The sequence below is a fragment of the Homo sapiens genome, chromosome 5, assembly GCF_000001405.40.
Source record: "Homo sapiens chromosome 5, GRCh38.p14 Primary Assembly".
In the NCBI taxonomy this organism is placed as follows: Eukaryota; Metazoa; Chordata; class Mammalia; order Primates; family Hominidae; genus Homo; species Homo sapiens.
Genome location: NC_000005.10, coordinates 57564624 through 57636712, shown reverse-complemented (window position 1 = coordinate 57636712; position 72089 = coordinate 57564624). Strand labels below are relative to the sequence as shown.

Below are 72089 nucleotides of genomic sequence, written 5' to 3'. Positions count from 1 at the left end.
TAATAAATGGCTTCTATACAAGTAGATGGAAAATAAAATGCCTATACTCCAAAGACAACCACTAAGGAGTGAAGATCAGGGAAGTAGAAGTTATGATTTCTGATTTTTCTGGTGGGTCTGAGAGGGCCAAGGCCTTTGCCATGACTACCAGTGCCTGCAGGATCCCTTATTATGCAATGCAAACTAGAAGAGCTCCTATAATCAGGGCAAAGCTGTGCCCCTTTTTTGATTGGGAATGTAATGTAATTAGGATCTGTGTCAGATCCTAAAGTGTTGCTTCCCAAACAACCAGGTAAGACTGGTACCAAACCTGCCTCAGCCTATTGTCTTCACCAAGCTTATATCCTGAGTCCAGGCCCACACCTGCGTCCTTCTGCCCATCCTAGACCCTCAGCCATTGACCACTGTATGAAAGTAAAGCCTAGCATGCTGGACCTATCTAGTCACCATAACGCCTCATTCCTTCTACTGCCAGTCTGGACCAACTGGTTATGATGAGTTCCTTCTCTATGCTCTGTCCTTGCACCCCATTTTGTCCCATGTTACTGCTAAAATATTAGGAATTATCATGAATTTTAAAGTCTTTTATCTTGAACAAGAAACAATTGTTTTCAAGGAATGGACACTATTCAAATTAGCTTAATTAAAAATAGTAAGATCTTCTGGAAGGACATAGGTATTTCACGGTACTCAAAGCAGGTAATACGATAGGGCCTCAGGAAAGATTAGAATGAGTGAGAGGAAACAAAAGAAGCTTCACTCTCCAGGTCCATGGGCCTGAATGTCCTTTTCTTTCTGCTCCCAACTTCTCTTGTTTTGGTCAACTTTAGTGGAGCCAGGACCATCTTCATATGGCGTCTCAACTTTTTGGTTCTTTGAAGCATGAATTTGAATTTGGTGGGAAGCAGTGATGAGCATCTCCAATATGTCTCACACTCTGAGACCCGGGTCTCAGATGAGTCATTCTAGAAAATTATTTTTCATAGCGCTGAGATTTTATATAAAGCCTAAATTATGTACTGTTGACATCATATTATTGAAAATCTTTTAAACATGTATTTTAAGCTTGCCTCCCTTTCTAATCAGTGTGCTATAGACAACTAAACCTTTCTCTTATGACTCATGCATCCTTATAACCACCACATATTGTATAATACATTCTACAACACAGAGACAGCCTCCAATCCCTTTGAGGCCTTTGGGGCTATTTTCACCCACAAAATAATGGCACAGATTGTTACATTTTGGGGTTGTCTGTTGTCAACAGCTTCCAGTGCGTATTTCTAAAAGCCCCTCTTCTCATGTTTAATTTACTGCTGTTACAATCCTTGTGGCTCTGCAAATTAAATCACTCAGTCTATTTGTTACAGCCCATTAGCTTGCAAGGAACAGTCATGCACTCAGGATCCTCAGTTAATGGAGGGTGATATAAAAATACACAAAATATTTAAGAAGCCTTAGCATTCACAAAGCCAGCCCCCATGAGGAACTAAAACATTGTCCAGGGCACACAGACAGCTCTTCTGACCCACTTATCCTATTCTCTATGGAGGAGGCAGAATGAGAGTTCATAGAGTGGATGGGATAAAACTGGATCCCTAGTGCAATCATCACCAGGTAAAAGAATTTGGAGGCTGGGCACAGTGGCTCACACCTGTAATCCCAGCACTCTGGGAGGCCAAGGCGGGTGGATCACAAGGTCAGGAGTTCAAGACCAGCCTGGCCAAGATGGTGAAATCCCATCTCTACTAAAAATAAAAAAATTAGCCGGGCGTGGTCATGGGTGCTTGTAATCCCAGCTACTCAGGAGGCTGTGGCAGAGAATTGCTTGAACTCGCGAGGCGGAGGTTGCAGTGAGCCGAGATCACGCCACTGCACTCCAGCCTGGGTGACAGAACGAGACTCCGTCTCAAAAAAAAAAAAAAAAAAAAGGACTTGGAACATGTTCAGAGGTAGCCTGCCATAGTTGAATGATATATCCTGTTGAATTTTAATGTGCACATAAATTATCTGGGGCTCTTATTAAAATACAGATTCTAATTCATGAAGTATGGATGAAGCCTGAGTGTCTGCATGGCCAACAAGCTCCCAGGTGATGCCTATGATCCCATCCCGGTGGCAAGGCTGTTGAGTATGTTCAGTAGTCACCTGTCGGAGTGATAAATACTACCTGTGCCTCACATCCATTTTGAGGTCTTAAAGTGCAGCTTCACAGACTGGATCAGGCCTCTGTGGACTACGCAGATGCTGGATAGGCCCCCAGGACAGTCAAGATGATATCAGTGGCTTCTTCAGCTACTGAATATCCTTTTAGGCCTCTCCCTAAAACTCAGAACTCATGCTTTTAAAGTGAAATCATGTGTTTGCCATGCCAATAGAAAGTGAGCTAGGGGAAGCACATATACATGCGATCCAAGGAGCGAGCCAGTGCGCCAACAGTCCATGCCTTCAGCAATTGGCCTTCACCGCCTGAACTCCCACAATCTCCTCCTCATTGTCTTCCTTACTCTGTTTTTCCCTTTCACTTTCTTATTACCACCCGCCCGCTCCCTCTTTCTTTTTTCTGTGGTTCTGATTGCACATGGCTTCTATCGCTCCCCATTTTTCTGCTAACATTTGTCTCTTTAAGTGAATCTGGGCTGCTACAACCCTTCTGTCCCTGTCCCTCTCTGTGCCGCTCACTTTCAAACTCCCCAACACAGAGAATTTGACTGTGCATGTTAATCACTAACCAGTCTAGGGCCATTCCACCTGAACATAGATATCGCACCAGACCACCTCATAAGTCATTGCACCTCTGTGGATAGCTGCCTTTGCCTCCAGTTCTGCTCTCTAAATAACATCTAACTAGATGTGATTGATGTCAAATAGCATCTTAGAAAGAGCTCAGGTTTGGAAGATAGAAGGCCTGGTTTGATAACCTGCTTATGCCATTTATAATACTCTGAGCCTTTGGGCAAGTTATTGAACATTTCTGGGTCCCTACTTATTCACTTACAGAAGGAAATAATAATAGTTATTATCGCTGCAAGAAGTAAAAGAGAATATTCACCTAAAGCACTGATGGTTTTTTGATGCATCAACTGGTTAGGCTGAACTACAGACTCCAGTTATTCATTCCAACACTAATCTAGGGAGATCATCCTGTGAGGGCCTGAACTAATTAGTCGAAAGGGAAATTATCCTGGGTGTGTGGACTTAATCAGTTGGAAGACCTTCAAACAGAACTTAGGCTTTCTCTGGTGAGACAAAGAGAGAAACTCCTACCTGGATAAGAGCTTTCGCTCATGCTGGTGGATTCTAGCCTGCTCATAATTTTCCCTTCCTGACCACTTGCCCTGTGAACTTGGGGCTGGCTTAGCTAGCCCCCAGAATTATGACAACCAATTCCTTGAAATAAATTTGTGTGTGTGTGTGTGTGTTGTGTGTGCATATGTGTGTGTGTAACATTTATATACTCTCCTACAGGTTCTGCTTGTCTGGTTGAATGTTGACTGATGATATAAGCACTTAGAACAGGGCCTGGAGCATATAGTTATGTGCTCAAAGGATTTCACTCATTGTTATTATTAACTATGCATAAGATGACACTGGCAGCTACTCCTCTGAAGCACTGGGTTGTGGGTGTGGTGAGTTCCCAGGATATCCCATCTTGAGCTATACATTCGACTTCTTAAAGTGGTAGAGTAAAAAATAAAAAAAGAAAATTGGCCCTCAGAAGGAAGACCAGAGGGCCTATCTATTAATAAAACCCATTATATTTTGTGCCTCTTTACTTCTTGGTTCTTGAGCTTGTTTAGGATAGAGAAGATAGCTAGATAATAACAGTGGTGCTACTATATTTTAAAAGTTGATGTCAACAATTATTTAACATATGTGTCAGTTATTTAAAGTTATTGAGATTGCTCCGAGTGGATAGTTGTAGAAGAACAAAATCAGAAGTGGAATCTTCAGATTCCACCTGATTCCACTTGTGCCAGACTTTTTTTGTTTTCTCTGCACCGGCACTCCTAACCCCTTTCTTCTGTCATTAGTACCTGCTATGAGGGAATTCTCTCTCCACATTTCATGCAGTGGGAGATGGCTGGGGACAATGAGGCTTCACATGCAGCCAAAAGGGTGAGCACAAGAGTGAACTCCAGCAGTCACTCTATGATATCTCCCTGGACAGAGTGCACACATGGTGGATACATGACTAAACGGAGTCAGATAAGAATCCTTTCTTTAGATGTCCTATGTGGACCCTGGGGAAAATAGAATCCCTCTCCTAAGTCATGAGCCATGAGGATGCAAGCTTATGATTACCTGTAGCCATCTCCTATGCCACATACAGAGAGCTAGCTCAAGGACAAAGAAATAAGTTGGGGAAACAGAGATAAGAAAATAGAATAGCATGGTCTGTTGACTACAACATTTGAGTGCCAGGATCCAGCCATATCTGAAACTGGGTCCTCCTTTATTAGTTATCTACTGCTGCATAACAAATTACCCAAAACTTAATAACTTAAAATGGCAGTGGGTTACTTCTCACAGTTTCTGAGGGTCAGAAATCTAGGAGTGGCTTAGCTGGGTGGCTCTAGTGCAGGGTTTTTCATGCACTGTGGTAAAGTTATAGAAGGCTACAGTCATCTGAAGATTATATGAGATTGCAGGATAAGGTCTCAGTTCATTGCCATGTGGGTCTTTCCACAGGGCTCTCTGAGTATCTTCATGACATGAGTCCCCAAGAGTGAGTGATCTGAGACCGAGAGCAAGCAAGAAGTCACAGAGCCATTTATGACCTAGTCTCCCAAAGTCACACACTGTACTTCCACTGTATTGTATTCGCTGGAACTGAATCACTAAATCCAGCCCACAGTCAAGGACAGGAGAATTCGTTTCAATGTAGACATTTAAAACCACTACACAGAAAACTGGCTGGCCATATGTAAAAGCTGAAACTGGATCCCTTCCTTACACCTTATACAAAAATTAATTCAAGATGGATTAAAGACTTACATGTTAGACTTAAAACCATAAAAACCCTAGAAGAAAACCTAGGCATTTCCATTCAGGACATAGGCATGGGCAAGGACTTCATGTCTAAAACACCAAAAGCAATGGCAACAAAAGCCAAAATTGACAAATGGGATCTAATTAAACTAAAGAGCTTCTTTAAACTAAAGAAACCACCATCAGAGTGATCAGGCAACCTACAGAATGGGAGAAAATTTTTGGAACCTACTTACCTGACAAAGGGCTAATATCCAGAATCTACAATGAACTCAAACAAATTTACAAGAAAAAAACAAACAACCCCATCAACAAGTGGGTGAAGCATATGAACAGACACTTCCCAAAAGAAGACATGTATGCAGCCAAAAAACACATGAAAAAATGCTCATCATCACTGGCCATCAGAGAAATGCAAATCAAAACCACAGTGAGATACCATCTCACACCACTTAGAATGGTGATCATTAAAAAGTCAGGAAACAACAGGTGCTGGAGAGGATGTGGAGAAATAGGAACACTTTTACACTGTTGGTGGGACTGTAAACTAGTTCAACCATTGTGGAAGTCAGTGTGGCAATTCCTCAGGAATCTAGAACTAGAAATACCATTTGACCCAGCCATCCCATTACTGGGTATATACCCAAAGGATTATAAATCATGCTGCTATAAAGACACATGCACACGTATGTTTATTGCAGCACTATTCACAATAGCAAAGACTTGGAACCAACCCAAATGTCCAAAAATGATAGACTGGATTAAGAAAATGTGGCACATATACACCATGGAATACTATGCAGCCATAAAAAATGATGAGTTCATGTCCTTTGTGGGGACATCGGTGAAGCTGGAAACCATCATTCTCAGCAAACTATTGCAAGGAAAGAAAACCAAACACCGCATGTTCTCACTCATAGGTGGGAATTGAACAATGAGAACACATGGACACAGGAAGGGGAACATCACCCACTAGGGACTGTTGTGAGGTGGGGGGAGGGGGAAGGATAGCATTAGGAGATATACCTAATGCTAAATGACAAGTTAATGGGTGCAGCACACCAACATGGCACATGTATACATATGTAACAAACCTGCATGTTGTGCACATGTACCCTAAAACTTAAAGTATAATAATAATAATAATAATAATAATAATAATAATAAAAACTAAAATAAAAGAAAATAAAACCACTACACAACCTTTTGGACTTCTAAATTATATGGCCCTACACTTTCCATTTTTTCTTAAACTAAATTAGACTGGATTTCTGCCACTTGCTGTTAACCCTCAAGGACTTGGCAGTATGACACTCACTCCTTCAGCTTTGAACTTGACTCTGCATTTTACTAAGTGGAGCCTCCTCCAGAGGCTGAGATGCCACCTGATATTCCTGTTCCTTTGTTTTCCTTTGCCAAAACCCCAATGCTGATAATGCCCAGAGGTCAGTCCCTCATAACTACACTCCAGCTTCCCTGAATGACTACTACCTATCTGGTAGTAGTACTTGGAAGTCAAAGATCTGCTATTCAATGTTCCTAGCACCTGGTTTGGGGATTTCTTTGTGCTGCCTGCTTGCCCATTATCCATTTGTATATTCTCATGTTCTCCCTTTCTACCTACTTGGACTCCTCACAGCAGCAAGGTCTGTGATTGTGATTCCCTGCTGTCTTGCCAGCACCTGCCTGTTCCCCAAGCAATGATTATTTTCAGATCATAGTCATAAAATTCTTGCTCATCTCTCCGCAGTTAACTCTTCCATACCTGTTTGATATATCACATATATTCTGTAATTCTCTTCATAAGAAATTTATGTAACTTTACATCATAAAACCTTGACTTAAGAAGAAAGTGACAAACCACCTTGAAATTATTGATTGGTCCCACTGCTAAAGAGTTGCAATGCTAAAAATATCTAGTAGCAAATGCAAGTACATGGCTACATGATTTTTAAATTTAGAAGTATTATGAGTAGCAACCAGAATACAATATAAAAAAGGACATGAATCGAAAGGTGTTAAGGCTAAAGCACTAAACGTTATCAAGTCCAGTGGTTTTCAGTCTCAGATCAATAAATGTCACAACAGTGATTATGAGCTAATTTCAATTTTTTTTGAAGAATGGAAATATTTACTTACAGTGAAGATATCAGACTAACTAAAATGTCAGGATATTTGCTTTGCATGAAATTTTATCAAATCTGTTTTATCACATACTGTAATTGTAATACAATAATACAGTGCTAGTTATCTATTTGTGATCAGAAGTTTTAACTAGTTATACATGATAGCTGGTTTATACTTGTTAACATAATCATATGTCAGGAGATCTCAGAACCCAAACTGCATATATCTGGTATAGAAATGATCCTGAAATGAAAAAGAGCAGAAGTTAATTATCAGTAGCAGTCAGCCGTTCTAACATATGTCGGCATTTGAACTTCATTTCTCGGATCCCTTATTATTATAGCCAATAAGCCATAATTAACAAGCCTTTAAAATCTGAACCAACATTAAAATGAAAAAACATTGATGGCACAGATAAAATTAATATATTGTTTCATGATGAATGTAGTACATTAAGATGATTAAAAAATTTTAAACATGGGCTCAATGAGAGAAAATTAATAGAAGGTATTGCTGGCGATGAATTGGTTGAAAAACCTTACCTAGTTTAATACATTTCTTTCATTCACAGGGGAACTGGTATTTTCATAGAGGAGTAGTAAATTGCTTAGATTTATGCAAGTAAGTGGCAGAGCTAGAAACCAGCTCTTACTCAAGGTATGTACCTCTCAACCATGTTATATCTTCTTTGACAACATAGAAATATGGTGTGTGCAGCCACATTCTAAATGTTCTGACTTTCTAACTCATATAAATCCAGCTGCCTGCTTCATTTGAAATTCACACAGGATCTCAAACTTAATAGACTTGAAACTTAACTCAGCCCCCAAGCTTACTTCTTGCCCATTTTCCTCAAGTCATTAAATAAGCATTCCCTAGATTCTCAAGACAGAAATTTGACGGTTCAGAATGATTTATTCCCCTGCTTTAATACTAATATTCAATCACTGACAAGTCCTAACATTTCTTCCCCCAAAACATATTTTGATTCCATCTGCTTCTCTCCATCTTCGCTCCCACCACAATAACTCAGGTAACTAACAGCTCCTGTCTAGGAGACCACCACAGCATCCTACCTGGTTTCCATTCTTCTCCCTTCCCACCTCTACCACCCATCTATTTTCCTTACAGTAGAGTGGTCTTTAAAATATGAACCTGGGAATACAACTTCCTTGCTTAAAAATCTTTGAGTATCACCTTTTTACACCTTGGTTTCTTGTGCGCTACTGACACTTTAGACCAGCTAATTCTTTGCTGTTGGGGGTGGCTATCCTGTGCATTGGAAGATACTTAGCAGCATCCCCGGTTTCTCATCACCAGATGCCAGTAGCATCCCCACATAAACAGTGGCGAAAATAAAAAATGTCTCAGGCCTGGACAAATGTCCCATGCAGGGCAAAATCACCCCTGGTTGAGGACCACAGGTTTTCTCATATGACAAATTTAAACTTTCACATTTAAAGTCCTTTTAACTGCTACTGACTACAAACCTCTAAGGAAGATCTCAAAAAATACTAGTTGAAGTCCAGTCAAATGACTGAATTGGCCAGTAAAGAGAAAACTGTCTATCTATAGACTAAAAAAATATGTCAACAAGAGTTATTGACAAATTCAACATGACTCAATCTAAAGCTGTGGTTAAGGACAAAGGAGGTAAAAGTCGTCAATGCCACATTAACAAAGCAAGCAGAAGAACAGCTCTCAGTGTACATCTCATTAGGAAGAAACAGAGAGACCTTTCTCAGGATGACCTTCAATCTTCTCATGCTAAGTCCTTTAAATGTTTCTCAAAGTTTCCTCAGACACCCTTCTCATTATACTCAGGCCCTAGGTTGCCTCGTTTACTTCAATACTCTCAATAACTATCTAGTGCTGATTAATCTCAATTTCATATTTTCAGCTCAGATCTCTTTCCTGAACTGAAAGTATATGGCTACACTTTCCAGCTGGGCACCCCACTTGTATAGATGCCTCAGATCCACATATCTAGGACAACACTCAAGCCAGAGGCATTTTCAAATTTAAGTCATAATAGCAAAGAAATTGGGGTGGAGCTGTGCTAAGATCATAGTGGTAACCATGCAGGAGGAGATAAGTGAGATTTTATAAACCCAATGTCCATGAACATCAGAGTATATTCATGACCTGCCTTCATAATTTCATGGGTTCATAATGCATGGGTGATTGGCCTGATAATAAAGACCAGATATGAAATGGACAAGAATCATGTTTAGAAAGGTTGAAGTTATCCTTGAGTGAAAAGCTTTCCATTTCATTTATTTAAAGAAAAAAAAAATCAGGAAATGGACCTTAAAAAATTATACATAAAAACAAATGGTACATTTTAACATATTTGTTATCAAACACATCATATTCCCACTTATGGCTCCAGGTAGTTAATAACTTTGCATGTAGTGATGCCAAGTCCCATTCAAGTCCCATTCAAGTCAGACCACCCATTCTCACCCAAAGACAGTGTAGTCTTAGACCTCTGCTCTGACAACATGTATTTCTTGCCAAGTGGGCCCTGTATTCACGTTCTAGTATATCTTGGCCTTGGCACCTGGATTGGTGGGAGCTATAATGAGAAGCAGTGTGTCCTGACATTAATATACCCTGAAGCAGTCTGTTCCAAATGAGGCAGCTCTGCAAGGCCCAGTGACCATCACAGAAAGTGCTGACACAGGATTTTCTTTAAAATTGGCCCAAGCAGTAATATAAGTCATTCCCAGAGGAGTTGGCTGTGTGGTTTACATTGGCTTCCATAGCATTCCTGTGATACCCAGGTTCTATTTCATCAGCAGTGGAGCTGTGGTGGCAAAATTCTAACAGATTGTCTTCTGAAAAAAAGCCTCTATTTTACTGCTTAAGAGAAATGCTTTGAAAAATTACAATGCATTTTTCACCAATCTCCTTTGAGTTCTATATTTTCACAACTTAGTACAAGTAATGCATAGCCAATATTAAATGCTTATGATGCCTTTTGTTGTTTCAGAATGCTACAAAGCTGCGCTGTAAACAGTTTGGAAACTATTATTGCAACTACTGCCTTATGTTAGGCAGAGAAGTTAAATGACTTGACAAGTTTACCCAGCCAGTTAGTAGAAGAGCTAGAATTAGCTGTCTGTCTTCTGTCTTCCAGTTCCTCTGATATTTTTAGTAGACTTTGCATATGGAATATTTAGTGTGACTGAATGTCCAGGTAGAGGTATCCAGGACTGGACTTTGGAAAGGAGGGAGGGTTTAGAGTTACCCAATCGAGATTTACATTGAGTGAAGAGTGGAATCCACGTTGGCAGGTCAGATTGCCAAAGAGAGAAAGATAAGAGTTATGAAGAATAGTAATCATATCATAATTCCAAATATACAACAAATAATGATTGAGCCACTGAAAAAAATTAATTCGATAACATAAGCTGAGGTGAAGCAGTACAGCATTTTAGAGTATAAAAGTGATTCTATCGGTTTCATATTTACTCAGCTCATTCAATCACCATCTATGTGGTGTCTACTAGCACCAAGTTATGTGCTAAGGATATAAAGATGAATAGAAACTTCTGATGTCAAGATAATCACCACCCACTGGGAAAGCAAATAAACAATAAATTATTAGGCCATAATAAAACTATATTTAAAGTGTTATAAGAGCACAGAAGATAGTACTCACCTCTGCCTAAGGTAAAGTTCTCATAAGCACAGGATTCCAAAGCAGAACAAAGCTGACAAAATTTTTAATGCAGCATGTAGCAGTAATTTGGTGAGCACCTCATCAAATGTTGTACAACAGATTAATTATTCCGAGCGGACTGGAATAATTCTCTTAAAGTGGCATAACAGTAGCATTAATGTCCTTCCTTTTTTCACTTCGTCACATTGTTTCGCTCTGCCTCTGTGCAGAAATGAAATTAGGGTCACCATGCCTTTGAAATATAGCCTCTGCTCTCACTAATGCTAGAGCTGTCAAAATGAGGAATAAGAACTATCACTCCCATGTCTGATTCCTAAATAACGATATTTTCTTTAAGACAGGAAAAAAACAGTTACACGTATTCCTAATCCATAGTCTAAAATACTATCTAGCATAAAGCTATATCAAATAAATAAAAAGATGTGTTTGAAGTTTCATCTAACATCTAGTCAACTGGCTTTTGTGAAGAGTATCTGGTTATCACCCTTCCTTCTAGCTACACCATACTTTATGCTACTATGTCCTTTTGGCTCTGTATCCAGGAAGAATACAGAGACCAGAAACAATAGGGTTCAATAAGAGGAGGAGTATAACCTAAGGGTCCATAGTGCAATGTTTGGAAATGTACCCTTGCCCTCTGGAACTTTAACATGAACCCTATCTCCATTCCATTTGTGCTCCTCTCTAAGTGCCTTCTCACCCTTAATGTCAGCAATCCTCAAACAACCCTGAGAAGCTGGTATTATTAGACTCACTTGTAGATATATAAACTAAGGTCTAATCTAATGTTAGACAGCAAATTAGTAACAAAACCAGGTCTGAAAGTCAGGAGTTTCTTTCTTACTAGCTCAGAAATCTGTCCTCTATATCAGCAGTTGGCAAACTTTGGCTATAGAAAGCCAGGTGAAAAATATTTTAGGCTTTGTGGGCCAAACCGTCTCTGTCTAGGACTGACAGATTTAGCAAAGACAAATGCAACACACCTAGTTACATTTGAACTTCAAATAAGCAACAAATTTTTTTTAGTGTACGTCCCATGCAATATTTTTGTTTATCTGAAATTCAAATTTAACTAGATTTCTTGTATTCTATCCGGCAACCCTATCTCTGTCACAATCACTCAACTCTGCCATTGTGCACAAAAGCAGCCACAGACAATACATAAATGAGCAAGTTTGACTGTATGCAAATAAAATGTTGACAAAAACAGACAGCAGGGCTTATTTGGCTGGTGGGGGGTCATGGTTTGCTAACATCTACTCCATGTCATTGGCTTTGTCTTTACTAAGAGTTGACCTGCATAAAGGAATAAAACATCAAACTTATGTTATCATTGTATTTGATTTATAGATCATTTAACAAGTATAAACTTTCAATGCCATATCTTTCACTGAAGGTACAACTCACTCAATTTATAATTATAATGGTAAAACACTTCAGAGTTCCTTGAGTGTCCTCATTTTGCACATTCTAGAATTGACACTCAGAGGCATGGGAAGACTTACTCAAGGTCACACACAACTTAGTTGCAAAAAAAAGTCCCCTGTTTGGAGATAGCCAGTCACTTAAGTGTTAAAGAATATTACTGTCACTGGATACTGCTTAGGGGATGGGTGTACCAAAATCTCAGAAATCACCATTAAATAACTCATTCATGTAACCAAACACGACCTGTTCCCCGAAAACCTACGGAAATTAAAAAAAGAAAGAAAGAAAAACCCCACTGAGATCTCTGTGACTATAATATGTTGCCTAGGCTTTATAGAACCATTATTCCTCATCCCCCAAAATTTCAAGCATAAAAAATAGGCACGTAAAAAATTAGGAGGTACGTTGTTCAGTTTCCTCCTCTCCGAAGTCAATTTTGGGTGTGCTGCCCTTCTGCTCAGTGTCCTCATGGCCTCTGCCCCCACTGCCTCCACTGTGAACGCCCACTCCCAGGGAGGATGCTTCACAGTGGTGCATAGGAGGTGTTGGAGTCCAAATATGGATAAAGTGTCCAATCACAAAATATTTTTTCAGCTAAGATCACAACTAAGGAGTCATTCTTTTGAGCAATTAAATTGGAATTTAACCTATTTCATCACTGTAAGAGCACATCAGACACAGAAGGCTGATTAAAGAATCAGAACATAAACAGCATCAGCTAGAGAAAATAGGTGTAATAAACAGCCACTATTCCACTATTTGGGGGAGCAACAATAAAGACTGCTCATAGACAGACTTTTCAAGGAAGTTTGTAGAAACAGGTTCCAAGATTTCTGGAAATAGTAATAGTGCCCCGAAACAACAAAGTCACTTCCCAGGACAAGCGTGTGTCAACAGCAGTGTGGGACACACAAAAGAAGACCAGAGGAATCTGGGGAAAGACCAATGAGAAGCAGAATAAAAGCAACTCTCACAGGTAATAGCAAGTCGTGAGTTTATTAACAAGGAGAAATTTGAGATTTTTATACAGAGACGCTGTTGTAAACCACAGTTAGTGCTATATCTGTATACCTGAGTTCTCTCAAGAGTAATGCATATGTGTATATGTTAATATATTCTCATTTAAGACATGTTAAGTCATTCTCAACTAACCCTTTCGATGCCTTCAGATGTCCCAAGTTAAAAGAGCTCATCCCGCTGCTGCTTTATAGAAAGGTGAACTGTGTGTGGATCCTACGTAACAATTACAGCCAAAATTATTGCTGCTCAGAAATGACAAAATCAGCAGTACCTTTACAAAATTTACAAACTTGATTAACATACAGAACTATATCTTTCCTTCAATGTATTTGATATTATAAACAACATGGCACTATAAATATGCTTAATATATTTTATGGATTAGAAGTGTCATTTTGCATTTGATTTTAATTTCCCTTTTTTCTTCCTGTGCAATAGCCTCATTTCATTTTGTCTTCCCAGCATCTAAGCACTCTTCATATTCAGAGAGAATTCCAAGATGGATGGCAGGCACTTTCCACTGCTGATGCCAAAGGGGAACTAACACTCTCTCCCCAACCCTTTAAAGGGGCGATTTCAGCCCACCCAAACAGATACTCCGAAGATTTTTAGTGTTAAGAATGAGACGCAAAGGTGCACGACCTGTCTTCCAGTGAATTCCACAGAGATGAGAGCCCAGTGCTGTGGAGCAAGTATGGGCAATAGACTCCAAAGGTAAGCTGAAGAGAGCCCAGCAACAGCGGTGTCAACAAAAGAGATTCTAACATACAGTATTCTATCTCAAGTTTTTGTCTTCTGTGGTTCAGGTCCAGCTTGGATTCTCCAAACTCCTCATCGATTCTTTAAGCCACCTTAAATCCTTCAATTAATATTGATTCTGCTTAATCAGGTATAGATAGATCCCATTTTTGTAACCCTAAACCTCAACTGTTAAGCCTGAGATCAAATAGTGGTGAGCAACATATAGCTTTAAGAAAAAAAAAAAGCTTCAAGTAATTAGTATGCGCACACACACACACACTTATGACAGATGATTATTACTCAATATTTCACCATTATAGTACTAACAGAATTGAGGTTAAAAAGAGCAGTTAATGCCTGATTCAAGGGTAGAACTCCTAGCAGGAATGACCACACTTTTTACAGGTAAATCCTCCCCTCAGATTTGCCACTCATTATTGAAACTATAATCCTTCTAGCAATTAATAAGAATTTGTTAATGTTTAACACTGTGTTAGGTATTCCATAAGATATGTATGACTGCAAAACAACTTGTAATCCAAATGGGAAAACAAGAAAAACACAAACCAAGTAATGATAAGTTGTAAAATAAGATGACCTATACTCAAGTTTTAATACAGACTATAGCTTTCAAAGAAGAGTTGTTTGAGAAGTCTTCATGGGGAAAGTGAGTCTAAGCTAGACTTTACGAAGATGTGTAGGCTTTAGGAAGGTGGAGAAAAAAGCAGAGATTAAGTTAAGAATCTATGGCAGGATTAGAAGGGGATCAGTAACAAAGGCATTATTTTCATTCTCTTTCGGTTGAACATCACTTCTGCCTCTTGTCCTGGCCCGTACAAGTGAGAGATGGCCATATGAAACATGAGAAAGGAGGTGGCATGCTTTCCTGGCTCTCTCCTCTCCTTTCAATCTCATACCCTGCCCTACTCACGTGTCTTCATGCCTACTTCTACCCAAGTCTTTCCCTCTAGGGGAGTGCCATACCATCTGTTTTTCTTTTTCCTTTTGCTTTTTTTCCCCCCAGAAAATCTGTATGAATATATTGTTGGTCAGTTGTCACATCAGACTTCAATGATCTGGCTCCTGCCCTTCTTTCTAAACTTGAGAGAGTTCTGTGACAGACATAAATCCTCATTGCATCTATTGGGCAGGTTTATATCTGGACCATTCATTTGTGGTGATGTTGTCTGAGGAAACCTACCTTTGTGTAAGGGTCTGTTATACAAGTTTCCACCTTTTGTGGATCCAGTATTGGCTTTCTATGACCCTTGTAGCCTTTTATAACTCAAGCTCTAGGTTATAAAAGTCTGGCTGATAGCCCAGGGGAAATGCCAGTTTTAGGTTTTGCCAACTATCTCTGTTCGAGTTCATTCATTTCTTACAGTCTCAACTATATATATTTTGAACTTTTTTTTTTGTAGTTTTAAATGTTCTATACCGAAAGAATTTCTCAGTACATCTATAGCCATTTGGACAGGGGAAAGGCATATCTAAATACTTCCCTTTTTATTCTTTTTAATGTGTTTTCACTTTAAAGTATTTCAAACATAGAAAAATATATATGGAAAATATAACAGATCTGTGTGCCCAATGTTCAGATTTACTAGGTATAAATATTTTGTCACAATTCCTTCAGACTTTTTATACACACACAAATACATACTCCGCTCTCTCCTTCCTTCAGTCCTAGAGGTAACCATCATCTTGGGGTTAGTGTGTATAATTCCATGCTTGTTTTGGTGCCTTACCTAACATATATGCAATATATAATATTGCTGAGGTATCAAGTTTAAAACTTAATATATTGTGAGCACACAACTGATATTTTCAATCAATAGTATATTTTTGAGATTTGTCCAATTTAACACATGTAGATCTAGTACAGTCATTTAAATTGCTCTATTGCATTTTATTATATAACTAAATCATAATGTATGTATTTGTTTATGGATAGATATGGAGGCCAATCATACTATTATGAATGGCATTGCAATGAACATCCTCGTTCAACTCTTCTAGTGGACATGTCTGAGCCAGGCTCAGAGACACCTATATATATGAGGGGAATTTCCAGATGTGATGTGGAGTGTACATCTTGAACTTTACTGACAATTGCCAAATTGCATTCCTCAGTAGTTCTTGATCATTACACTCCTGTCCACAATGTGTAAGAGTTCCACTTTGCCGTAGTTTTCACCTACACATAGAGTCATCAGATGTTTGGGTTTTTTCCAATTCCATCAGTATAAAATAAATCTCATTGCTTTAATTTGCTTTTATGTTTACTAGTGAGGTCGCTCTTCAAATGTTAATTGGCTATTTCAGTTTATTCCTCTGTGAACTGCCCGTCTTGGGGATTTTCTTATTTTTCACTCGAGTTGACTATGTTTTCTACAATGACTTTAAAGTTTCTTTTCACATTCTGAAAACCAACTCTTAGTTATATGCTCTGCACATGTATTCTCCCATCTGAGGCTTGCATTTTGGCTTTGCAGTGTCTGTTTACTTGTGACGTCTACTCTCATTTAGAAGTTTATACAAATAGTCAAATTTATTAGTGTTTTCTTTTAGTTTGTTGTGACATCTTTAAAAAATCTATCCCTGTTCTGGTATCATCCAGAGATGCTTCAATATTTCTTCTAAAGTTTCACAGTTTGTGTTTCACACTTAGGTCTTTAAACCACCTGAAATTTGTTTTTGTGTGTGAGATGAGATGGAGACCTAATTGTATCCTTTTCCATCACTTTGGATAACTGTTTCAGCACTCTTGATTGAATAGTCCTTTTCTCCTCTGAAATGTAATGTCCTCCATTATATACCAAGTTTCCACATATATATGGGAATGTTTCTATGAGTGCTTCTGTTTTTTGTTTTTTTTTTGTTTTTGATTGGTTAGCTTGTTTGGTTATTTGTTCATTAGATCTTTTTTTCCCCTTTCCTGCACTAATACCATACAAGCTTCTTTGATGATGAAAGCACTATAAGAAGTCAATATAAGGCCCCACTTGTATTTTCTAATTTGTCTGTGCTATTCTCAGACTTTATACATTTCCCGTTTCCACGTTTCTGCATGTGCTCTTCCTTCTGCTTAGAATCCCTTTTCTATCATTCTCCATAATTCCAAATTTGACTCATTCTCTCAGGACAAAGGCCAGCTTCTCCAAAAAGCCTCCCCTGATTGACCTTAAGTTGAAGTGAGTCCTCTCTTTTCTAAACTACCCTGTAACTTAATTTGTATTTTGCTTTCACTTTTTTGTTTTTCAACTCTAGTATATAGCTCTTGGAGAGCAAGATTCATGTTTAACTAATCATCAACTCCTTGAAATTGCTACAGTGCCTCTATACAAAAGCTACTCTATAAATATTGATTTATGCTTCAATACTAAAAGTTTTCTGTAATTAAATTTTTATCATATAGTAATGCAGCAAAATCGTCAGGGTACTTTAACATTTGTAAACCCTTTTCTATTTGCATGTAGTGGGCATTTTCGCCTAACTCACCTTTCATTTCCTCTTTCTCCTTTTTAACTATATTTGGTTCAAGTATGTAACTAACCCCTAAACAGCTTGTGATGCCAAGGAAGCTGGCTCCATTCGCAGCTTCAAGAGAGAGACCTCAAATATTCCAAACCAACCAATGCACAGCTTTCTCTGATAACTGCTACTGGTCTAGGAGTGGGCATAAGACCAAGTTGACTCAATCAGACAGAACAGAAAGACTGTAATTTCATAGTGGAGAATGGTTTATCATAGTTTCATTCTCTTTTCCTCTCTCCCCCCTACACACTGCACATGAACAATGAAACATATAGCAATAGCAATAGTTATCTATTGCTGTATAACAAATCAGCCCAAAACTCAGCGGGCTGAAAAGAGCAATTATTTATCATCTCTTAGAGTGTCTGTGAGTCAAGAATTCAGCAGAGCATAGGAGGGATGCCTTGCCTCTTCTCTACAATATCTGAGACCTCAACTGGGAGACTCCAAGGCTGGGAGTTGGACTTAGTAGAAAGCTTATTCACTCTGGTGGTTGATGCTGGCTATCAACTAAAACTTACTGAAGCTGTTGGTTTGAACACCTACATGTAGCCTCTCCACGCAGCCTGGGTTTTCCCCAGGTGGCTGGGTTCCAAAGGCCAGCATCCCCCCAAAAAGTCATCTTACATCATTGATGAGACAGGCCAAAAACCAAGTGGACTCAGAAAAGCAGAACAGAATGATGGTGTTAACGTGGTCTTGATCACACAGTTAACCTGTGAATCAACCAACATTAATGGCTATCCGTACTGCTGCACTTTCTATATGGGACAATACATTTAAAATAATTTGAGTTGGACTTTCTATTACCTGTGTTCAAAACCATCTTAATTAATGTACTGCATTTCAACTATCAATAACAGGCTAATAGAAGAAACTATTAGGAATGGGGGACCATAAATCATACCACCACATATTCTGCAAGAAAGCAGCTGCATCCTGCATTCAAATGTCTGAGGGCTATCGATTCTGTATATGCCATCTCGTCTTTTTTTCATCTTATTTTTAGTGATATATACCTATACAGTACAGTTAAATTTCCACTGCAATAAGCAAAATTCTAGTTAAAAGTTCTTATGATGCTATCAGGAGCTTCATATCCAGAAACAATTAAGTCCTATTGTGCCCTGAAGCCTGGTAACTTTGTAATTTTGTTGATGATATTCCTTCTGGATACTGAATCTATGCATTATTCAGTTAAACTGATTAGAGAAAAAGCACTACATTGTCCCTATTTTGATTATCTATACTACTATTTTAATTTTCAATCCAGGTCATTATTAAGTAGCTAGAAACAAATTGTAATGCTAAGAATTTGTATCATTATTTGCAGTGTTCATGTATTTTCAAGGATGCAGAATTTGTTCAATCTGGTTTCATCCTAAAATTTTATATATCTAGCTTTAGAACTAAGTAATAATTTGGGGGGGGGAATGAGGTGTTTTCTATAAGTTGAAATGAGCACAGAGCTAAAATATTAATATTTTTGTTACATGATGCTCATATACATTTGAAATGGCTTTTCTTTTTAAAAGGCAATTTGTAGATGATTGGGACATTATATTCACAGATGATGCCACTCGATCCTTTTTTGAGTTTTTCAAGTTGTTTTACTGGAGACCTGTGAATCAGCATGCAGTGTATTGAAGATTATTCAAATTCAGAAACCAAATCTCTTGAGTTTAAAGAAACAAATGACAAAGCAAGCTGAAAATTCTTAAAATGACTCAAAGTGTCAGGATGAAAATCTTTTTCCTTCTCTCCATTTTTTATTATATCATAATAATTAATAACATGTTGTATTTTCCCTTTTTAAAACAGAGAAAATACACAATGCCAAATAATCAGGCTTATCTCTAATGAGCAACCAAATACAAAAACATAAGAAGCCAAATCAATCCCCTGGAAGAAGATGGAGCAGGAGAACTATCAAGAAACACCTTCAATTTCTTAGGACTCAATATAGGTGAACTGTAGGTGAAATGCCATTGAAATGCTCTGAATAAACCTGCAAAATGAACTGTACAACTAATCTCATCTGGGAAATATGAAACCTAGTGGTCCCAGTCATCTAGACATTGGGGTATATGATTCAAAAATAAATAAAAAGAAATGAGTAGATAATAAACATCCTTGAAATAAAAAAGAATGGAGTTTCAAAAGAAGCGGTTACAGAAGAAAAATGTTTTTTGGCAGCATGTTCTTCACAAAACAATCCAGAAAGAACAAAAGCTCCAATTATGAATTGAGGTTTGTTTTTTCTGCAGCAGCCTTTTTTCTCTCTTCAAAGCAGACCCTCTACCCGCACTTGTGTGGCTGTTGCTGAAGATGTTTTTATTGCATAGTGCAATAAATAGTTATATAATATGTTTATTTTTCCATTTCAGTGACTTCTCTCCTCTTTTTTTCTTGAAAATGTCTTTAAGTCATTTTGCTCTCCTTCTTTCTTTTTTCTCTGGAAAGAAAAAATATAACCAGAAAAAAAAAACATAAACATCCTGAATACAGTGCTTAATGCCTGGTAGAAATAAGGCAGAACAAAACAAAATATGTGACTGAAAAGTCAGACAACCTGACTGAGGGAATGCTAGTCTACTGAGCAATGCTATGAAGGAAAATAAAAAAAACAGCAGCCTTTGTGTTGATTGTTAAGAAAAGAGCTCCCAAAATAATAACTATGAATTTCTGGATAATTTTTAGAGTTGTCATCTGTTCTTTCTCTACTGATTGACATATCCACAAGCAGAATCTTTTGTTTTATAATTCTTTGTTTTCTCTCATATATTTTTCATGATGAACAGTTAAATAGCAAAAGAAAGGAGAAACAAAAGGTCTGTCACTAACAAGATGGTATTTTATACTGTAAAATCATTTTGAATTAGACTTAACAGCAAATCCTTAGGCTGACAAATTGTACTCATCTTAGGTACCTACCTTCTTCCCACTCTGTTACAGCCAGGGCCCCTTTTCTCCCACACATATATTTTATCTTCTGTTCTTTCTTGCCTGCAGGTCTTGGCTTATTCTATAGCCCAATCCAGAATGCTACTTCTCAAATCCCTGTTGAGATCTACCCTACAATGTTCCTTCGAATCTCAAATCTAAGCTTCTCTGCCTTAAGCAGGCTTCACCTACTAATTCTACTTCATAATGTAGATTCCTTTTCTTCTAAACAATATTATGTCTATGGCATACTAGACACAGTATCTGGACTAAAAAAATAGCTTTTATTATTATAACTTTGAATTTCTTCAGATGTTACTTTGGCAAATTTACTATCCATCCTAGAATATCATAAAGGTCACCTTCAAGTTAAATTCAAATTTCTCCTTATTTTTACAGTTCTTATCACTCTCTCCTAAGTAACACTTAATGAATTGAGTTATATATTTGGAGCTTCTTATAAATTTATTAAATCAATTCTATCAAGAAGATAGCCAAATAGTCAATTTATGTCCCAGTTCTATACTATTATAGGATATGTAACAATTACAAAAATGTGTCCAGTTGTGTTTACAGCTAAAGACTACATGGAACATAAGAAAGAAGTGAAATCAAATTTTCGAAGGATTTCTACCTACCCTACATCTCTGCAGTTGAATCAGTTGGATGTTTATTGCAGCTGCCTTCCTGTAGTGAATGATCTTTATAATTTGATTTTCCATCTAAATGAAAGAGCATCTCTACCTTCCATTGAATACAATTGTTTGCTTAAAGATCTAATGATTTCAGAAACAGATAGCTTTCATTCCTTTAATTCTCTTTGAATCTCAAAACCTTAAATAAGTTTTCTAAACTTGATTGTATAGTAGACAAGGTTATTTGGGGACAAATTAAGAAACATAGTCAGAGGCCCTTGTCTCTTTAAAATGCTTATAAAATATCTCCCTCCCAAACTCTCTTTTCCTGGAGAAAGGTGAACAACCTCTTGACTGGCTTCCTATTATTTTGATGTTGATAAAGAAACCATGCCTTCCCAGGCATAACAAAATAGGTCTGACAAATTTCTAGACTCATCAGCAAATGGCAAGGATGATAAATGAGATTAGAGTTGTCTGTGAAGCTGTTCTATCTTGGGTGTCTTGCTCTAAGTTTGGAAATGGTATGGTTCGTTTATTAACAAAGTGATTACTAGAAGCCTGAAATATGAATCTACCCTGTTAGACCTTCACCTAGGGTGAGAATTGTGTCTTCTTATACATTCATTCCCATCCATCTGCTCTGTTCTCTCAGTTCGTATCTTGACAGATGGCTGTAACTTACATTACAGATAACTTTTCATCAGATACCATCTAAGCTCCCATCTTACGCTCAACATATTTTTAAGTTAATGCTCTTCCCCTAATCTACATAAATAAACTAGTGTTTTCTCTTTCTCTTTCTTTCTCTCCTGCCCCCATTTCCTCCACACATACAATCTGATTTATACAAATAACTTCCTACTTATCTATAATTTCTATATCTATACCTATATCAAATATATTTACTCATAAAACATTTCCACAGAATTCTGAGCTCAAATTATTTCAAATAGCTGTGGATAATCAGGAGCAGACTCCAATAAATTGAGGCATGTCCCAAAATTTCTCTCTATCAAATTCCTGAAAAATCTCTAAAGTAAAGCATAAATATAATCCTACAGAAGTAATCTGACAGCACATTTTAACCTTCTACTTACCATTTACAACCCATGCAGGAGAACACTGCAGTATTCCTCTCTGATGGTCTGATTTCATAGAATCACAGAATCTTAGCACTTAGGAGAGACTCTGAGTATACTCCACCTTTCCCATATAAGAAAAAGACTATAATTCAAGTCAAATGACTTCTCAGGGTCAAAGAGCTGGTTAGTAACAGATTTTGGACTAGAATTCAAATCTTCTCACTTCAGCCCAATGCTCTTTCTACTATTTTGTTAAGTCGACAATATTCCAATCAAATAAGGAGTTAACTAAAACAAATTCAATTCTGCTTATGAATTCCTCTGAAACACAGCGTCATCCCTGGGAAAGAAAAAAAAATACATAGATATAAATAAACCCTAGTCACAATTGCCAAAAATGCACATAATGTAAGACATTGCCAAGGCTATTCATCCATGTTGAAAATATACAAACACACACACACCATAACAATCCCCTTCAAATCAAGTATCCCATCTTTAGAAAGAAGAGTGAGACAATTCTTGAGAAACTGCCAGGGCTCTGAAGTAGCCTGAGGTCATATATAACCCTGAAAACAAGGACTTGAACAAATGCCATGAGGTGATACCATCATAAATATCTTAGAGAAAAAAGGGTTGACATTTAGTACCTGGAAAAAGGCAAGGAGAATACCTAAGAATGACATGTGGTCTGTTAAAACAACACTCTCCCAATGCCTTACTCTTAAAACAGAGTCAAATTAAACCCAGTGTGTCTACCTTGTCTTCTGTTCCCCTGCCCATATCCTAGGATATAGAAATTTGCTCTCCATGGCCCTAGTAGGGGAGAAATCCTCTTCAGTGCTCTTTTGAAAAGAACGAAAGCATCATCCTCCTCATCAAGTGTTCAGGATCTTCCTGAAAACTTAGTCCCCTCATTTCTGTCATCAGAGAATCAGTCAAGTGGTGATATAGAAGAACTGATTTGTGCCATTTCCTCTCGTATCTGATAGCATGAAACTAGAATCTAGTAGAATCCAAGAGTGTCTGGCCTCATGTGATCTGGGGAAATATAAAATGTCTTCAAGTCACTTTTGAAGAAAAAGGAGGCTAAACTGGTTTATCTTTGAGATCTAAAGTCAATCCTTCCTTTTCCCCTTCTTCCCTCCCTCCTGCCCTCCTTCCATCCTTTCCTCCAAACTTTCCCTTCTTGCCTCCCCCACCTCCTCTTCCTTCCCTCCTGTCTTTCTTCTTTTCCCTCTCCTTTCTTCCTTTTATTTTTATCCCCTTTCGATTACAGGAAGCTCAATTTATAATTATGAATGGGCTACTTTATAAATATTCTCTTCAAAGAACAATATAGTTAACAGAGTGATTAACTTAAACACCAGAAATATCAGGTTCAGAATGGAAAAATGAATAAGATTTTACACAAACATAACTAGAGAGGACATTTTCTCATAGAAACTCATTCATAATGCCCCTACGACACCTCCTATACCCTCTCTGCCTTGCTCAGCTTCCCCTTCCAGCGGGGTCCCCTGGAGAAAAGTATTTTCTACTTTTGTGAACCAAACACCTCTTACACACAGCCATTAAGTGATACATTTCAGTAGTTTCTTCTAACTGCAGAGCAAAATGTAGACATGGGAGTATTAAGACAAGTGTTCCTCCTCTCAAAAAACAATTGTACTCAAAGGAGAAAAGATGCATAAATACCAGTCTTACTGGTTGTGAGATCAGCATTGTAAAAGAAGGCCATGCAAAGGACTGCGGAACCACAGAGGAAGGAGAGGGGCTTTTGTGTGAGAGATTTTGTGGGACATTCTAGAAGACAAGGGAAGACTTATAAACCCAAGGGACTAAAGTCTCTAATGACATAATTTATTCACTTGCAGGTGACAGGGACATAATTTTCAATGTGTGTTTGGTAGGGAGGGGTAGTCTTTCAAAATCTCTCAAATTCTTCTACATTAACATTTAACCTCCATGCCCACCCAGAAGACCAGCCTTAAATTCCACACCCAGAGGGGAATGCAGGTAGGATGCAGGGCCTGGCTCAGAGACACAAGTTTTAGCTTTAGACAGACAGATTTGAATGCCATCTTCTTCCGTCACTTGTTGCATAGGTAGACAAGTTGTTTAACATTTTGAACCTCGGCTTTCTAATTTGTAAAATGGGAAGGGACCAACTCATCTGGTTTTTTTGTTTGTTTGTTTTATAAGGTGTCAGAGATCTGGAACATAGCACACATTTACCAAATCACAGCAGGATTCACTAGATCACAGCAATTATTATAGTAATCCATAAGAATATTTGTTTTACACAAAACTGAGGCATATCTGAAGCATAACAATGAAGAAATAAAATCGTTTTTCACATATGGCTGGTAGAAATTCTGTGTATTTTCCAATGGCCAGAAAATATCCAGGCCTCCAGTGCTCTCTCTCTCTCCCTCTTTTTCTCTCACATATGCACACAATGCATCTTTTATGTTGAACCAGGTTCCCATTTCTCCATCTACAGAACTTGTAGCAGCCAGCAGGATTATCAAACTGCAAGAATAGTGTGTCTAAGAAGCAAGGCAGCTACCTTCTCTGGCATCTATGCCATTCTTAGAACATGATGTTCCTCAGACCGATTTATGAACCATCATCAAGGCAACCCAATTTTCTGACATCAACTCCTTAGAGATCCAAAATTTAAAAAAAAAAAAATCTGTCATCTTCTTCTTCTCCTGGCTCACTTAGAAGTCTCCTTCTGTGAATTCTAACCCCACTGCATTGCAGTATGAGAAGAGGGGGAAAAAATACATCAGTAGGAGACCCAAATAAACAGTTTTTAGCTAGCATATTTTTTCATATTATACTGTATAGATGAGCATTTTGAGTATTTTTGCCCTGACATTTCATTTTGTGGAGTAAGCAACATCTGAAAAATGTTTATGTATAAGAAAGCCTCTTTTTCATCTCCTGGAAAACCAAGTGAAGAATTTTAACTTATCCCATTTTATTTCAGTAGAAGCATTGAGGTAGAAAAGAAAAAGCCCTAGAGTGGAAACAAGAGCCCCTCCTACCATTCATAACTATGTGACCTTGAGACGTTCTCTCTGAGCTGCGGTTAGATTTATAAGACCTGCCATCCATATCCCCTTCCTGAGAAAAACTGCCTACCCACAGCCTCTTAGGACTAAATGACTACATTTGTACCATGTGACCTCAGCCTTACACTAAGCCACAGTGAAATTGATCAAGAATGTGTTTCTTTAAAAACAATATGGCAACCCATCCATAGGCCAGACTTAGATCTTTGGCCTGGTGGGAAAAGATAACCTGAGCCAATCAAATTCCATTCTTCAGAATTCAGCTCTGGGAAACACGGAGTTAAGGCAGCTGGCACTAGCAGCAGAATTTACAAAGGACATCAAGATGGTCATGTGGCAGACAGAAGTCCAAGAGAACACAGAAATGTAACGATAGCTGTGAACTCAATTGTGAGCTGTCCTGGTGTTATGTCCCAGGTTCTCCAGGCCTCTTGCCTTTCCAGAAAAAAAGATCAAAGGATGACGCTGAAAGGTGAGGTTTCATTTAGCATGATGGAAAGCATAGAAAGCTCTCTTAAGAGAGTCAAACACCTGAGGAAGGAGCCCATGCAAACTTCATAGACTGAATACAATTTTAGCATTGCTGTGATTACTCAGAACCATTTGCAGAGCTGAAATCGTTTTTCATGTATATAACACTATTATGAGTGTCCTTACTAGCTCTTTTCTGGCTGAATTATTCTCACTGCTTTAATGTTCCCTCTCAAATCTGTTTCCAATTCTGATTATTGTTATTCTCCAAGTTCAACGCCAGACCTTGGAATCTCATCAAAGTCAGCCTAACATTTTGCTTCATGTTATGCTTTTCAATGATAAATTGAGAGAATGGATAAAGAAATGTCAGGTCTCTAATGTCTCTAATATCACATAATATTACAACTTAAGGCCAGGCGAGGTGGCTCACACCTGTAATCCCAGCACTTTGGGAGGCCAAGGAGGGCGGATCACTTGAGGTCGGGAGTTCAAGACCAGCCTGACCAACATGGAGAAACCCTGTCTCTACTGAAAATACAAAATTAGCCAGGCATGGTGGCGCATGCCTGTAATCCCAGCTACTCAGGAGGCTAAGGCAGGAGAATTGCTTGAACCCGGGAGGCAGAGGTTGTGGTGAGCCGAGATCATGCCATTGCACTCCAGCCTGGGCAACAAGAGTGAAACTTCGTCTCAAAAAATAAATAAAAAATTTAAAAAATACTTCAACTGAAGATATGCTAATCAGCAATGTGATAACTGGGAGGGAACAAAGTAAACAGAAGAAAAAATATATATGTATGTCATTTGGGGCAGTGCTCATGTAAATAGTATTGTTTTTAATTTCAAATGTCACTTGTTAATTGCTGGTATATAGACAAGTGATTAAATTTTGTATATGAACTTTGTATCTGTTTTTGTCTCATATAGTTTGATACTCTGTTGTTAGCCACATACACATTAAGTATTGTTACTACATCTTCTTGGAGAATAGATCTGTTTATCATCATGTAATGCCTCTTTTTATTCCTGATAATTTCCTTGCTTTGAAGCCTGCTCTGTTCTGTCTGAAATTAATATAGCGACTCCTGCTTTCTTCTGGTTAGTATTAGCAGGGTATATTTTTCTCCACCATTTGCTTGTAATCTTTATATGTCTTTACGTGTCTTTATATTTATATGTCTTTATATTTATACGGATTTCTTTTAGACAAAATATTCTTGTCTTGTTTTTTATTCACTTTGACAATGTGTCTTTTTATTGATACATTTAGATCATCCATGCTCAAAATGACTATTAACATAGTTGGATTAATATGTCCCATATTTCTTACTGTTTCCTATTGGTTGCTCTTATTCTTTGTTCCTATTGTTTTTCATTCTATTTCTGTCTTATGTAGTTTTAATTGGGCATTTAATATGAGTCCATTTTCTCTCCTTTCTTAGCGTATCAATTACATCTCTTTTTTTTAGAGCAACCACTAAAAACAGGAGTTAAGAAGTATACATTTACTACTAATCAAAATCTACTTTTATTTAACACTATATCACTTTACAGGTAGTAGTAGTACCTTATAATAACAAAATAATTCTAATTCCTCCTTCCTATTTTTGTATCATTGCTCTCACTCATTTTGCTTATATATAAACATATGTACACATATAGGATGTATACATAAAAATACACAATTGATTACATTGTTGCTATTACTTTGATCTGTGAGACCGCTTAAATTAGGGAAAATAATAAGGTAAGTTTTTATTTTACCTTCACTCATTCCTTCTTCAATGCTCTTTATGAAAATCTGTGTTTCTAACCTATATTATTTTTCTTCTCTCTAAAAAATTTCTTTTAACGTTTCTGACAAGGTAAGTTTACTGAAAACAAACTTCCTCAATTTTTGTCTGAGAAAGTCTTTATTGCTTCTTCACTTTGAAGGATAATTTTAGAGAGTATAGAATTCTAGATTGGTGGTTTTCTTTCTCTCAACACTTTAAACGTTTCACTTCACTCTCTTGTTTGTATGGTTTCTGAGAAGTCAAACATAATCCTTATGTTTTCTCCTCTATAGGTAAGATTTTTTTTCCCTTTAGCTTCTTTCAGGATTTTTTTTAAATCTTTGGTTTTCTGAAGTTTGAATATCATATGCTTACATACAATTTGTTTTTATTTTTGTTTTCATTTGTCCTGCTTGGTGTTTTCTAACCTTCCTGGATTTTTGGTTTGGTGTCTTACATCAATTTGGAGAAATTCCTCATCATTATTATTTCAAATATTTCTTCCCTTCCTTTCTCTCTCTGTTCTCCTTCTGGTGTTCCCATTACATGCATTTACACCTTTTGTAGTTGTCCCATAGTCCTTGGATGTACTGTTCTGTTTTGTTTGTTTGTTTGTTTTCTTAGTCTTTTTTCTCTTTTTCAGTGTAGGGGGTTTCTACTGAGATATCCTTAAGCTTAGAAGTTCTCTCCTCAGCTGTGTCCAGTTTACCAATAAGCCCATCAAAGACATTCTTTATTTCTGTTATGATGTTTTTGATCTCTAGCATTTATTTTTTGTTCTTTCTTAGGATGATCATCTCTCTGGTCACATTGCCCATCTGTCCTTGCATGGTGTCTACTTTATTCATCCAAGCTCTTAGCATATTATTTATAGTTATCTTAAACTCCTGGTCTGATAATTCCAACATCCCTGCCATGACTGGTTCTTACTCTGTCTCTTATTTGTGTTTTTTGCCTTTTAGTTACCTTTGTCCTCTTTGATAGCTGGACATGATGTCATGGGTAAAAGAAATTGCCGTAAATAGCCCTTTAACAATGTGGTGGTAAAGTATAGTCTTTCACTGAGCCTCTGTCTCTAGACTGTTAACTTCGCAAGTGTTTCTCAGTCCCTGCTCTCTGCCTCCAAGATGTCTCGTTGCAGCATCCTCCTGAGGGGTTGAATGCTGTGTCATCACACAGTAGAAGGTAGAAGAGTGAAAGAGCTGAACACTGTGAAGCCTCTTTTATAAGGGCTTAATCCCATTAAAAGAAGGAACCCACATGGCCTAATCACCACTTAAAGGCCCCACCTCTTAGTATTATCACACTGGCCATTAAGTTTCGACATCTGAATTTTCAAGGAGACACATTCAAATTATAACAGGGTCTTCGATGAATGACAGATATTTGCTTATTCTAGCCAGCTCAAGTATATGGAGAAAAATGATGTGTAAGCTGAGGGTAAGCATTCAGATTGCTGCATAATTGCACCTGTACACCCTAAAGAAGCAGAACTCCTGTTTGTAGGTGGGTCCACAGAAAGATGAAAGTCCTTTCTTTTCAATGACAACCAACCTAACATCTAACAATAGCGACTAGTTCTGACAATCCAAAACAGAAGATGTAAAGAGTAGCTCAAAAGTACACAATTGTTAAGCTTATGGGGGAAAAACTCTTTTTTTCTTGTTTTATTTTAAAGAAAAGTATGTCCCAACTCCACTTCTGTACTCAGGAATAGGTCAGACCACATTTGTGTGAAAATAGGAATTGGCAATACAGACGAGACGTATTTCAGAAAGGTTCAGTATATAAATGTCAAATCAAATTAGGCTTGTACTTTCCCCTTCATTGAACCATAATTCAATGAGAGTTTTATTATGCAAATTCACTGGAAAGCACAGATCTCTACATCTCTGCCAAACACTCTGAGTACAACAATGGCAGTCCCATCGGTCTAGTAAGAAAATACTATATCTTGAGGACAGGAACTAAAGCCAATATAAAATTGTAATATGTTCATCTTGCTGAATATGGTGACATCTTGAAAGAACACACACTAAATAACACTTGGAGGTAGGACTGTTCTGTGCCAAGTTAACCAAAAGGAAAATGTGTCCTAAGCTTAGCTATAAAACATTCATTTCCCAAATAAGTATTGGACTCTACAGTTTTCAGTACACTTTGCTAACGCTTCTTTTGTTGCCTTTAAGCAAAGGGCATATTTTGTGTTTGTTTCTTTTTTCTAAGTATTACCATATGTATAATTCTTCTAGATTAACTACCAGTCTCATTACAAGTAGTTCAATGTATTATTCACATTTGTCAGACTATCTCAATTAATGGGATAAGGTGAGTCTCTAAAGATTTTCTTGTTCACACACACATGCACACACACAAATGACTAAGGAGATTAATGCTTAAGCAACCTCATGCAACCAATAAGTTAGCTGAGCAATTTCCCAGGAGCTCAGAGACATTTTGAAAAACTTAAATCCTCTAACTACCTATACAATGAACTCATTAACTTTATGAAATTGCAATAAAGCCCACTAATATTCCTTAAACATAGGCATTTACTACAATCTGCACTTCTGGTAAATGCTGTTCAAGAAATTCCTCCACAGCAGAAGGGCTGAAAAATCTTTATTTCTAGAAAATGTTAAAAGAGCCCTTTCAGAATGTGTAACTCCAAACCTAAAACATTTTATTTCCCTCTTAGACTAATATCGATTAAAGGGAGCTTAAGTTTAGTTCAGTCAATGTAATTCCTTCTACCAAATTATAAGAAAAAACCAAGTCCACATCTCTATTGCCAGTCTCATGTGACAACCCTAATTTGAGTCAAACAGCAGTCAGGGATCCTGCTAGGGCCACACCCTGAGCTATGCCTAGAGCATCACAGAATAAGAGCACCTCTGAGTGGTGAAGACTCAAATGTCACCTAGTCTCACCATCCTCCTTGTTGCCTGGAGCCCTCTTCAATAACCCCCAGTAGAAGATCATCCAGACTGTGCTGAAGAATTCCAGTGATGACACACTCACTGGCCATTCACACTATCCCTGGAAAATTCCGAATTCGTGAAAGTTTCCTATGTGTTCTTGCTATCTTAGACCTAGCAAAACATCTTCGCTATCTACGCATTACATTGCAGGGACATAGCAAAGCCTTCCACCGGCCTATGGCATCCTATATTTGCCCACTTCAACATACCTATTCTGGGCTAGGGGTCCATGTCTTCCCTAGTTTTCTGAGCCCCAGACCCAGCACCACAAGTCCCCATACCCACTTCAGGCCCAGTTTGCTCTGATGACTATTTAGACCTACTTCTCCCATACATCACTCAGCACGTGCTCAGTGACATAATTTGTTACCTGCTCTCTGGCTCCACATAGCTACAAGACTATAGGCAAGAGGTTCCCCCATCTTCTGCCAATTCCTCCTCATCCTGCCCTGACCAGGTCTCCCTCCAAGAAGCCAGAATCATAGAGAACTAACATTAAAACCCCCTAGAAACTTTGACTCACATCTCCCCCTTCTGTACTCTGAAGTCAAACAGAACAACTAAAATGTGGTTATAAGAAAGCAGATCAGAGTTTACCAAGAGTAGAGAATTTGTGGGCTTCTGTGGGCAAGCAGAGTTAGAGGTCAGAGCCCACCTAATATCTAAAGACCAAAGCCCAGGACAGAGAAAGGGAAAGGCTAGCTCCTGAAGGCTGTACTGACTCTTGGTGCAAGGCAAACCTCCTTGCCTTGGTCCTGAGTCAGCTCATCCAGTCTACTTTGGAATTTGCTCCCTCAGTAATTCTCTCTCCTACATCTTAGCTTCTCTTTGATGATCATGTGTGACCCCTTTCTCCCTCAGACCCCTGTAGAACCACCATCCCCAGATGGGCCAACTTTACTTTCTAAGTGTATTGTGAATTCTCTCCCCTCCAACTCTGCCACTACCGGCTTGGTCCAGCCACACATGGCTTCATGTTTCCCTTCTTGTCTCTGGTTTGTTAGCCTCAAAACCATCTAGTTAGAGAGACTCTTCTAAAATGCAAAGTTGGTCACGTTTGCTCCCACTCACCCTTTTCAGTGGTTCCCCACGGTCTTTAGCATAGAGTCAAAGGTCTTCCATAAGGCAGAAAAAGACTCCCTCCTCTGGCCTCAGTGGACCTTATCCACTTTACACCTCACCATTTTCTTTCATTCTCTGCCCCAAATAAAGAAAAGGTATGCTTTATTTCCTGCACACTCCAAGCTTGGGGCTTTGCCTCCATGCCTTTGTTCTTGCTATTCTCTCTGCCTAGAATGCCCTCGGCTCACTTCCCCACTTCTGACTTGAATATGTCATTTTCTTTTTCTTTTTTTTTTTTTTTTTGAGACGGAGTCTCGCTCTGTCGCCCAGGCTGGAGTGCAGTGGCACTATCTCGGCACACTGCCAGCTCCACCTCCTGGGTTCACGCCATTCTCCTGCCTCAGCCTCCCAAGTAGCTGGGACTACAGTCACCTGCCACCATGCCTGGCTAATTTTTTGTATTTTTAGTAGAGACTTTGTTTCACCATGTTAGCCAGGATGGTCTCGATCTCCTGACCTCGTGATCCACCTGCCTCAGCCTCCCAAAGTGCTGGGATTACAGGCATGAGCCACCGCGCCCAGCCGAATATGTCATGTTCATTCTCCAAAATTCAACCTAGACATTATCTACTCCAGGGAGTCTTTTCTAAATCCCTTAACACTAAAGAAGTCTGTGGGCACTTTATACTCTTTGCTTCTCCCTAACATTATCATACTCACCATGCTTGTCTACTTAGGTGCCTGCATGTTTCCTGAGTGCAAGGCATGTCTTAATCCCTCTCTGAAGCTTCAGTACCTGGGGCAGAGTCTGGCACACAGCAGCAGTATTATAAATGTTTGTGCAATGAATGCCACGACAAGTTTTTAAAAGGCAAAACATACCTTGACTGTGAAACCATTTATACTGGTTTGTTAAGCAGTAAATAGTATTTATATATAGAATAATAATGATAATATGTAGTATATAATAGTATAATCACATTTATATAAGTAATAGTATTTGTTAAATAGTATAAATGGTTTCACAGTCAAGGAAATCAGAAAGTTTCTAGATAAGTTCTATAATGATTGAATTGATGATTTGGAATAAGCATGAAATCCTTGTGGGGATGATTAGCAAAACCTGTAGCTAATAATTTCACATCAGTTACAGAATAGAAGGTGGCTTGTATTGAATGGAGGGTGTATTACACTTAGGTCAGAGTACTTTAGGGAAGCCTTTATTCTAGGCATCTAGAGAGCTGGGATCCCTCTATCCTTCACTGCCTCAGCCCTCAGATTTCAACCCTAACCACACCTAAAAGTGGTTTAGATACTAAGAAGAGTACTACCACCTAGTTTCTCCATTCACCATGTTTACAGTCTACTTGGATGAGATGAAAGATGCAGAAACAATATAATTAGAGAATAGGATGATCGAATATGAAAATGAAATCTACAATTGAACAGTAATGAGTTATCAACAAACTAGTAAGCTAAGTAAAACATGAATTCACCATCCTTTTCCTTTCCTCTTCCTTTCTTCTTTACCTCTTTTTTAATCTTTCTGTCTTTACTTTTATATTGCTCTTCTACTTTTCTTCGCTTTCAAGATAAAGAGAGACAGAGAAGGAGTATGAAATTCAAAGAATTTAGGAGTCTTTCATAATATGTTGCCTAAATCTAGCACATACACTCATATATATATATGTATATATATATATGCAACTTCCTGACGTTTCAATAATTTATAACTTGTTAAAAGTGCTCCCAAATCAGCATTCATACCAGAGAAGCCTCAATAGCTATTTTCAAAAGATCAATAACAGACAATTATTTATATTTATGTTCTGTAGTGGCTTGAATGGTGACCCACCCACCCACCCCCTCAGAAAAAAACATAAGTCTGCCCAGAGCCTGCAAATGTGACCTCATTTGGAAAAAGTGTCTTTGTAGTTTGAGAAGTAGAGAATATTCCTCCACCCCTTCCAATCTGATCTTTCATGTTTTGATCAATAGGGGATTGTAGACGTGACACTGTGCCAGCTCCAGGCACTGGCAGCTTCTACCTTGAAAGGACTGACAGCTTGCACATTAGTAGCTTCTACCTGAGCACCTGAATTTCCACTGGAGCAGCCACAGAAGAAATTCAACTCCAAGGAAATCCAGGTTGAGCTTTGCCTAGTCTGGTCCTTTTTCTTTGTATCTGGCTCCTGCAGTGTGTGGTGCAGAATAGGTTTGCCTATGCCTCCTGCTGCCTATTTCATCTCAGCTTTTGGTCTCTTCTCAGCATTTAAACAAGATACATATTTGCCTCTGCACCCTTTCATTGGAACAAGTAACAACATACTCGCAAAGCAATATCTAAAAACATGCTTAGAAAAGAAGCATTTCTCCTTAGAAACAAAACCCCTAATTCTTCATACAAAATAATTTCTATTACAAAACCACCTACAACACTTGCAATCAGATTACCAGTTTCTTCTCAGTTTTCCCCAAGTGGACACTTGCTTTTGTATTTGTATTTAACTAAAGGGTCTATTTAGTTAGTTTTCTCTGAAAAAGAAAGAAATGTACCCCAAAAGAGTAGTCATGTTTCTACCTCTTTTAAGACTAAATCTTTTTGCAGCTTTGAAATGACAATTATTTCAGATTTTATCAGTCCCATTAAGGTTTTAAAAGCCTTGAAAATTATAGCTAAGGCACTGTGTTACATTTACATGCCTGTAAGCTGAAGTTTTATTCTGAGAAATGTTAAAAAAGTTATGAGCTTCAGTGACGTTTCTCTTAACCCCTCATTATCCCTAGAAAATATTAAAGCTACGAGAAAGTAAAGGAGAAGCAGAGACATGGGACAGATATGAAAAGGGCTGTCTCAGAGAGGTTCATACTACTTCAAAAGTAGAAAAGCTGAAATGAAGATAGAGAATTTCATTTCTAGTCCATTTTCTCCTCTTCCTCCTTCTTCTCATCCTCTTTCTTTCCCTTCTCCTCCTTTTCCTTTTGCTCCTCCTCCTCATATTCCTCCTGGTAGCTACACATAATTCACAAACACAGCATCAGGATCCAGAACACAGCTAAGGAGCAATCTTACACTTAAGCATTTCATGTGACTTCTAGAATAGGTTACTCCGAGAGCCAATTTAAAATTACTCATTCGGGCATCAAACATGAGATGATATTCTCATTGTCAGCTCTGTCACCAGCATGATTGACTATATCCCAAGTCCTTTGAGTAAGAGTTGAGTTCACTTCTTAGGCTGCAGAAATTAAAGTTCAGTGTATTCAAATTACACTTATATCACAAAGGAAATAATAATTGCTGATAATTTAGCATATACAACAAAGTGATTCTGAATTTTTTTTTTTTTTGAGACAGAGTCTTGCTCTGTTGCCCAGGCTGGAGTACAGTGGCACGATCTCGGCTCACTACAACCTCTGCCTCCTGGGTTCAAGAGATTCTCCTGCCTCAGCCTCCCAGGTAGCTGGGATTACAAGTGTGCACCACCACGCCCGGTGAATTTTTGTATTTTTAGTAGACATGGGGTTTCAGGATGTTGGCCAGGCTGGTCTCGAACTCCTGATCTCAGGGGATCCACCTGCCTCAGCCTCCCAAAGTGCTTGGATTACAGGTGTGAGCCACCACTCCCGGCCCTCTGAATTTATTTTCAAAAAACTTTTAAGGTAAACATCAGCTTGCCTCCAACACGGAGTCTCTATATTATTGATGCTTGATCAAAAATAAGCATTTGTTAAATAAGTAACAAAAGCTCAAAAAAAAGCATCAGTTTCATAATCCAATGTATAAATGTAGATAAAACATCAAAAATCAATAATGCAGTTTGACTTTGGGCCTTCAAAATATCAAGCATGAACTATTAAACTAGGCAACAGCAAATAAGAAAATCAATGTTCCTACAAGATAAAACAGCCTTCAAAACCTACACAAACACTTAATTTTAGGTTATAAATTTTGTTCTGTTTCTTATTTTTCAAATGTACTGAGTTGGCTATATTTGCATCTGGCTCATTACTTCCACCTGCCTCATCGAAGGTGTGTGTATCCATCACATCTCTCTCTTTCCCTCCCCCCACTCCCTCCCACTTTGTGTCTAGAACACTAATCCTTGTCTTCTCAGCCTGCAGGTCTGGTGACAATTCCACCCTAATTTTTTAGCAATTTTCTTAGCCTCCTGCCCACTTAGCACCAGTATTCAACAAATGTCTTGAGGGGGAAGCTGGCAGTATGTTGGGTTCAGTTTTCCACCCCTCCCTTCTCAAAGGATTCTGACCCCTCAAGGCTCTAGGTTTTGCCTTTCAAGCCCCACTAGACTCTGCTGGTTATTCCCCCTCTTAGCAACAGCTCTGGGCAAGAACATGTTCCCAGATGTCAACCTCTTGCCCCACACCTAGAACTGCCAAATGCCCCAAGGATAAAAGCTGCTGCAGAACACTGACAAATCTCCCCTTTTGCTGGGATTTTGTCCCCTTAAGTACTGATTGCCTCAGAAGTTGCATTATGCCTTTAAACATATTTCTTTTTTAATCTGGCTTTTCTAAACCCTTTACCCCTTGGTGGGAGCATTAGTCAGCTGCAGGCACTCAATCATACCTGAAAGTGGAAGCTCACAGTACATGAATAATACACAGAAGAGGAAATCTGTTAGCTGAAAAAACAAAAGAACAGCTGTACAACCCCACAAACTATCAGAGAATTGAAATTTAATACAATTTCCTCTTTTAATTTTTTTAAAAAATACCACGTTCCATCAAATGAGAACAAGTACTTAATGTCTGGTGATAGGGAAGTTACATTAAATCAGGAGCTCTTGTCCTCTGTTGGTAAGAGTATAAACTGCTACAATCATACTGGAAAATGACCTGGCAGAGTCATGGTAAGTTTGTGAATACCCTGTGGGCCAGTGATCCCACTTCTTGAACTTGTCATGGAATTGTCTGTGGAGGAAGTTGGAGGCAACTTAGGTGACCATCACTAGGTCAATGGCCAAGTAAATAGAATAGACATACACTATAAGGGTGCTATGAGGCAGGTGGAAGCAATGAACTAGATGCAAATATAGCCAACTCGATACATCTCAAAAATTCAGTACTGGGTGAAAAAAAAAAAACAACAAAATGTATAATTTAAATCAAGCCAAACACACAGACATATTTTAGAAGAACATATACATAATAAAGAACACAAACGTATTAGAAACAGATGCCTATGGAAGCGGCTATCAGGAAGGAAGGAGGGAATAAAAGAAAAAGATGAGTAAACCTTTGAAGTTCTTTTGTGGTACCTGGCATGGTTTTAAGCACTTTCCATTGGCTTATTTAATTCTCTCAACAGTTCTGGGAGGCAAATACCATTATAATTCCTATTTTACAGCTGAGGAAACTGAGGCACAAAGTGATTAAGTAATGCCCAACGTCACACAGCAAGAACGTGGTTGGGCCAGGACTGAAACCCAGGAAATCTAATTGGGAGTCTGTGCTGTGCTGCCTCTCCCTGGAGGCTTCAGACCAATAGCAGTACTAGTGCTGAGGGGATGACTCATCCAGTGCTCCATTCCTAAGGTCCCAAAATGAATCGACCAATTTACCTATGAATTATCAAACAAAAAAATCTGAGTAAGTCGAATCGCGTTTAAAGCTTCAATTTCTTTCCATCAGAAGCTCATATTTCATGAAAAATATTTTCCTCATTTCTCCTCAGCGAAGAGTCTAAACCCGAAGCGTGTAGACAATGATAGTTGAACAATGGTTACAGTCTCGGCACACAATTTTATACTGCATGCTTCTTTTATTTGAGAATCAGAGATACGATCTTTGGTTGTGCAGAGCCTTATATTTGAGCCTCACAATTGACCCCAGAGAATTGGCCTTGCAAAAAAAAACAAAAATAAAAGACACTCTGGAGTGTCCAGGGAAATGTCAGGGAATCAATGGTACAGAGGAATCCAGATAACTGAGCTTAAGGTGGGTTCAATACCACATATTGATTTGGGTCCTAGGAGAGGTCCCGAAAATGATTCTTAGGACAGAAGATTAAAAACAGGTGCTAACAAAATAATTCTGAGGCCCCTCGTCTTGAGAACACTGCAAGGGATCAATGCCTATCACCTGATAGGCAAAGTGAGCAAGAAGGAAACAGCCAGTCACCAGCAACCACTGCTTATGAGAATATGCCTGCTGATTCATAAAAGCAGCCAGTCACAGGCAACCACTGCTTATGAGAATGTGCCTGTTGACTCACAAAAGCAGTGTTTGTAGAAATGAATGCAAGAAAAGGGCAAGGGAGTGGGGGAAGCTATTGGGAAGGAAGGAGGAGAGAGAGACAGCATGGAGAGGAAAGGTGGAAACGAAGTGGGGAGTGAGAAATAGAAGAGAGAGGAAAGAAAGAGGGGAGTGAGGGAAAAGGAGAGGGAGGGAAGGGAAGACAAAGCGGAAGAGGAAGCAGAGGCAAGGAGGATTGAGGATTAGCATGAAAGAGCAGAGAGAAGGATTCATCTATCCAGTTTCATAAAAATAAACCTGCCCTTTCCAAGTGGCTGAAAATCTTTTCAAGCCTATTCCTTGAGAAAATCCTACCAAAGTGAAAATCAGTTGCTTCTACCCCCATTTCCCCACTCTTGTCCCCAGCACATACACACAGAAGCCTTTTATTCTTCACTGTATTGACAGCCAGTGCTTACGGACAGACTGAAAGAAAAGGGTACCAGATGTCTGCCCCCTAGCCCATTTGCTTATTTGCTCTCGGATCTGTTGACTGGCTGTCCTCTCTTAGGGTTACATCACAGGGGCCTGCCACCTACGGCTTTCATACATCTTTGCCTGCTAGCTTCTGCTTAGTCTAGCCAATACATAGGAGGCACTGGTAGACGGGGGCCGCGGGGAAGAGGAGGATGTCGGGATGTTTCTCCCTGACTTTTCTCACTAGAGGTAGCATCTGCAGTGATGGCAGTACCTCTACAATGGTCTCAGCTCCTCCAAGCAATGCCTGCTCCACACTGTCAGCTCCAGCCTGCTGGCGCATCTTCCCCTGCGGTAATCTCTGCGTTTCCTCACCTTCCCTTGTCTTCAGCTCCTGAAACAGCTCATCAGAGCAATAAGGTCTCCACATGTAATTCCCTCTTCTGAAATAGCTGGCACAGCCCAGTTCTGCCTGGATCCTGTCTGATATGGTGTGGCACACATTCCATTCCTCTTGTGTTTTTTGTTTGTTTGTTTTGAGACGGAGTCTCACTCTGTCGCCCAGGCTGGCGTGCAGTGGCGCGATCTCGGCTCACTGCAAGCTCCGCCTCCCGGGTTCACGCCATTCTCCTGCCTCAGCCTCCCGAGTAGCTGGGACTACAGGCGCCCACCACCACCCCTGTCTCATTTTTTTGTATTTTTAGTAGAGACGGGGTTTCACCATGTTAGCCAGGATGGTGTCCAGCTCCTGACCTCGTGATCCGCCCGTCTCGGCCTCCCAAAGTGCTGGGATTGCAGGCGTGAGCCACCGCACCCGGCCCCATTCCTCCAGTTCTTAATTCTTGTGTGTAGGAAGCAGAATAATGCTCATCCTCACCCTACCTCAAGATGTCCACATCCTAATCCAGGAATCTGTGAATATGGCATCTCACATGGCAAAAGAAACTTTACCAATGTGATTAAGAGAGTTAAGATGGAGGATTGTCCTTGATTATCTAGTTGGGGCCAAATGTAATCAAAGGCTTCTTATAAGTGAAAGAGGGAGGCAGGAAAGACAGAGTCAGAGGAGTTATGATGATGGAGCAGAGGTCTATCGAAGTGATTTGACTGCTGGAAGAAGGCCAAGGAATGCAGCCCGCCTTGAGAAACTGGCAAGGGCAAGGAACCAGATTCTCCCCTGGAGCCTCCAAGACCTACCTGATACACCTTGAGTTTAGCACAAGGAAACCCATTTTGGACTTCCGGTCTCCAGAATTGTAAGATAATAAATTCGGATTAAGTTACTGAGTTTTTCTACTTTGTTATAGCAGCTATAGGGAATTAATACATTCTGCAAAGGTCATCTAAGACAATCACCCAGCCTAGGGAGTAGGGAACACTAAAAGAAACTGTAGATGTTCATGGAAAAATAAAAGGCATTGTAGGTTCATGGGGAAGCAAAAGAGTTGGAAAAAATTACCAAGGGCCAACCAGTCTCAACACCAAGTCTCCGTGGGCACAGATGTGGGGGTCCTAATAGAGACTAGGAAATGACAAGAATTACTCAGAAACTATATGGCAAGTAAAGCAGCTAATTTATCAATAACGAGAGGTAAGAATGTTGTCAAAGTTGCCTTTTATCAAAAGGTGTCCTGTCTATGAGGACACAAGGGGAATTTTCTTTTATGAGTTTAGTGTAAGAAATTTAAATTAGCCAGGCATGGTGGCTCATGCCTGTAGTCTTAGCTACCCAGGAGGTTTAGTTGGAAGATCGTTTCAACACAGAATGTCTAGGCTGCAGTGAGCTGTGATTGAGCCACTGCACTCCAGAGCAAGACCCTGTCTCTAAAGAGAGAGAAAGAGAAAAAAGAAATAATTGTGTTTCACTTATTTGACTAGTTTCATTTTACTGAATGAATTCTGTGAAGCTTGTTCAGGTAATCCTTCCCCTTTCCAGTTGATTTTTAAAATATATAAGGCCCAAATTGCAGCCCACAGCCGATCATAGTATAGGACTTTATGATATACCTTATATGGACTAACCTCACTTTTGCCTTCATTGATTTTCCTACTTTACTTTCCCTTTGCTTGCATTTCTTAAATTTATTTGTTCTTTATAATATGCATCTATAAAAACAAAATTAAGACTCTTTTGAAACAAGAAAGGGTATAAATAAGCAAATGAGTCAATTATTAACAATGAATGCTACCAGCAAGAGAAAATGGGAGAAGAAAATGGCATGAATGACAAATGTCCAGAGGTCTAATGCAATCAGCAGTGGATTCAAGGGTATTGGAATAAACAAATCTCCAGTTAGGTCAGGATGCCTTTTGTGGCATGCCCATCATATCAGTGGAGGTTGAAGGTGTGGGTACATACAACAAATAGACAAATGTACTCATGTGCTCTTAGCATTGACTATATTGGAGCCTAAGTATTTTTATTTATTTCCAGAAAAATAAAAGAACATACATGTGCTTCAGGTCATGTTCAACACTGCCCATAAAATAGGTCCAGGAATGCTCTTTTGGACTCCTCCATATCACTTCCTGTCTTAAAATGAGATACTGCAGGCTGGGTTTCATAGCTGGGTAAAAATAGCAAAGACCCAAGCAGCTGCTGTGCATAATGATTACTTGAAGATTTATAATATGCAGGATATAATCACTACCCAAATTAACAATATAGACTAAGGGCATCAGGTAACTGATCTATAGACAAAAAAACATCTTGACAGCAGGGAACATTTTCTTATTTATACAAATGGTCTGTGCACTCAGGCATTCAGTGTAAATAGATCATTATAGCCATTTCCAAGACATTATAATCCATTAAGTAAATTAGACATGCTTTATAAGCCCTAATGATACAATCCCAAGACCAAATATCTCCAGAGACATTTATTCAATTCATCTCTCAGACGGGCCTGGCTATAAGACAGGGCATTTAGCTGAGAAAGCTACCAAGTGGTTCTGTTTTGAGAAAAACCAAGAGCAGAATCTCAAGGTTCAGAGAGTTGATGCCTTCTTTGTGCTGCTGAGCAATAAATGACTATACAGAATGAAACCCTACATTTAAAGTCACTACATTTAAGTCACTTTTTTAATAACCACCAAATCAGACACTTCTTTGTTTCTTCATCACTTACAGTGTAAACAATGATAATCTGAATGGCTTGAGCAGGTTTCATTTTTCCTTCTCAGGCTTTTTCCCAAACTAATCCACCCCTCATTGTCTCTTGCCTGGATTATTTTGGTCGTCTCTTACTGGTCTCCTTGCCTCTGGTCTCTCCTCTTCCTCTACTTATTTAATATTTGGCAGTAGATGAATCTACCTTCAGCAAAACTAGGAAGTATACTTTGCTTTGCCACATTTCAACATAGATTAACATCCAGTACACATTTTTAGTTAAATTATCGAAGTAATCTGAAAGAAAAGGAATCATTTTCCTAATTAAAATGGTTCCAAGAGTCCCTGTTGCCTTCATTCAAGGTCACCTTGAGTTTCAGTTCACCCAAGACTGTTTCAATTTATATGCATGGTTCAGGCACAATTCTTTTTTTTTTTTTTTTTTTTACTTTAAGTTTTGGGATACATGTGCAGAACGTGCAGGTTTGTTTCATAGGTATACATGTGCCATGGTGCTTTGCTGCACCTATCAACCCGTCATCTAGGTTTTAAGCCCCATACACATTAGGTGTTTGTCCTCATATTCTCCCTCCCCTTACCCCCACCCCCTGACAGGCCCCGGTAACGTGTGAGGTTCCACTCCCTGTGTCCACGTGTTCTCACTGTTCAACTCCCACTTATGAGTGAGAACATGCAGTGTTTGGTTTTCTGTTTCAGGCACAATTCTTAAGAACATCCTCTTTCACTCTCAGATGTGTGCCAAGTTTGGACAATAATTTTATTGTTCAAATATAATGTAAAGCTGAAACTCGTTGGCTTAAAATTCATTCCTATCCTGAATAGGAGCTTCTCCAACCATAATTCTGTCAAACACAAGCCCCGGACCCCAGGAAATCTGAAGGGCCAACTCACCACCCTGCCACCCTCCACCCTAAGCACGTATGGGGCAGAGCTACTGCCATGTAGAATCATGGAACCAATAGGCCAGAAAAGACTTTCCAATTTAAGCAACTCCACTATTTTACCAGTGAGGAAACTGATGACAGAGCCAATCACAGGCATTGGTGCTTCAGAACTGTTGGCCCAGGGCACTTTTCTTTTTTTAGTTTTCATTATTCTATTTTAAAATTGATAAATATTAGTTGTGCATATTATAGGGGTACATGTGATATTGTGATACCTGTATACAATGTGTAGCAATCAAATCAGGGTACCTGGGATATCCATCACCTCAAGCTTTTATCTTTTCTTTCTGTTGGGAACATTACAAATCTTCTCTTTTAGCTATTTTTAAATATACAATAAATTATTGTTAACTCTAACTTCCCTACTGTACTATCAAGTACTAGAATTTGTTCCTTCTATCTAACTGTACTTTGGTGCTCCCTAACCAGCTTCTCTCCATCCTCCATCCCCCAGGGCATTTTTCATTCTTCACAGGCTGCACATAATAGGGAGACTGTGAATGTGAGAGAGATATTTCTTTCTCCAATATTAGAGATAGATTTGGGATTGAGCTGTTTACATTCCTCCACACCCAGGAGCTGTGGCAGTTTTAAGAGGACTCCACAGGGTTAGTGTGAAAGCTGTTCTGGTGAAGCAGTAAACCTAAATGACTCCAAGAGAAATCACATTCACAACCTCAATTTAATTCACCTGTGCACTAAGAACAGCAGCATAAGTGCATTTTAAATTAAAGGAAACTAAGCCTCACACACATCTCCCCAGAAGAGATTAGAAATAGGTCTCCATCTTCTTCCCTGCACTCATCTCTTCTCTCATCCACAGGCTCTGAATAGGAGCTTGGCTCTTTGTCCCTCATTTTCTTGTCTTTCTCCCCTGGCATCTTTCTAATAATACCACAAATTGTAGGTGAAAAAAAAAAAAAGGATGCCACACCTGAGTTTCCCTGTCATTCCTGGGTCACACGGGTTGGAGAATGGTAACAAACAATAGGTCACCTTAGCCAGGTTGCCTCAATGTATTTTGTCTTTCTGCTTTGAATTGCTGCAGTTTAGCAGCTAACTGACTTTTAGGAAGTGATTACAAGTGTGGATGTGATAGTTTTATGTATCCATTTGGATGAGCTATTGTCCCAAGTTGTTCAATCTAACACTAATCTAGGTGTTGCTATGAAGGTATTTGGTAAATGTGATAAAAATCCAGAAGCAGTTGACCTTAAGTGAGGGAGATTATCCCGGATAATCTGAATGGCCTGATTCAGTCTGTTGAAAGGCTGTAACAGCAGAGCTAAGGATTCCCTGAAGGAGACAGTCTGCCTATAGACAGCAGCACCAGCTTATGTCCAAGAGTTCCAACCTGCCCTTCCTGATGGCCAGCGCTATGGATTTCAAACTTGCTTTACCAGCTCCCACAGTCATATTAAGTCAGTTCCATGCAATAAATCTCTTAATATATAACTCCCACTTGTCTATTCTTATTTAAACCCTGACTAATATTGGGGTTGTTGGTTGGGGGGATGGGCAGAAGACACTTGACTTTTTTTCCTTTTCTTTGTAGAATTACATAGCAAGAAAGAATGAGATAGGTTTCTAATTGACAAATATTTCAGGCCTGGCCAGGTCCAAGCCTTCCAGCAGGTATTTACACTCCAAAGACAATAGCCCCTTACTGGACTTCATTTCCTCCCTCTTTCACCCAAGCCTCCAGTCTTTTATGTTTGCCCCTCACAGCTATATATGCCTAAGACTTTATAAAGGGTGGCCTCCAGACCAGTGACTCTCAATCCTAGCTTCCACTTTAGAATCTGCTGGTAAACTTTAACAATACTGAGACTTGGCCCCATACCAGCATATATGAACCAGAATCCTGACAATGGGGTCTTGACGTGATTTTTTTATAAGCTTCCAGATGACTCTACTGTGAGTCAAGGTTGGAAGACACTGGATTTGACAGGTCAGTTTTCATTGCAACCTCAACGTCAGCTGAAATCGTCCCACCCTAGATAATCTAGATAAGATTTTCTGAAACCCCATTCACAACTTGTGGAAAGTCCAATGCCCTTGCCAAGATTTCTGTAAATTTGCTAGGGCACTTGTGGTTCTCTGGTAGGGTGGCCAGATGTAGTAAATAAAAATACAGGACATCTAGTTAAATTTGAAAAAATAGTTTGACAGAGGAGTTTTGCCTTTCATTGGGAAAAGGCTGAATCTAAGATGTTTAGGGCGTCCTGACAAAGTCAACACATGCTTCAGGACAAAAAACATAAAATACAAGGGCATGGTCTGTATACACAGGATGCTGGAAACCTTGTAATCCATGTATACCCTCAATCCAAGCTCTTTCTCTCATTGAATTGGTTTGATCTACTTGCAGTCCTACATGTTTTGTGATGGTTCTGCATATATGAATTTAGATGTACATCTTATTTCTTGTCCAAAAAAGCAATACAATGCCTTTGTGGATGAAGCTGACTTTGCTAAAGGTCTGAGGAGGAAAAAAGTGTTAATACTGCAGCAACACAAACAACCAAAGATGAAACATAAAGCACGATGTCCAATATGGTTGTTGTCATGTCACTATATTGTTTAGTCTTTTCCTCTTCCTCTTCCTCTTCCTCTTCTCTCCTCTCCTCTTTGCTCTGTTCTTCCCCAGACTCAAATTCCCATTCTTTTCTAATGGAGAGTGATTTAGCAATCTCTCTAGTTTCCTTGTCTCCTTCTCTCTGAAATGCCTTTACCAGTTTATGGTCCTAAACAAAGATAGGCCCTTCTTTATCAGGGATTCTACTGCCACCCAGAAAGACATTTATTTTTCACCGAGTTTCATGATTATGTTAATATTTTCTATGTCAACAAATACTAATTTTGAGTCTTCTGAGTTTGAAGGACTGTTTCTGCACTTCCGGTTTTCAATAAGGGAGAGTTCCTTCTGCTTTACAATCAACACCGGCCTCCTTGAGTGGACTGATTTGAGCTAGAAAAACTCAATTGCCTAAAACTACACAGTCCATTAGCCTTACTTAGTAGCTGGAATTTACAATGCTACTAAGTCAGCCATTGCGTTTAATGCAGTTTTCCAACATATGCTAATTATTACAATTACCTGCGCCTGTTAATAGTATAGTTTCCTATTCCCAGCTCAGGCTTAGAGAATCAGAACCATGATGGGGGTGATTTCAATGATTAGCCAAGTTTAGGAAACACTGGTCTAAGCACTTGAAGGCCCAGTTAAAATGCAAATAAAGGCATTTTCAATATGGAAAGATTAACATAAACTGGTTCAACGGAGGCGTCCTGGCGTGAAGATCCAGCATGGCAATTCACCTTATATCTCCAAGACTAATTCTCATCTGTTCAGTGGCTGGGCTAGAATAATCTCTGATGTTTCTTCCAACTCTAGTATCCCATGATTCTACACCCACTAGATCCTTATAATTAGGCTTCTAGGCTATAGTCCAGGGGACTAATATATGGGGAGGGAATAATGCCAGAAAGAGACAAATTTTAAGAAGCCAAGGAGTGAGAAGGGAAGTAAAGTCTTGGAAAAGATACTCTAAGCTGGGGGGATCCCAGATTTTTTAGAACTTAGAGTTCAGTGGGAACACAAAAACAACAGGTGCTTGAGGGAGCGAGCAGTGACTAAGAGGACAGAAGAGCATCCCCAGGGCACTTGATTACTGAACTTTAGGATAATCTTATGCAGAGCCACCTCTTTTTCTCTTCATATAGAAATTAACAGTCAGATGTCCTCAATATTCCTGAGGGGTAGGCCAGCCTACTGCACTAATAATTGTAGCACAGGTGTAAAATAAAATCAAATAAAAAATAAAATAAAATAAGATAAAATAAGCTGTGTGATCTTACTAAAATACTAATGGAATAAGCTCTTTCCTTATCCAACATACCCCAACATTCTGCTCAGCACACACGCAATCAAAGTGTGCTGACCCAGACATTGGTTAAATTTAACCAGTGTGTACACGCAGTTTCCACTCAGGTGCAACATTTAGAAAATAATCTGCATTTTGTTAGATGTGCCATGGAAGAGAAGTGTCAGAGTCAGGATTAGGGATTCATGAAGGGCAGAGAGAGGGAAAGGGCAGTTTAGATGACATTTACCCTTTTAAAAACAGCCGCTCATCACCCAGGTGGAGGGACCCCCGTAGTTACTCCATTACTTAGAAATGATTTGATGTCTGAACAATTTTTGAATTCAGATATGAAAGCTTCAAATCATTCATGCAAAACAAAAAGATAACATATGTCCACTTATACTCATTGTTTACATAAAACTAGCATAGAAGAAAATCTAAAATGGTGATAGAAGTTTCAAAGCAATAATAGTAACTATTCCAAAGAAGTATAACCAAACAATTAAAAGACCTAAAATGATTAAGTCAGGCAACATTTCTGGGATGTTAAGACAAAATGAGAGAGAGGAAAGAAGACAAGCTGTGCTCTTCTATGAGGTTACTGGCCACCTCAGATCAAATCCCAGACCAGGCACATTAAGGTCCATGTCTCAGGAGCCCAATGGTAGCAGCTGGAAGATAGCCAGAGCAAAGGCCAGAGGGATCCAGGAGTCACAAAGCCCAAGCTGTACCTTAGTGACTGTGGGCAAGGAAGTTGGTGGCTGGGCCTGCTTCTTCGCTTACAAAATGAGCATATAACACCAAGCTTAATATGATCAAAGGATTAGAAATTCTGTATAAGAAGTTCATTTCATATAGTAAGTGCCTAACACATATTAGCTACTAACATATCCTGGAATCTTCATCATTTACTTTTATTACTATTACTATTTGCTAAAGGCCCTGTGGATACATGCACATTATACATTGTCAGATATAACCTATCTAAGAACAATTACGTTATGTGTTATCAAGCCTGGCTTTGCTAATCAAAACCAACACACAAATGTCAGAATTTTGAAGACTGAGAAATGAAACTGACAAATTTTGACAACAGGATAGTGAAAAGGAAGAATGGGGACATATCAGATAGGCCTGGTAGGGTTACCCAGACAATCAAAAGTCAAAATGGAAGCCTTCGTCTTCCAGAGGAACCACCCCCAAAACTGATATAACAAGGCATTGCACACAAAGCTTGACTCTGACAAATGTACCTCTGGAGAATACCTGGTAGTTTGCTCTTCTAGGGAGCATTGACTCTGGACCCAGCTGTTGGGGTTTGAAGCCTGGCCCCACCACATACTTGCTATGTAACCTTGCGCAAGTCACTTATCCACCCTGTGCTTTGCCTCAGACATACCATGGAGAGAATCCTTTAGCATGTGTCTCAGGGGTTGTGAGAGTTACGTGTGCCTAACACTAAGGAAACTCTATATAAAGGGTCATTACTGTATTATCATCATTGTGACTTACTCAATAAAATCCCACAGAAGCCCTGAGTAAACCTTTTAACTACCTATTTGTATTAGTTGCTACTTTTTTATCTTTAAATTAATACTCTTATTGATTAAATCTTTCAAAGTCATAGGTCAATTAGTCTCAATAATTTTTAGTATAGATGTCTTTTATATATTTTTTTTATTATACTTTAAGTTTTAGGGTACATGTGCACAACGTGCAGGTTTGTTACATATGTATACATGTGCCATGCTGGTGTGCTGCACCCATTAACTTGTCATTTACATTAGGTATATCTCCTAATGCTATCCCTCCCCCTTCCCCCCATCCCATGACAGGCCCTGGTGTGTGATGTTCCCCTTCCTGTGTCCATGTGTTCTCATTGTTCAATTCCCACCTGAGAGTGAGAACATGCAGTGTTTGGTTTTTTGTCCTTGCGATACTTTGCTGAGAATGATGGTTTCCAGCTTCATCCATGTCCCTACAAAGGATATGAACTCATCCTTTTTTAAGGCTGCATAGTATTCCATGGTGTATATGTGCCACATTTTCTTAATCCAGTCTATCATTGATGGACATTTGGGTTGGTTCCAAGTCTTTGCTATTGTGAATAGTGCCGCAATAAACATACGTGTGCATGTGTCTTTATAGCAGCATGATTTATAATCCTTTGGGTATATACCCAGTAACGGGATGGCTGGGTCAAATGGTATTTCTAGTTCTAGATCCCTGAGGAATTGCAACACTGTCTTCCACAATGGTTGAACTAGTTTACGGTCCCACTAACAGTGTAAAAGTGTTCCTATTTCTCCACATCCTCTCCAGCACCTATTGTTTCCTGACTTTTTAATGATCACCATTCTAACTGGTGTGAGATGGAATCTCATTGTGGTTTTGATTTGCATTTCTCTGATGGCCAGTGATGATGAGCATTTTTTCATGTGTCTTTTGGCTGCATAAATGTCTTCTTTTGAGAAGGGTCTGTTCATAGCCTTTGCCCACTTGTTGATGGGGTTGTTTGCTTTTTTCTTGTAAATTTGTTTGAGTTCTTTGTAGATTCTGGTTGTTAGCCCTTTGTCAGATGAGTAGACTGCAAAAATTTTCTCCCATTCTGTAGATTGCCTGTTCACTCTGATGGTAGTTTCTTTTGCTGTGCAGAAGCTCTTGAGTTTAATTAGATCCTACTTGTCAATTTTGGCTTTTGTTGCCATTGCTTTTGGTGTTTTAGACATGAAGTCCTTGCCCATGCCTATGTCCTGAATGGTATCACCTAGGTTTTCTTGATGTCTTTTTTCAATCCGCTTTAAGAATTCATACATAATACAGTAAACTTCAGTAACTATTGGTTGAGAAAACACATTAATTCGACAAATTTTCTTAAAGTAGTATATACATAGCACTGGGTAATTTACAAAGGAAAGAGGTTTAATTGACTTACAGTTCAGCATGGTTGGTGAGTCCTCAGGAAACTTATAATCATGGCAGAAGGCAAAGAGGAAGCAAGGCGCCTTCTTCACAGGGCAGCAGGAAAGAGAAAATGAGTGCAAGCAGGGGAAATGCCAGACACTTATAAAACCATCAGATCACGAGACTCACTCATTATCATGAGAGCACCATGGAGGAAACCACCTCCATGATTCAATTACCTCCATCTGGTCCCATCCTTGACTCATGGGGATTATGGGGATTACAATTCAAGGTGAGATTTAGGTGGGGACACAGAGCCAAACCATATCAAGTAGAATTCCTATTTTTGTGAAAACAATATCTGCTAATTGTTTTTTTTTAATTCTGCCAATTAAAAAATAAAAGAATTCCAAAAAACATTTCAAATCCAGCACCTAAAATAACAATCACCAACATCAAATTAACATAAATCCAGGCATTCTCCAAGGGGTCAGAGGTACAGACAGGTAAATAATTTTAGAAAAATTATTTATACATGGGAGAGTATTACAGGGAACTGGATTAGAAAAGAGAAGAGAGAATAGAATAAGCAGTGACTTGGGCTGCAGGAATTCAATGAAATCTTTTCCAGAACTTTCTCCCATTTTGTTTGTAGTCATGGCAGCCAAGAAGGAATCCAAGTCAATCCAGTGGCCAAGATGGAGAACATTACCACATTCTGTCATAAACACATGTGTTAAAACTCCTCTCTTGAAAGTTAGAATTGATATAACACAGAATGCTCTGCTCTCCACATCAGCCACAAGGACAGATCCTGACTTCAAAAGGAAGCAGCAAAAGGAGGTATAACCTCAACAGTGACCGTCTTGCCAAATCTAGTCAACAAAACTAAAATCACTTGAAGTTCAGTTCAAAATAAATATGTTTTCAATCAAAGTTTGTTTTCATAGATCTTCACTAACATTGATATTCTTGGCTTGGAAAGCACTTGGGTTTTATCTCTAAGGAAGGCAGGCCCATGAACACAGTTGGGGAAGTGGTTGGCGACTGAATTATATGAACCAAAAATTTAATTACTTTTGACAATCACATATAAAAGAGAAGAAAGAGAAAATGGTTAGGATATTTAGAATTAACTGTGTACAGTCAGAATCTCTACCACCATTTCTGGTCTAGTATAGACAAATTGTATTTCATTGCATTGATGTGCATTATTAACCCACAGTCAAAATGCATAAATACTACTTTAGCAATGTAATGTTCCAAACATTTTATAGGAAATTAGAGTCCTTTCAGAGCTATAGTTTCATGCATTTCCCTAAGCAGTTTATATTTTAAGAACTTCTAATGAGGCTATAAAAAGTTCTTTTTATAAACACTGGCAAATATATCCACCACAGGATGGCTTTATGCATTTTAATGAACATATTAATAATTTACTCTTTTAAATTACCACCGTACTATTGCTGATCTAAAGGATGTACCTTAGAGAGTTTATGTGCTAAAAAGGTTATTTTAAAAAATTCTCTCAAAAATAGTTTAGAGGATTTTTTTTAATAAAATATTTAAAACCTATAAAAGTCAACTTGAATTATATTTTGCCATATTGCTCAAAATAAAACTTACAAAATAGTGATTCCTGACCATGGTCAATTGATCTCAATTTTTATGGTCAGGTCCAGCAGTGGAAATAGATTCCTCTAGAAGGAATTCCACAGTAGTATGATAAGTGCTCTGAAAAGGGAACCCCAGGATGTTGCAGAGTACATAGGAGAAGCACTCAGCATGGGCTTGAGTCAGGAAGGGCTTTGCAGAGTAGCAACTTCTCAACTGAGACTTGAAGGATGGGTTCAAGCAGTGTTTTTCAAAGTGTGACCCAAGGATATCTGAGACTCTGTTAGAAGGATCCTGGGAAGTACTGCCTTTTCCACTTTCCCAAAAAGATATAGTAGAGTCCTTACCCCCTCAGAATATGACCCTATTTGTAGAAAGGGTCTTTGCAGAGGTGATCAAGTTAAAATGAGATCATTAGAATAGGCCCTATTCAAACATGGCAAGTATCCCTATAAACAGGAGAAATTTTTGACACAGAAATAGACACACAGATAGAGAGAACTCCATGCAAAGACAGGAGTTATGCTGCCATAAGCTAAGAAACTACCAGGAGCTAGGAGAGAGGATGGATTCTTCCCCACTACCTTCAGAGGGGGCACAGCCATGCTGATCTCAGACTTCCAGTTTTCAGAATTGTGAGGAAATTAATTTATGTTTAAGTCACTCAGTTTGTGCACTTTGTTACAGTAGCCCTAATAAACTAATATTCCAACTATATACTACTTGAAGCTAGATCTTTTTCACATACTTTGACTAAAACAACATATTACAGAGATTGAGTTCAGAAGCAGATATGAGACCAGTGTCTTTTATTGAGCCAAACACTACAGATATTTGCAAAAATGTAAAATGATGCCACTCTTCTCACTAATATGTTTTGTCTTGTCAATAGTCATTTCCATAAAATGTTATTTAGGTATTGTCATTATTTATGTATTGTATTTTAAAGTCAATCAATGAAGAATTATTTTCAAGATTTCTTAGCTTAATTCCAAATACAGTAACAATTTATAGATAATGCCTCTACTCATAAGAACTCTTTGGGGTCCTCAATAATTTTTATAGTTTAAAGGAGTTCTGAGACCAAAAATTTTAGAACTGCTAGGATCAAATTAGCCAGGGAAAGAAGGTGGCAGAAAGACTGTCCAAGGCAGAGGAACAGCACAAGCAAAGGCCCAGGAGACAAAAAGGAACCTCAAGTTCATTGTAAGTTGAAGGTAGAGCACAAGCAGGCAGAAATATGGGAGAGGAAGGTAGAAGCCAGATCACAGGGAAGAGAACAACACACACTGGGGCCTGTGGAGGCAGGGAGGGACAGCATCAGGATAAACAGCTAATGCATGCAGGGCTTAATACCTAGGGTTGATGGGTTGATGGGTGCAGCAAGCCACCATGGCACATGTTCATCTATGTAAGAAAACTGCACGTTCTGTGCATGTATCTAGAACTTAAAATAAAATTTTTTTTTAAAGTTTAATTTTAAGCAAAGAAACAAGGGATTGACCAGTAATTTCTGTTTGAGAAAAGCTCCTTTCAGTGCAATAAGGAGGCTGGAAAGAAGGATCAAGAGTGATGGCAAGGAACTAGTCAGAGGTTAATTGAGAAAAGACAAAATGGTAGCAGTGGGAATGAGGGGAATATGTGACTCAATCAAGAGATTGTAGTTAAGTTTAATCAGAAGGACTTGCTGATTATTACATAGGGGAGGTGAGAGACAGAGAGGCATTTAATTTAGAACAACAACCCGTTTCAGGCTGGTCAACTGAATGGTTAGTGGTACCGTTTAGTAAAACAAAAAACAAAAGTAGAGAGTCCAGTTTAGAGGAGGAAAAGTAATGACTTCAGTTTTACAAATGGTGACCCTTCAGATATCTAAAAGGGGTTGATTCATGAACAATGTATTATATGGGTTTGGTCAGGAGATGAATATGGGCTGAACATACATATTTGGGAAATATTTGTATGTAAATTACAATTAAGCCATGGATGGATGAAAGTATTGATGGTGAATATATGGAGTACAAAAGACAGGAAGATCAAACATGTAACCATTGGAGCATCACCTTTAAGGGAAGGGCAGTAAAAGGGGAGCCCCAAGTTGGAGCAGTCAGAGAAGCAGAAGAGCTAGGAGAGGCAAGTGTCATGGAAGCCAGGAGAAGAGAGACTTTCAGGAACAAAATGGTGTTCAGCAAAGTCAATGGGAAGGTCAGATAAAAAAAAAAAGAATTAGAAAGTGTCCATTGGGTTTAACACGAAGGAAGAAATTGTTTGCTCTGGTAAAAGAAATTTGATTTGGATAACACCTTTCCCCTCAAGCAAATATATGTTTGCATTCATAAACAGCTCCTCCCACCCACTTAGCTCCATTTGCAAACAATTAAATTTATTTATTTAAATAAGAGCTGAGAAGTTTTCTGGGGGAAGTCATTAACTCCAGCCATATTCACAGTTGGAGTTCAAACATATGGACACACATCTGAAAAACCAAAAGAAGAAAGCAGCTCTGGGATTAGAGGGAAAATAAATCAGAGTTCAAGAAAGGAGGAAAAAGCCACTTGGAGCAAATTACCTCTGTGGGCAGAACTTTGGCAGAGTCTAGCCCTGTGCTGTTCAAAATGGCAGCAGCCACTAAACACATGTGGCTACTGAGTACTTGAAATGTAGCTAGTCTAAATTGAGATTAAATGTGCATGGGATTTTGAAGACTTGCTTTGGAAAAACTCACATAAAATATCTCTTAAAAAGCTTTTATATCAATTGCATATTGAAATAATTTTTTGCATGTTGAAGTAAATAAAATATATTATTGAAATTAGTTTTACCTGATTCTTTTTGCTTTTTTAAGGCAGCTGCTAGAAGACTTAAAGTTACACCTGTATTTTGTATTATATTTATCTTGGACACTGGTCTAGCCAAATTTAGCTACAGAGCCTGAAGGTCAACAGGGAATTGTGTATCTAAATTTTACAAAAATAAAAGTACTGGCCTTTTTATCTCTTTAATACTTCGGAACTCAAGCATCCCTGTTTTAGGATCACTACTGCTACCTACAGACTGAGAATGTAACAGAGGGAGGGAGCACTCTCCTTCTAATTTTTTTTTTAAAGCTGCTAAGCCTCAATGGAGGCCCTGCAGGAACTGGACAGTTAAGAGATAAAGAGAACAGCACTGAAACGCTGCCCAAGTTGATTCAAGAACATCTAGAACTCCCAAAAATACCAGCTGGAGATTATGAAAAAAGCTACAGTTCCCCAAGTTAGGAGGCCAAGCCTTGGAGCTAGTCAGGGGACATTAGAGCCACAATGACTACTTGAAGCATAGGTATTAGGATGCTTTCAGCTGCAAGTAAGAAAACATAACCCGGAATAGCATAAACAGTTGAGGAATGACTTACATAACAGAAAGTTCAGAGACAAAGCAGGTTCCAGAGTTTGTTGATCCATGCAGTCCAGCACGTGATCAAGCATTAGCTTCTTTTTATCGCTCCTTGTAATGCTAGGAGGGTATTTTGTTTTGGTTTGTTTTCTCACAGTTATATAATTGTCACTAGAAGAATTTGGAGCTACATACTTCTCTATTTCCATCCATAGAGGGAAAGACAGTGACATTCAACATCTCTTAAAAGCAAATAAGAACAGTCTCCATGGCTACCCACAAACTCTCTTTATGTCTCAATGGCCAGCAATGAAACACAAAGGACCACATGCCCATTCTTGAACCAATCACCAGCCAGCATGATGAGATTACACTTAAACCAATCGGGTTCTCCTTGCCAGTGCTGATGGTAGAAGCAGCATCCTTGGAGGCACTTGTCTTGCAAGAGAGCAGGGTGGATACCTGCACACAATTAGGGATGTGTTCAGAAGGACGGCAGGGAATTCTGCTGTGTAGGCAACTTATAGTGCCCACAGAAACTCTCTTTACAAATAAAAATGAGCCAATGGGGGACAGCTTAAAAACCCAAAAGGGAGAATAATACTTCCAGTCAATTATTCAGTCCTGAGCCAGCATCCCTCAGCCTCTCATTACCCCCACATTCTTTGGTTTGGCTCAGGGAAAACTATCTAACTTTTAGTAGCCAAAGCAATAGGTCATTGTGAAAGTTAAAGCATTATAAAAACAAAGACTTTATTTCAAAGCTGCAAGTCAGTGACTTTCTAAATATCTGTTGTTTAGTACTATCTGGACCTCCACTGCCTCTGCTTATTTGCACAAACGGTGAAGAATCCCATAATCCTCACTCAGTTCCCACTCCATTTCCAGCAGACATACTTTGCCCATCTCTATGTTCCATCCCTTTGATTTTTCATACCCTACCTGCACTTTTCAGGCCACAGTAATGAAAGTGTGTTCTCTTATGACTACTTTCCAAGCCCCGTGTGATACAGACTGGCCACGATCTAAGAGGAAAGAGTAAGCTTGTCAGCTCAGGGTTTGAGTTGTGACTGAGCAGGAGACAAAAGATGTCCTTTAGTGACTGTTGTTTATCACAAAAACAGCTTGGGTTTCGAAATCCTTGGTATTAAATATTGTAATTCCTCCACATGACTCCTTCTGTAGCAGCGCAAAGGTCAAGATTCACAGAAGGAATTGGAACTCCACAAAGTTGTCTCTTCATTGAGCACAGTGAGACACAATGAGAGTACACAGTCAGGGCTAGTGATTAAATGAGACAAATCATGCTGACATGGCTCCAATCAACCCGTGGAATTTTCAAGTTAGAAGAAAACTTCAAGACAAACTAGCCTTCTGTAGTAGGCAAAATAATGCCCCATCACCAAAGATGCTCAAGTCTTAATCCTCAGAACCTATGAATATGTTACCTTACAGGGCAAAAGAGAATTTACAGATGTTATTAAATTAAGGAACCTTAACTGGGAGATTTTGCTCGATTATCTGGGTAGGCCAAATGTAATCACAAGGGTCCTTATAAGTGAAAGAGGGAGGCAGGAGAGTTAGAAATGGGGATGCATGGCTGCTAGAAGTAGAGGGCAGAGTGTTGCAATTGCTAGCCGGAAGGGGGCCATGAGCAAAAAGAAAAAAAAAAAGGAATGCAGAAAACCTACAGAAGCTGGAAAAGATAAATAAATTGATTCTTCCGAGAGTCACTAGAAGGAATGCAGCTCTGCCAAAACCTTAATTGTAGACTTCTGGCCTCCAGAACTATAAGAGAATAAACTTGTGTTGTGTTAAGCCACTAAGTTTGCAACAATTTGTTACAGCAGCCACAAGACACTAATACACCCTATCACCTCAGTTTATAATGACTCCCTTCCCAATACCTGCTATGCACTGAGATCCTTATATGCTTCTTTTCTTTACAGCACTTGCCATTATAGTGTCAGATATTTTTGTTTGTTAACTATCTCCCCAATGAGACTCCAAGGCTCTCAAAGGTAGACACTGTGTTTTCCTTTTTCATTTCCGAGAATACCTAACACAGACTATTGGCAAACAGAAATAATTTATTAAATATCTGTTAACTGGAAAAAAATACAGGAAATAAAAATATATATAAAATTGGGGACCTATCTAAAAATTCCCTAAATGGCAAACAACATGAACAGACAGTTCTCAAAAGAAGACATATAAGCATCCAACAAACACAGGAGAAAAAGTTTCAACATCATTAATCATCAGAGAGATGCAAATCAAAACCACAATGAGATACCATCTCACACCAATTAGAATGGCTTTATTAAAAAGTCAGAAAATAACAGATGTTGGTGAGGTTGCAGAGAAAAAGAAACACACAACAAACAATAGTTGACACTATTGGTGGGAATGCAAATTAGTTCAGTCCCTGTGAAAAGTGGTTTGGAGATGTCTCAAAGAACTAAAAATAGAACTACCAGTTGACCCAGCAATCCCATATATTCCTGGGTATATATCCATAGGAAAACAAATAGTTCTACCAAAAAGACACATGCACTCACATGTTCATCACACATGATTCACAATAGAAAAGATGTGGAATCAACCGAGGTGCCCATCAGTGGTAGATTGGATAGAGAGAGTATGCTACATACACACCACAGAATACTATGCAGCCATAAAAAAGAACAAAACTGTGTCCTTTGCAGTAACATGCATGCAACTGGAGGCCATTATCCTAAGTGAATTGATGCAGACACAGAAAACCAAATAATACATATTATGTCTTATAAGTGGGAACTTAACATTAGGTAGACATAGACACAAAGTTGAGAACAACAAACACTGGGGATTCCAAAGCAGGGGAGGAAGGGTTGAACAACTACCTATTGGGTACTATGTTCACCGCTTGTGCAACAGGATCATTAGAAGCCCAAACCTCAGCCTTACAAAATATCCCCATGTAACAAACCCACACATCCACCCCCTGAATCTAAAAATAAATAATAAATGGGGAAAAAACACATAAACGCACTTAGTACATGGTATGCACTCGGCACATAGCAACTATTATTGCTGGGTATTCTTGGTTCTACTAGTACCCTTCCATCTTTGGTTGGAATCTATTTCTTCAGTGAATAAGAATACAAAGGATATTAAAATAATTAAGTTAGAAAAATACATATCCCCTAGAGGGTCCTAAATCACAGGAAACCAATGGCAGGACCCTCCAACTTCATAGTTATGTGTTCCCCTTATGCCAGAACTGGCAATGCTGGGCACATTTAAGAAAAATTAAGAGCAATATCTCTTTCAATTAAGGGTTTGGGATGTGAATGAAGAGATTCCACTTTGGCCTTTGAACTTTAGCATGGTAGCATCTGTACACCTGAGTGGGGGAGTTATAGATGATGCCTCTTATGGCCTTCACAGAGAGCCTCCTCAGGAAAAAATGTGGAATTCAGTGCACCCATGCATGGATCCTCTCTGCCGAGTCCTTCCACAGCAGAGCAAGGAATACCACTCAGTGACTGACACCTTACACCCTGTCACTCAAGTTCAGATCTCCCTGGTCCTCACTCTCAGAACACTACCAGTGCCAGTGTGGTAACCCTGGGCTAGAGCTAAGCCAGGAGGGTGCAGACCAACAGCACCATGAAGGGATCCCAAACCAGACCCTAAAGAACTCTGAAGGCCAAAGTCCCAGAAGAAGCTACCTTTTGTTGTTGAGTCCAAAAGTCCAGTTCAGGATGAGAATTTTGAGTAAACTTCAAAGGAGTTAGAAGGCAGGATGCTCTGGAATAGAATGGGGGTGTTAAAATTAGGTCAGAAAGGCAGGCAAATGGGCAAAGACATTTGCCGTGAGGTTAGAAAGGCCAAGGCTCATTGAGATTGGACCTTGTCCAGGGGAATGGATGGGTATCTGGTTTTAAAGGCTGGGACAAAATTACAAAGAATTCACCTCTCTGAGGAAGGCAGGGCCAAAATACTACAGGAGTAACAGAAGTGATACAAGGGAAATGACAGCAAGTCCCCAGCTTTCTCTGCAGAAGTAGGTAACACTCTGCAAACTGAGCTGGCTTCCTGACATCTCACCTTTGCCTGGATACAAACCCTGTCCTTTTGAACACAGGTGGGCTGAGTTCATCACAGCCTCCCCAACTCCAGCCTCAGGGCTTCATATCAGGGGCAGATGCATAATCCCAGCCAGGCCAGGGTCCTTTCCCCATGATTTTTCAGACAGTTTTGGGGAAGAGAATAATTTCTGTCTTCTTTGATGCTAGCTGTAAGGACATGATGCACGTTGCCAGCAGTCATGTTATGTAAGGTCATGATGCACGTTGCCAGCAGTTATGCCCTTTTCCATAAGAAACTGGGAGCATGAGGTCAAGCCTCAGAGAGAAACAGGGATGAAAGGGAGACTCCAGGTAGGCTCCAACCCTCAGAGGTCCCAGGAGCTGCCCTGGGTGTAGCCTTTCCTTGGAATCTGCAAACTGTACCAGTAACTCTCCCTGTGGCTTTGTCTGCTTGAAGTTGGTCGCCTGTTACTGTTAACAAAAAGGCTAATTCATTGGATATATACAGCCAGCCAACAAAAAGTGATGTGAAACCTATCTAGGCTCCTGCTTACCTCATACCATATTCACTGAACAAAAGCCCTCCCCTCCTATATACATCACTTCACCCCTGCCACCATCCACCGTCACCTTCCTGGCCTCTTGACCTCGATGTGCAAGTGTTGCCAAGGCCACATCTTTGGTGTTCCCAAGGCCACCGAATGTAGAGGAGAGCAGCCAGCTGAAGGAGACAGGCAGAGGCACAAGCATTTCTTTAGATGTAAATACTTCCTTTAAGGGACTCTAAGGACTGAGAATGACGAAATTTTCTCCTCTTCTTGGTCTTACCAGTTTTTATTGTTGTCGTTCCAAAATACTGTATGGCAGACAATATACATAGGCAAAACATTCATGAGGAGCTTCAAAGAGCAAGGGAGAGAAGGGAATTTCTTGAATAATACTCTTTTTATTTGGTCAACCAATGAATCGCCTATTTTCGCTGGAGCACAGTCATTAACAAAGTTTCCACTTCTGAGTGCTGCTTTCATTCTCTACAGCCTCTCCTACTGAAGTCCAAGGGACAGCCTTCCAAAGGAGCCCCTGGCAACACCCTCATGGGCCTGATCTTATAATATGTTGAGTAAAAAAAGCAAATTGATCCATAAACATTTCCTGGGGACCCAGAAAGATGCAGTGCTAAGCTCTGAGGATTCACAGCAATGCACGAGGTGTAGTCCCAGCTTTCAAGGAGCTAAGAATAATGAAGACAGCAATGACAGCAGCTAACATTTACTGAAATCTTAGCCAGTGCTGAGTTCTGTATGGAGGATCTAATTTGAACAACAAGAAAAAAGAACACAGGAGTTATCTCCATTTTACAACTGAAGAAACAGAGATCATAAGAAAATCTATCTTGCTCAAGGTCCCACAGAAAATGAGTGACTGGGACTCAAACTCAGATCTGAATTTCAAGACACTGCTTTTATCATCTTAGTTTAATAAATAAAAACTCTGTATACAAGGGGCAATCAATAGAGATACAGATGATATAGGTAAGTATAAATGTACATACACACAGAGTATTTACACAAATGTGATGAAATGTTAATACATAAAGAATCTGGGTGAAGGGATGTAAGGGTTCTTTGTACTATACCTGCTACTCTTTTAAGTTTGAAATTATTTCTAAAAGAATTATTTAATAAAAATTAGGCCTACCTTGGGGTACTCTCACTATAGTTCATTAGCTATTTTTTCATCTACGCCAATTGATAGGAGAAAATTGTTGTAATTGACATTTTCTTGTTAATAAACACTATGTTTTTCATAGTTTTCTTTGCCATTTGTATTTTTACTTTTAGTTAATTATGTGTTTGGGGCTTTTTTCACCTTTTGTAAGAGGTGGTATAGTGGATACTGTGGTGTCTCACCCAGATCTTCAGGACTCGAGCATTCTTCTTGCAGCTGCTGAGAATACTAGCTGCTGATGGTTCACAGCTGCATCCCTCACTGGGAATTTCCTCCCCTCGCAGGGAACTGTCCCACTCATGGTTACTTCCCCTCCAGGGGAGCAGCCCATGACTAATGAGTGGCTAAGTAGTAACATAAAGTCCCCCTGGGCTAAACGTTGGGGTGGGAAACTCTGAAATGGCATCCCAGCTCCCAGTACAATTGGGTAAGACCTCAGGTGCAACCACTTTGTGTATCAGCACTTCGCTCTGCCTAGTCCTGTCGTCCTCGCTTCTTCACAGGTGTATCTCCTGAGAGAGCTTCCAATAAACCTCTCCCTCTCAGAGCCTATGTATTAGTCTGTTCTCACACTGCTATAAAGAACTACCTGGGTAATTTATAAAGAAAAGAGGTTCAATTGACTCTCAGTTCCACAGGCTGTACAGGAAGGATGCCTGGGGAAACTTACAATCAGAGTGGAAGGTGAAGGAGAGGCTGACACATTCAACATGGCAGGAAGGAGGAAAACGGAGAGAAGGGGGAGGTGCTACGTACTTTAAAACAACCAGATCTCGTGAGAACACTATCACGGTAACAGCAAAGGGGAAGTCCGCCCCCGTGATTAAATCACCTCGCACCGGGCCCCTCCTCCAACACCAGGAGTTACAATTCAACACGAGAATTTGGTGGGGACACAGAGCCAAATCATATCAGCCTGTTTCCTGGGGAACCCACAGCAATTGGTACATCTTTTACTTATTGATGTGCAGTGCTAAGAGCTGCACTTATTATCATTAAAAAATGAAAGTCTTAAAACAAATTTAAGAAACTTCAAAATGTTCACTGTTAATCTTCTCACTGTTATCACGAGTATCTTTAATATGACTCGTGTCTAACTAACACTCACGCACAATACACAATGTGCTTTTCAAAGGCTTTTATCTGTGGTCCACTTGATCCTCATCATCTTAACCATGAAGGACATGAGCTCTGGAGCCCAGAGCCTGCCTGCATTCAGACTCAAATAATTGCTTACCAAATTACCTAAACTCTCTGGACTTCTATTGTCTCATTTATCAAGAGGGGATGATATTCGTTCCTAATCCATAAATTAAATGATGGGGTGGTGATTAATTGATTAACGATGATTCCTGCTATGTAATAAATACTTAGAACCTCACAACCATCTGATGAGATGGGCTGTGTTAACTGCCCAAGGCCATTGTACGTGCACAAGGTCACACTAACTCTTACCTAGGCTTCAGTTGACAAGTATAACATAAGAGATTATAAAATAGCTATCAGGAGTACAGAGGGTTGTAGCTTTTGTTCATGTCATGATTCACAGTTATACAACAGTATATAATTTCACTGAAATCTCATACTAACCAAGTTTTCTGCATGTTCTCAAATAAACAATTGTGAATATAATAATTGAAGGCATATTCATAATATATTAAATTTTCTATATATAAACTTGAACTAGATATAAATGGGCTTGGAATTATCTTGAATTATGTTTCAAGGCACCTATGACCCTATACTTAAATTCCTTCTATTATATTTTGGCTAATCACAGACCCTGAATATGTGGTAACATATTGATACTTTCAGTACTTCTGTGTTTCTTCTAGAAAAGAGTCAAATGTAGTGAAATAGTTGGCATTTGCTATAATTCTGTGAAGTAGAAAACTAAGAATAAGGTTTCTGCTACCAAATAGAATTACAGAGAGAACAAACTAAGTCTGAACAATGTATTATTTAAAAATTGTATGTTAAATTTTTTTATGACTAGTGCCTCTTCTAGTGTTCCAAAAATAATTTATACAGTCCATGCTCAGGCATTGCTTTATATCTGAAATTTATGGGAGCAGAATGGTAAATAACAATGTATCAATCTCACTAAATTTCAGCATTACAAATTTACTTGTTTGGAGTTTTAAAAGAACGGTGTTTCCCGCATTTGTTTACTGGGAAATATTCATTCATTTGGAATGCCTCATAGCCTGAGAAACTTTCACTCACTGAACCCCCCAAGCTAGATTTGATCTTGAAAATGCCTATTTATTTCATTTCACCAACAAAGTGAAGCATTTCAAATGCTCATTTAAAGTTAGAATTAATTCATTAAAAGTAAGGTAACTAAATACCACTCATCACTGTGCAAAATTACTCAATCTCTTGAGCAAGTTACTTCCCCTCTCTGTGCGCCATTTTTCTGATCTGTAATATGGAGATATTATTATCTACTTCATGGAGTTGTTGTGAGGATCGAATAACTTAATAAATGTAAAGCTGCCAGAACAGTGCCTGGAACATAGGAAACACTATATATGTGTTAGCCATTATAATTGTATTACCATCATCATCATCACTATAATTAAATAAATCTTCAGTCCATGTACTTTAAAAGGTGAAATCATTTCATTTATTTACAATATATTATGATTCAGTCTTTTCTTCTAATTCACATTGGTTTTTCTCCCCCAATTTACAGGTTAGTAAGGTTTGAATATTATACTTACTTTTTGCCCTGTTATAACATGACAGGCACTCACTATGAGACTTTCAAGGCCAAAGTCTCATAATTTTTTTCTGTACAAGAGAAAAGAAAATATATAATTCTATTTTATTCTTAATTAGAAACATTTGTTCTATTCTTAATTGAAGAATTGTAAGACACCAAAGCTGGAGTGATTTGAAAACAGAATTCATCATACATCTTTCCAAATTCCTAGAGGGCAAACTCATGGCAAAATGCTGGTTATAATGAGACCAAACTTTAGGATAATTACCAGAGCTAATCAGGGGTTATTAGTTTGTGAAAAAAAAAAACCTGTTTTCTAAATACAAAATGCATAGTTAAGTCTTTTAACTTAGTCCATGCAAAGGAAACAAATAAACATAAATGATGCAAAAGTCAACCTAGCTTAAAAATCAATATTCTTCCCTTATTTGGCAATAGCGATTTAAACTTACCAATGTGGAAGAGCAAGGACTCAGATCCTCAGCACAAACTTGTAACTGACTGGTAAAAAAACATTCTAGAAAAGATTGGAGTGGAAAAAGAGCTGGACCATGACAATTAGAAGCAATTTATAACTGTACCAACCTGTGCCCTGGCACAAGGTGTAGGTTCAGATAGCCTCTGAAGCAGTGATTTGCTCTGCGAAGGTTGAAGGAGATCAAAGAACACAGTGTTGGTAGCTGAGACATAAAAGTCATCAGCCCTGCTTCTGTCTGCTGGAACATGGAGCGAAAATGGACCAGATCCAGTGTCCATTTCACAAAATGGTGAAGCCCACCAAAGACACCTTCAGCTTTCCTTTTCATATCTTCTCAACCTCAGTGGTGTATTTACTACTTTCCTGTCAGTGGCCCAGCACATTTTTACTTCTAAAACTCCTCTTCCTCACAAAATGAGGATGGACTCATGTCATCGTTTGTACTTCGAAGTTCGTTCACATCTCACTTATTTATATGTGGAATCTAGAAAGCCAAACTCACTGAAGCAGAGAGTAGAATGGTGGCTACCAGGGCTGGGGGAGTCAAGGAGGTTTGGGGAGATGTTGGTCAAACCATATGAAATTTCAGTTACACAGAAGGAATAAGTTCAGAAGATGTATTGCACATCATGGTGACTTAGTTAATAACCATGAATTATATGCTTGAAAATTGCATAGAGAGTAGATTTTAAGTGTTCTCACCACAAATAACTAAGTATATAACGTAATGAATATTTTAATTATCTTGATTTAGCCATTCTACAATGTAGACATATTTCAAAACATGTTTAACTATTAGTTAATTAATTAAAAATAACAGCCAGCCCATAAAAAACTCCAAACAAGCTTCACTCCATACAACAAAGAGGATGTTTGATTGATTCATTCTGTTCTTTCTTCCTAGCTTTTAGATTTCATAAATCTTTTTGCCAAATAGTTCTAAACCTTTGGAGTTCTTTCCAGTGATTTATCTTTCATAGATGACAGCTTCACTCTGCTTCCATATTTTTAAAAAGAAACACAAGATATAGCAGATGTTTCTCCTTAAAGTCATAAAAATTTCTGAGCCTTGTTCTATTCTCTAATCTTATTTTATTAAAGAAATCATAGAAAATTTTTTTAATTTACAGAGTGAATAGCTACTCAAAATAATTTACCATTAATTTTATATGAACTTGAATCCATCTTAGGTTTATCAAGATTGAGTAGTTAGATAACTTATTAGAGGAGTCCTATAGTACATAGTGTAAATATGGTGCTTTCTAAAAAAGATAATATTCCCAGAAAATGCAGGAAGCTATTTAAATAAAATATCTCCATGATTTTAAAGATGAGACAATGATTCTTTCCTATACAATTTCTTTGCGGAGCAAGATGCTGTATTTGTTCCATATCTTTTAAGAGAAAAGCATTGTGTTGGAACAAAAGAACACAGGGAGACTACTGAAATTAATACATCATGGTCTTTTCTCTTAAAGGGCCTGGGATCTGGTAAGTGAGAAAATATTTGCATACCTTTTCAGGAATATCTCTACTATATAAAGCATGTCATTTCTGCATTATAAACAAACCACAAAACTGGTTCTATCATCTACACAATCATAACCAATATCAGTAATATATACTTCTAGTTACAAAGTACTTTTATACTCACTTTTTTTCTTATGACAAACTTATGAAGTGGAAATTATTAATTCTCATTTACACATGAGGAAATTGAAGGTCAGAGAATCCACAGCAGAGGGCCCATATTCCTTCTGTTTTCCAAATACATGCTATTTATCATGCAGCCACTGCTGGAGGATTGGTCCTTCCATACAGAGCCTTCACTGGGGGTATTCTCTAGTCCTGATCAGAAAAGTTGGGCAGCGTCTGCCCACCACCTGTCAGGACCTGGCTTCAGGTCAGCCAGCATATCGGGGACCACCCCACTGTGGGATGCTGCCAACTGCATCGGTCTGGCAACCACGTTTGTTTACCAGCACTTGTTGGCAAGGCCACGGCTTTTGAAGCTGCCTCTCATTGTGTCTTTAACACTTCTGCTCTGACCACCCAGCCTCAGCAAAGCAAGACCCACGTCTGCCCACATCAATTCATTCTGTAACTGCTTAGGGAAGATTTTGCCTCCTCCCTCCTCTGTGTGCTTCCTGACTCAACAGTGACATCAAAGTCCAGGGGACCCTTTGTGAGAGCCTCAGTGCTAGTGATTCCACGACCAAAATACTGGTAAGAGCATGCAAAACAGAGGTTCTTGGGCATTCATCCCTCACAATTCCCGATGCCACCAAATCCCCACCCCCCGCATACACACACATACGCTCCTTTTGCCTCAATTGGAGACATGGTAATACCATCCATTCGTTTATCCATTTTGAGTAGGCAATTTATAGCTCCGAAGCTCACAATAGTTGTTTTCTAAGACATTTAACAAACACTTATATGGCACCTACTGTTTGCCACACACTGTTCTAGGCACTGAACAAAACAATAACTCATTTCATCCTCATAACCACACATGAATTGCATTGTCTCCATTTCACAGGCAGAAAGACTGATACAGAAAGTACTTTGCCCAAGATCACTTGCTAGGGAAGCCAGGTTTTGAACTCAGAAAGGTAATTCCAGTATCCATCTCTCAACCACTACACTCTGCAACCTTTTTCTTTTTTTTCTTTTTTTTTTTTTGAGACGGAGTCTCCCTCTGTCGCCCAGGCTGGAGTGCAGTGGCGCGAACTCGGCTCACTGCAAGCTCCGCCTCCCGGGTTCAGGCCATTCTCCCGTCTCAGCCTCCTGAGTAACTGGGACTACAGGCGCCCGCCACCACACTCGGCCAATTTTTGTATTTTTAGTAGAGATGGGGTTTCACCTTGTTAGCCAAGATGGTCTCGATCTCCTGACCTCGTGATCCGCCCGCCTCAGCCTCCCAAAGTGCTGGGATTACAGGCGTGAGCCACCGCGCCCGGCCCACTCTGCAACCTTTTGGTTGGGGCACATTAACAGGAAATTACAAAAACGGATGGAGGAAAAATGGATAATGGTGTAGGATGAATGAAGAGACATATGCCATCAGGCTGAGAACATAAAAAAGTGATCTTCATAGATTGATAAGGTACCAGGGCAGATTCTCTACTGACAAATCAAACACTACTTGAAAATTTCAAGCTTCCCAATTTTCTCAAAATGCTTTTACCTCCTCCCTTCCCATACACCGAAAGTAACAAATTTGGAAGCATCTCACCAGTCATTTTCCTTCCAGCTCACAAGGAAGTGCTTATGTATAACATTTTCTGCCTCCTAATTGTCAAGATGCAGAGATTTTACAGATTCACAAACAGAGACAATGCTTTTATAATTTATAAATATTTGTTTTTCAAGCTATAGACACTTCCCTTGAGCTCTTAAAAAAGAAAATCTCAGTAGTTTTACATCTCAAATATCTATGAAATGGTTATTTAGGTGAGGTTTGGGGAGGTTGGGTGTGGGGGTTGTGTTTTATTTTTGCTTAATTTGGTATTCAAATCATGTGGTTATGCATTGAAAATTAGCTTGATCCACACTCATCTGTGGGCCTTTTGTGTGACAGCATTCCACACATCTCCCTGTTTTCCTAATTCTAGTTTATTTTATGATGACTTGGAGAAAATGGCAATGTTATCGCTGAGGAATTTATGTTATAATATTGGTCTTTCTCTGGCCTGAAAAAGACTAATTGTTCCCCATTCTGTGTTGCCACAGCTCCCTCCCTCACAAAGCTATTATTGAACTGTATTTAACTATCTGGGTGGGCTTCTGGTAATAATTAGATTGCCATCTCCATTAAATCCCAGGGAGAGCAGACAGTGAGGGTAGCAACAGCAAGACTTGTAGTAACATTTAACCATCAAAAAAGAGGATGACTTGAAGGCCTCTTTTGTGTTCTCCCTCTGTTCTTCTGGCTTTAAAGCTATAAACATCTGATGATAAAGCATCCTTTAAAAATTCTGAATAATTTATTGGATGCTTGCTTACAGAGGATCCTATTATTTTTTGACTCTTCATTTCTACAATTAGGCAGTGGCTTTGGAAACACATTAAAGACTCCATCAAATAATAATTGTAATCCAAATCCCAATAAGAACCAGATTTTGAATATTGAGCCCTGAACCTCAGCTTTTGATAAAAAGAAGAGAAGAAAGAGAGAGGGTGGGGAGCAGCAGTGAGAAAGAGAATAGTATGAAAGTAGCATGGATCACTGGAAAAAGAATGTCTTGCTTTCAGAAATGGATAGTAATTCTACCTCTCTAAGTGCTTTATTGGGATCCAAGAAAAGTGAAAACATCCTTGAGCTCTTGCCTCCTATATCCAAAACTCAGATTAAATGCATCAGTTAGAACTAGGCTGGCTGCATTATTTTAAAAAAAAAAGAGAGAGAGAATAACAACAGTTAGTTAAATACATGGTAGAAACCTGAGGCTGGCAGTTGAGGGCTGAGATGATGAATCCACAGGCAGAGACCCAGGCTTCCACTCTGTGGCCCTGCTCCATTCTTAGTTTGCCAACTCATGGTTTAAGATGGCTCCTTGAGCACCAGCCATCATGTCTACATGCTGAAAAACTGAGAAAAGAAAGGAATAAAGAAATAATGTGCTCTCTCCATTGAAAGACACTTTGGAAGTCACAGCACACCTATGTCCAAATTGCAATTCTTTGTCTAAACTCAGTCATGTAGCCAAATCTTCATTATTTAAGAGAAGGTAGTCTTTTGCCAGGTAGCAAAGTGCCCGGCATAGGAGAAAGCAGAGAATGCATTTGGGAAGGCAATTGGCAATCTCTGCCCTAAAGAAATACAGTATTCCCTTCCAGGATATTTAAATGTGTCAATGAGATACTAATGTACTTTCTCCAAGCGTGGCATTCAGATGGCACTGCATAGTAGTGAACTGTTTTCTCCCTGCAATGTAGCCTTGCCCATCCTGTACCATTGTTGATATTGCCCACCAGCATTAAAAATGTAGAGAGTTTGAAAACTGACCCCCAAATCTGACAATGTCTTTCAGGTTTTTAGTAGGGCTGTCTACATTGTCTGCATTATTTAGAAGTGTGAAATTAGAAGACACTTTCTGGCAAAAAGCTTTCCAAAACATCAAAATGTAATAATAAATACTAGAAGTAACTGGTAATGAAAACTAACAAAAGACAGAATTCACTTCTGAAACTGTTAGAGTGATGATTGGGGAGGGAATGGAGAGTTGGAATCATTCTGACAAGAGAGAGCTGTAAGGACAAAAAGCACTTAGAGGCCATATGGTATATACCAGTACCACCAGCACTATGCTAACCCTTTCATAGACTGTCTCGTTTAGTTATCACAAGACCCCTATGAGATAGATACCCTTTTTTTATTATTTACAAATAAGGAAATTGAGGTTCGGAAAAATTTAGAGGCTTGTTCGAGGTCAGACATGTAGTAAATGGCAGAAATAAAATGAAAAATGACTTAGAAAGGATTCCCCCCCAAAAAAAAATACTAAATACTAAAAAATACTTAAAAAAATACTAAATACTAATACATAGTAAAATGGCCAAGAGGAAAAAGCTCTTGTACAGAGACAGGATGCCTTGTGAGAAGCAGGGACCTACACTGAAGAGGCACAGCCAGGCTGAGGTGACCTAGCTGGAAGGGAGCCAAGAGTCACACCTGGGACTTGCACTCTGTCCTTCTGCCAGTCTCCTGCAGATGCCCCCATTGGCTTAACCCAACCAGAAGTCCAAGGGCAAGGGTGTTCTTGATATAGTTAATATAGTCTACACAGGTCAGCCTCCTAGAGAAGAAAGCAGGGTTGAAAAGGGAGGAATGAATCTAGAGGAGCAAACAAAATACACAGCACAGCAGGTTTATCACCACTGTCCTCTCCTCACTGCATTCCAGGGCATCGATGGGCAAGGGATAAAGCTTTGCTCGTTTTACCATCAAAACTTCCCCCTGCCACACCAATTCCCCACTCACACCTGCAGAGAACAGTCAGGATACAGGATGTGATTTGCTGCCCTCTTACTGCCAGCAGGTGAGAAGTTAGAACTTTGGAAACTGCATTTTAAGGTTTCCAAAACCTGATCTGAACTATGTAAGGGAGAGACTATCCTATTTTAACTTATCTTGGGGGGTGGAAATTACAGAGCTCCTCCACATGATTTCTTCCATGGTTTGAAGACAATCACAATCAAGACCTTTCTCCTGTACAAATCATCTATTCACCAAAGAATCTTCTACTTAAGTCTCTTGATTCTCTTAAGCTAAAGAAAACAGCAAGCCAGCAACATTCTTCAAGAGACTGTCTTCTGTTTTGAAGACATGATTCTACCATGCTCTTTCACCCTCAGTGAGAAGGTCGCTCATCCATCCTCTATGAGTGATTCGTTTCCCCTTTTTCTGCTTTTTGCACGCTAACCATGGCCTTATTTTACCCTCCTGAAATGCCTGCTTTTTCTAGTCTTTCCTAGCCTAACACTTACTTCCCACCTACTCACTGCTTCAAGAAAGCCAGCTAAGACTAATACATTCCCCAAGGGAGTTTTGGTTTACTTAAATTTCCATAGCAACTATGCTCGTCAGCAAAACACTGCGATCCTCAGTATCTATTAGTACTGCCTGAAATTCCCTTGTACTGTTTTGTAGAAAGTTAATACAGAGAGACTGGGCCCTCTCTTTTTCATGAGTATGTTCTCTTTTGTGGTATGAACTATGATTGTTAACCCATCCCCTATTGGTGGACACTTAGATTCCTTCACGTTTTATCATTGTAAACAATCTATACTGAACATAATTATAAACATTTCTCAATGCTCATCCAGGAGTATTCTGTAGGACAGATATTCAGGATATTTGATTAGTCAAAGGGTTTACACATTGTTATTTTAATAAATACTACAAAATTCCTTTTTAAAAGCCATTTGCCTTCCTACCTAGTGTATGAGAGTATGCATTCCTTCACACCCCTTCCCAACCTGCACTGACACAATGGATACTACTAATAATTAAATGTTTTTCCAATGTGATAGGCAAAAAAAATAGACTCTACATATTTCAATTCAGATTTCTATGATTACCAGTAGGATTAAACATCTTTTCATTTATTTTTAGAGCATTTGTTTTTCTCCATTAGCCTTTTCCCATTTTCTTATTAGAATGCCTTTTTCCCATTGACTTGTAGATATTCTCCATAAAATACAGATTAAAGCCTTTATTTGTGGTATATATTACAACTATTTTCTTCTCGTCTTATGCTTGGCATTCAAGAATGGTTTCACTGTGGATATAAATTTTTAATTTGTATGTGGTAAGGTATATAAATCTTATTTATTCTCCTCATGATTATAAAAATATGAAAACTTATAAAAGCATAACATCCCCTCCTGCCTTTCCCTCTCAGCTTTTAGGACTTTGCTTTGACCACACTGCTATGAACTTTCTCACCCATTTGTGTTGAGCATTTGATGTATTCTCTTAATCTTAAAGCTCAGTTCTTCAGCTTTGGAGATTTTTCTTGAAGTATTTAAAAATATCCTCTTCTCTACTTTCTTTATTCATACTTTCTGAAATATCTTGAACTCTTGACTCAGTTCTCTATATTTCTTTTATTTTCTCTTCAATCTATCCTTTGGTCTTCTTGCTATGTACTTGCAAGGAAATTTTTTCAATTTTATCTTCTAAATCTTCTACTGTGTTTGAAATTTGTTTTCATATTTTTAATTTCCAAAAGACTTTATTTTTGTCTTTTAAATGTCTTACGTTTATAGCTTCCTGTCTTTTATTTCATAAATGAAATATCTTCTTTTTCCAAGGACATTAATGAAAATAGTGCGTTCTGTTTGGTTTCTTTTAAGTTTCCATTTTCCTGCATAGTCTCTATTTTTTTCAAGTTGCTTTTTTTAGTTTGTTTATTTGTTTGTTTCCTGGTCTCTGGCTTTCATGTTAGAGGCTTTCCTTAAATGTCTAGTGATTCTTATCATTCATTTACAATTAAGAGTGAGGGGCTCCAAAGCTGGGTGTGTGTTCTGTGCATGGAGCTTCACAGTGAGGGGAACTCTGGTTGTACATCCTGCTGGGGAAGGCTCAGTGTCAATCTGTTTTAGGTCTTCTCTAGGCTGCTCGTGCTATGCTAGGAGGGCTTAATTCTAGCTAGGAATTGTGGCAGCAAATGGGGAAATCTGTGAAGATTGCTGGTCTTCACAGTCAGGCAGTAGACTTGCACTTTACCACTTACTTTAATGTGGTACCCCACCCTCAAATATGCCTGTGTGCCCCAGTCCAGACCCTCTGTTTATATACTTCAGACAATAAATTTTCAGCCACTTTCAGGAGGGGATGAGACAAGCTGCAGCTACATGGATTGGATTAGGATTTAAAAGCCTACTACTTATAAATAGGGTTTCAACCCACCACACAGGGCTAGGCCCTACCTCCACCTCCCACTTCCACGGGCACCTCATGCTGCCAATTCCTGTGATGTGGGGATTCCATAGTATATATCGGTTTGCTTCTTCACTTTCCCCAAGGCCAATTTAAAATTCAGCTCTCGGTGTTTTGCTAGGTCAGCAGCCCTTCATTCTTCCACTTTCCAGCTCCCAGAACACTGTTGCTGTTTTCTCCTTTCCAAGTCTCTTTACTTTGTGAATGATAGCCTTAAAAAATCTTTTTCCTGTAATTATAACAAACATTTGAAATGGAGTGGATTCACTATGTTTGATTTGCCAACTTTAACTAGAAGATTCTCAGTATTAAAATTTAACATATAGATTTAAATACGTTTGCCTATCAATCTCCAATGCTAATAAGTATCTGTATCCCATCTTCGCACACACAATTACATACACACATAAAGAAAAAGACAAGAATATTAGCACATTTTAAAATCCCTTCTGCACTTCCCTTTTTCTCCTATGTTAAAATCATCTGGAATCAAATTCTAGGTTTATCATTGTCTTAGACTGTCTGTGTTGCTGTAAAGGAATATGTGA

At 38.9% G+C, this 72089-nt stretch overlaps 2 long non-coding RNA genes across 2 annotated transcripts, besides 1 other annotated feature; one reads left to right on the top strand and one right to left on the bottom strand.

Annotated features, from left to right (window-relative positions):
• Window positions 1–14064: 14064 nt before the first annotated feature.
• On the top strand, window positions 14065–50029 carry LOC124901182 (uncharacterized). The gene is made up of 2 exons (XR_007059133.1): window positions 14065–14144; window positions 49749–50029. It is a non-coding gene; the product is annotated as an uncharacterized LOC124901182 (long non-coding RNA).
• LNCBRM (lncRNA SMARCA2 (BRM) associated) lies at window positions 19283–66371 on the bottom strand. The gene is made up of 6 exons (NR_120607.1): window positions 66331–66371; window positions 62613–62682; window positions 58789–58879; window positions 57799–57877; window positions 22212–22536; window positions 19283–19988 (listed from the first exon to the last, which is right to left on the bottom strand). It is a non-coding gene; the product is annotated as a lncRNA SMARCA2 (BRM) associated (long non-coding RNA).
• Window positions 58626–58685: a silencer, noted in NCBI's record as "silent region_16032". NCBI's record gives its function as "represses an Ori minimal core promoter by ATAC-STARR-seq in GM12878 lymphoblastoid cells {active_cell/tissue: GM12878}" and the evidence as "EXISTENCE:reporter gene assay evidence [ECO:0000049][PMID:35858748]".
• Window positions 66372–72089: the final 5718 nt, after the last annotated feature.